The sequence below is a fragment of the Molossus molossus genome, unplaced genomic scaffold (genome assembly GCF_014108415.1).
Source record: "Molossus molossus isolate mMolMol1 unplaced genomic scaffold, mMolMol1.p scaffold_m16_p_9, whole genome shotgun sequence".
In the NCBI taxonomy this organism is placed as follows: Eukaryota; Metazoa; Chordata; class Mammalia; order Chiroptera; family Molossidae; genus Molossus; species Molossus molossus.
The window spans coordinates 74,486,733-74,558,821 of NW_023425403.1; positions in this window are offsets into that span (position 1 = coordinate 74,486,733).

Here is a 72,089-nt window from a genome sequence, read left to right on the forward strand (position 1 = left end):
GTAAAATTTCCCTGTGGAGCTGTCCAAACCAGGGCTTTTGTTTGCTGAAAGTTTATTGATTACATCTTCAATTTCCTTAGTTGCTATTGGTATGCTCAAATTTTCTCTTCCCGGTTCAGTTTAGGGAGATTTTATGATTTTAGAAATTTGTCCATTTCACCCAGACTGTCCAATTTGTTGGTGTATAACTGTTTATAGTATTTGCTAATGATCTTTTGCATTTCTGTGGTGTCAGTTGTTTTTCCTCCTCTATTGTTTCTGATTTTGTTTATTTGGGTCCTCTCTCTTTATTTCTTGGTGAGTCTGGCTAAGGGTTCATCAATCTTGTTTATCTTTTCAAAGAACCTCCTCTTTGTTTCATTGATATTTTAAATGTTTTTTTTTAGACACTTTGTTGCTTATTTCCACTCTTACCTTTACTATTTCTTTCCTTCTACTTGTGTTTTTTGTTTGTTTGTTTGTTTGTTTACTTTTTGTTCTTTAAGTTATAGGGTTAGATAGTCTATTAGAAAGGTTTTCTTGATTCTTGAAGTAGACCTGTAGTGCTATGAAATTCCCTCTCAGAACTGCTTTTGCTGCATCCCATAGATTTTGTGTTGTTGTGTGTTCATTTTCATTGAATTTCAGAAAGTTTTTTTATTTCTTCCTTGATTACCTTGGCAACCCATTAATTGTTTAATAATATGCTATTTAGCCACATGTGTTTGAATGTTTTTGAGTGTTTTCATTGTAATTAATTTCTAATTTCATGCCATTATGATCTGAGAAGATGCTTGATATGATTTCAGTCTTCTTGAACTTGTAGACACTTAATTTATGATTTAACACATGGTCTATCTTTGAGAATGTCCCATGTGCGCTTGAGAAGAATGTGTATTCTGCAGTTTGAGGTGTAATTCTCTGCAAATATCTATTAAATACATTTGATCTAGTGTGTCATTTAGGGTCTCTGTTTCCTTGTTTTTTTGTCTAAAGGATCTACCCAGTGATGTTAGTGGGGTGTCCAAGTACCCTGCTATAATTGTATTGCTGTCAGTTTTTCCTTTGAAGTCCTCCAGAACATTTTTAAATATATTTTGATGCTCCTATGTTGGGGGCATATATGTTTACCAAGCTTATATTCTCCTGTTAGATAGATCTTTTCAATATTATCCTTTCAATATTTGTATGGCCTTCATTATAAAGTCTGTTTTATCAGATATTAGTATTTCTACCCCACCTTTTTTATTTTTATTTTTTCATTTCTATTTGCTTAGAAAATTTTTTTTATACCTTCACTTTCAACCCATGTAACTTTTGTTGTGAGGATGGTCTCTTGTAAACAACATATATATGAGTAATGCTTTCTTATCCATTTAGCTACTCTGTGTCTTTTGATTAATTTAATCCGTTTTTATTTAAGGTTATCTTTGATATGTATTTATTTATTGTCATTTCTCTTCATTATGCCTATGTGTCTTTCTCTATTTCTTCTGCTTTTTACAGGAGTCCTTTTAACATTTTTTGCAGTATTTGTTTGGTGCTAACATATTTCCTTAGTCTTTGTTGTTATTCTGGGAAGCTCTTTATTTCACCTTCTATTTTGAATGATAGCCTTACTGGATAGAAAAGTCTTGGATTCAGATCCTTGTTTTTTATTACCGTAAATACTTCATGCCATTCCCTTTTGGTCTGTAGTGTTTATGTTGAGAAATCAACTGATAGCCTGATGGGGGCTCTATTGTAGGTAACCTGTTGCTTTTCTCTTGCTGTTTTTAAAATTCTCTCTTGGTCTTTAGTTTTTGGCATTTTAATTATGATGTGTCTTGGCATGAGCCTCTTTGGCTTCTTACTTGGGGCTCTCTGTGCTTCTTGGACTTGTAAGCCTTTTTTCTTCAATAAGTTAAGGAAGCTTTCTACCACTATTTCTTCAAATAGATTCTCTAACCCTTGCTCACTTTCTTCTTCTTTTGATACTCTTATGATTCTGATGTTGTTATGTTTCATATTATCCCACAGCTCTCTTAAACTGTCCTCCTGTTTTTTAATTGTTTTTTTCTTTTTGGTTCTCTGATTGAATGATATTTTTCCTACCCTGTCTTTTAATTCACTGATCCAGTCCTCAGCTTCCTCTAATCTGCTAGTTATTTCCTCCAATGTGTTCTTCATTTTTGCTATGTCATTCTTCATTTCTGCTTGGTTATTTTTTATTTCCAATTAGTTGATTTTCATTGTTTCTATATCTTTACTCATGCTTTTTAGCTCTTTACTCATGCTGTTGAGCTTCCTGATAATCATTATTCTGAACTCTACATCTGATAACTTGCTTTTCTCCATTTTATTTAGCCCTTATTCTGATTCTGTAGAATTCTCTTGCTCTTTCATTTGGGATTTGTTTCTTTGTTTCACCATTCTGGCTGTCTCAGCAGGGTTTGGAGCCTGCCAAAATTTCCCTGTGACTATTGATGTTCTGCAGATTATGGCTCCCTCTACTGGGTTTGGATGAGTACAGAGGGAATCGTGCTAAACATCAAGGTCTATCTTATTTTCTTGGGTAGAGTTGCATGCCAGGAAAAGATTAAATTTTTCCTGAGCCTTTGCTTTCAGGCTATTAGTCTCAGTTGCTTAATGAACCTTGGGTTGTGGCCCTCAGCTGAATGAAAAATCCCCCTGGTGAGCAGAGTAAGAGGATTTCCAGTAGGTGGGGCAATTTCTTTCCCCTGGGCTAAAGCTGCTTTGATAAGAAAATGGTTTCTGCAGTATGGGTTAATAACTCAGCACTGGGGCCCAAGCACACTGCCTTCTCAGTTCTGACCCCAGAGTCTTGAAACCCAATGATCTATGACCACAAATTGGGCCTAAGGGTCAGTTCACCTAGAAACTTCTCTTTGCCTGTCAGCTGGATGGTAATCTCTGGCAGTTAATGAGCCTCAGGTTGCACTTCTTCTGGCTGGGTAAGGTTAAATTCCCAGGGAAGGGGCAGTTGCTTCCCCCCCCCTGGGCTATAGCTGCATTAAAGGGAGCACTCTGCCTGAGGAGAATGTTTCCTGCAGTGTGGGGAAATGACTCAGCATAGGGACCCAGGCCTCAGTCTTCACAGCTCCATCCCCAGAGTCTGAACCGCAACAACTGAGAGCCAGGTCCAAGTCTCAAAGCCTTCAGAGTCTCTTCTCTGTCTACTGACTGGTGGGTAGTCTCTGGCTGTTAATGAACCTTAGGTTGCAGTTCTCCCAGCTGGTGGAGTTGAATTCCCAAGGGAGGGACAGTTGCTTCTCCCCTGAGCTAAAGCCTCTCTGATATGAAAGGACTGCATGCGAAATATGGCTACTGCATTGTGGGGGAATGACTCAGCATAGGGCTCCTGATGTCCTCCTTCCCAGTTGTCTCCCCAGTGCCACGAATCTCAACCTCTCCTCACATGGCTCCAGTTCGATCTGCTTTCCCTCTGCTGGAGCCCAAGGTGAGTGTCTATAGCTGTAATTTAGTGCACTGGCCCTTCAGGGAAGTGTCGATGTCCCCAGTGGCCCTCCCTATTGGACAGAACTTCTGCCCTGGTGATTTTCTCAGCCGGGTGTTATGTGGGTGCCTTTTCCTGTTCCACCACTCTGTGCTGGAGAGTTAGCTTGGGGTTTAAACCCTCAACTTCTCAAAGAGAGCTTCTCATAGCTAAGATAGCCCTCAGCTGCTGCCTGTGGGGACCCAGACAGCCCTCTTATGCTTCTGCAACTCCTATCAGTCTAGATTTGGGGTCCTCTTTATGTCCCTTGCTATAAGGGATCTCTCCAGCTACTTTTCAGTTGTTTTTTCCAGGTGACTTGTCTTTGTTTGAGTTGAAATTCTAATTTGGTCCTCGAGGATGGTCTGTTTAGCTTCCATTCATTTCGCTGCCATTTCCCTCTACCCTATCAGAATACTTAATTCTAACACTTAAAACATGATTTAGTGATTTTAGTCTTCAAACTTGCCCCACGACATCTTTCCACATTTTTTTTCAACATAAAATGGTTCAATTTTATTGAATAATAAAGATATTTCCTTTGTGCTATTTATTAAGAAGATTAAATGAAATAATGCAAACTTCAGAAAAGTAAATTTTATCCTAGATGTTTATGTGATATCCCAAATTATTAGCACTGAGTTACATTTTTTAAGAGAAAAACTTAATTACCTGGTGTCATATGCCCCACCTGCTTTTCTCACTCATTAAAAGCCTAAACATGGGGTGGGGGGGGAATGGTGGCAGAGTAAATGGAGCTACACAGACCATCTCCCAGGACCAAACTGGATTTACAACAAAAGTAAAGACAAATCCTCAGGAAGGGGCAACTGAAAGGCAGTCTGAAGGACCACATAACCAGAGACACTGACTCAATACTGGTAGGTTTGCGAGGACACAAGAGGGGACTGGGAGCCCACTGTCCGCAGCGGCCTGGGCTGTGACCAGCGAACTCAGCTGAGACCAGGGGACTCGGCTGGAAGCTGCTGCCGCCTCAGCTGCGTCCATGACCGTGGCTGAGTCCTGCGAACTCGGCTGACTGCTATGCCATTGGCTGGTGCTGCAGACTCAGCAGCCCATGACTGGGAGCAGCGCCCTCAGGTTAAAAGTCCCAGGTGGCTCCATGGCTCAGAGTCTGGGCAGAGGCTAAATTGGCAGCAGCCACTCACCTTGGGCTCCAGCAGAGGGAAGGCAGACTGGACTGGAACTGGGTGGGGACACTCAGGATTTGGAGGAAGCTCAGAGCTTTGGCTGAGTGCAGCCACACAGGACTGTGGTCATCTTACTCCATCCCAGGGCCCTGGGGAGAGGCGGTGGTCCTTCCATTGGAAATTCAACCCCACCTGGTGGCCATTTAAATGCTAATTGAGGCCCATTAACAACCAGCATCTGCCCCACCCTGGGGAAATCCTCTTACACTGAGCATCCTAGGGAGTTTTTCAGGCAACTCAGAAACCAAGGTTCTTCAGGTGACCTCTACTAATAGCCTCCAGGCAAAAAAAAAGCTAGAGGAAAGTTAAGCCTTGACAGTGGTGTTTAAAGTGGGTCCTCCCTGCCTCATCCAAACCCAGGAGAGGGAGCCACAAACAGCAGAACATCAACACCCACAGGGAAAATTTGGCAGGCTCCAAAGCCCACTGTGATAGCCGAAACGGTGAAAAACAGAAACAAAAGCCAAATGAAAGAACAAGAGAAGTCTACTGAAGATGAGATAAATGAGGTGCAGTTAAGTAAGTTAACAGAACTAGAATTCAGAGCCATGATCTTGAGGAAGCTCAACAGCATGTGTAAGGACATGAGCACCATGAGTAAAGACATAGAAACGTTGAAAATCAACCAGTTGAAATTTAAAAACAACATATCAGAAATGAAAAACACATTGGAAGGTCTAAAACGCAGAGTAGAGGAAGCTGAGGACCGGATTAGTGAATTAGAAGACAGGGTAGGAAAAATAAAAAAATCAGAAAACGAAAAGGAAAAAACAATTAAAAAACAGGAAGACAGCTTAAGAGAACTGTGGGACAACTGGAAACATAATAATATTCGCATCATAGGAGTCCCCGAAGAAGAAGAAAATGAGCAAGGGTTAGAGAATATATTCAAAGAAATAGTGACAGAAAACTTCACTAATTTGGTGAAGGAAGAAGGCATTCAAGTTCAAGAAGCACAGAGAGCCCCAAGTAAGAGGAACCCAATCAGGGCCACACTAAGACACATAGTAATCAAACTGCCAAAACTTAAAGAAAAAGAGAGAATCTTAAAAACTGCAAGAGATAAGCAACAGGTTACCTACAAAGGAAACCCCATAAGGCTCTCAGCTGACTTCTCACAAAAAACACTAGGACCAGAAGGGAATGGCATGAAGTAATCAAGGTCATGAAAAACAAGGATCTGAATCCAAGACTACTCTACCCAGCAAGGCTATCATTCAAAATGGAAGGTCAAATAAAGAGCTTCCCAGACAGAAAAAAAAAAAAAAGGAGCTAAGGGAATACTTTAGCACCAAATCAGCACTGCGAGAAATGTTAAAAGGACTGCTGTAATTAGCAGGAGAAATGGGAAGAAAAATAGAACCACACTAAACAAAAATGGCAATAAATAAGTACATATCAATAATCACCTTAAATATAAATGGATTGAATGCTCCCATAAAAAGACACAGAGTACAGAGTAGCTGATTGGATAAGAAAGCATGACTCATCCATATGTTGTTTACAAGAAACTCACCTCACAACAAAAGACTCACATAGATTAGATGGAGAGTGAAAGGATGGAAAAAATCTTCCAAGCAAACAGAAAAAAAAAAAAAAGCTGGGGTAGCAATACTCATATCAGATAAAATAGACTTCAAAATGAAGGCAATAACTGGAGACAAAGAAGGCCACTACATAATATTGAAAGTATCTATCCAACAGGAAGATATAACCTTGATAAACATATATGCACTCAATATAGGAGCTCCAAAATATATTAAAAATCTTCTGGAGGACTTCCAAGGAGAAATTGACAGCAATACAATCATAGCAGGGGACTTCAACACCCCGCTGACATCACTGGATAGATCCTCTAGACAAAATATTAGCAAGGAAACAGAGACTCTAAATGAAGCACTAGACCAAATGGATTTAATAGATATCTACAGAGAATTACACCCCAAAACTACAGAATTCACATTCTCCTCAAGTGAACATGGGATATTCTCAAAGATAGACCACATGTTAGGGCACAAACTAAGTCTCTACAAGTTCAAGAAGACTGAAATCATATCAAGCATCTTCTCAGATCACAATGGCATGAAACTAGAAATCAATTGCAAGATCATACAAAGACATTTGATCACATGGAAGCTAAATAGCATGTTTTAAACAATGAATGGGTCACCGAGATCAAGGAAGAAATCAATAACTTCCTGGAAACCAATGAAAATGAACACACAACAACACAAAATCTATGGGATGCAGTGAAAGCAGTTCTAAGAGGGAATTTCATAGCACTACAGGCCTACCTCAAGAAGCAAGAAAAATCTCTAATAGACAATCTAACCTCACAATTTAAAGAACTAGAGAGCAAACAAAAAGAAAACCCCAGAGCAAGTAGAAGGAAGGAAATAGTAAAGATCAGAGCAGAAATAAATGACATAGAGACCAAAAAAAAAAAAAAAAAAATTCAAAGGATCAATGAAACAAAGAGCTGGTTTTTTGAAAAGATAAACAAAATTGATGGACCCTTAAGCTACAATCACCAAGAAACAAAGAGAGAGAACCCAAATACACAAAATCAGAAATGAAACAGGAGAGATAACAACTGACACCACAGAAATACAAAAGATCGTTAACAACTACTATGAACAATTATATGGCAACAAATACGACAATCTAAGTGAAATGGACAAATTTCTAGAAACACATAGTCTCCCAAAACAAGACCAGGAAGAGATAGAAAACTTGAACAGACCAATATCAACATTAGATATTGAAGCTGTAATCAAGACTCTCCCAGCAAACTAAAACCCAGGCCCGGATGGCTTCACAGGGGAGTTTTACCGAATATTCAAAGAAGAACTATCACCCATTCTCCTCAAACTATTTCAAAAAATTCAAGAGGAAGGAAGACTTACACATTTGTTTGATGAAGCCAGCATAATTCTAATTCCAAAACCAGAAAAAGACAAAACAAAGAAAGAAAACTATAGGCCAATATCCCTGATAAACATAGATGCCAAAATCCTGAACAAAATACTAGTAAATCGGATCCAACAATACACACAAAAAAATTATCCACCATGACCAAGTGGGATTCATCCCAGGAATGCAAGGCTGATAAAATATTTGCAAATCAATAAACGTGATACACCACATAAATAAAATGAGAATAAAAACCACATGATCATATCAATAGATGCCGAAAAAGCCTTCAACAAAATCCAACATCCATTTCTGATAAAAACGCTTGGCAATGTAGGAATAGAGGGATCATATCTTGACATAATAAAGGCCATATATGAAAGACCTATAGCCAACATCATACACAATGGGCAAAAACTAAACGCATTTCCCTTAAGAACAGGAACAAGACAGGGATGCCCACTTTCGCCACTCTTCTTTAACATAGTACTGGACATCTTAGCCACAGCAATCAGACAGGAAGAAAAAGTAAAAGGGATCAAAATTGGAAAGGAGGAAGTGAAACTGTCATTACTCGCAGATGACATGATACTATACATAGACAACCCCAAAGACTCCATCAAAAATTTACTAGACTTCATAAATGAATTTGGCAAAGTAGCAGGATACAAAATTAACTTCAAGAAATCGATGGCATTCTTATACACCAATGATGAACTCACAGAATTAGAAACTAAGAAAACAATCCCATTTACCATTGCGGCAAAAAAATTAAGATACCTTGGAATAAGCTTAACCAAATAATTAAAGGACCTATTTGCAGAAAACTACAGGTCATTGAAAAAAGAAATAGAGGAAGATATAAAAAAGTGGAAGCACATACCCTGTTCATGGATTGGGAGAATTAACATCATTAAAATGTCCATATCACCCAAAGCAATCTATAGATTCAATGCAATCCTCATCAAAATACCAATGGCATACTTCACAGAATTAGAACAAGTACTTCAAAAGTTCATATGAAACCAAGAAAAGACCTTGAATAGCCACAGCAATCTTGAAAAGAAAGAACGAAGATGGAGGGATCACATTACCAGATTTCAGGTTATACTACAAAGCCACCATAATCAAAACAGCCTGGTACTGGCACAAGAACAGGCATATATACCAGTGGAACAGAACAGAGAACTCAGAAATGGACCCAAGGCAATATGCCAATAAATATTTGACAAAGGTGTCAAGAGCATACAGTGGAGTAAGGACAGCCTCTTTAATAAATGGTGCTGGGAAAATTGGACAGCTACATGCAGAAAAATGAAACTAGATCATCAACTCACACCCTACACAAGAATAAACTCAATCTGGATAAAAGACTTAAATGTGACTCATGAATCCATGAAAATCCTAGAAGAAACTGTAGGCAACAAAATTTCAGACATCATACGCAGCAGAATTTTCACTGTTACATCACCTAAGGCAATAGAAACGAAGGAGAAAATGAACACATGGGACTACATCAAACTCAAAAGCTTCTGCACAGTGAAAGATACAATCATCAAAATGGAAATGCTACCCACTGTATGGGAGAGCATGATTATCAGATAAGGGGTTAATTTCAATATATATAGAGTGCTTATATAACTCAACAAAAGCAAGTCAAAGAACCCAATTGAAAAATGGGCAGAGGAACTAAATAGACACCTCTCCAAACAGGACATACAAATGGCTTCGAGACATATGAAGAAATGCTCATCATCACTAATCATCAGAGAGATGCAAATTAAAACAACAATCAGGTATCACCTCACACCTGTCAGAATGGCCGCCATCAACAAATCATCAAACAACAAGTGTTGGCGAGGGTGTGGAGAAAAGGGGACTTTAGTACACTGCTGGTGGGAATGCTGACTGGTGCAGCCACTATGAAAAAAATATGGTGTTACCTCAAAAAATTAAAAATTAAACTTCCATTTGACCCAGTGTTCCCACTTCTAGGAATATACCCTATGAAGCCTGAAATACCAATCAGAAAGTATATATGAACATAACAGTCTGAGGAATGGGGTAGTCACAGAGACGTAGAAGTGGGGTACAGATTGACAATCCCTAGAAGAGGGGGTGGTGGGGGAGAGATAAACCACATAACTTATATGCATGTATGCATGAATAGTGGACATGGACAATAAACTGGGAACAGGGCAGGGAGGGAGGGGAGGGGAGAATCAGTGGGGGGGGGGAGGAGAAACATCTGTAACAAAAATTAATTGATAATAAATAAATAAATTTTTTAAAAAAGCCTAAACATGTAGGTCCTTCTTGCTACTAGACTACATAGTCTCTTGCAGCTGGCTGAAATGTCCAGGACTAGAGGTTCATTGTTTGAGTGGATTTTAAGCTTGCACAATAGCTCTAATGGATTTGTAGGCAATGCTTCAGCCACCTTAGTGAGAGATTATGAGGCTTTCTATAGGCTGAGTGGGAGAAAGAGAAGGCAATGTAGTTAATTATATTTACCACTGATTTGCCTCACTTACAATAAGCTGAGAATTCCTGAAGCCACAGTCTCATGGACCTAAAAACTTCAACCTACAGAATGTGACACATGGTACATTGACAGAATATTAAGAAATGACTCAACGAAAAACAAGCATGATAACTCACCTAATTACAGTATTTGGTATTTGGAGTCTACTCTGGTAGTATTCTATACAAACTGTATGTTATTCAAAGACAGCATCCTCTGTATTTCCTCCAAATCTCAGATCTTATCTAAGAATTTATCATGTTCTAGACCTAAAAAATAACTCTGAAAGAGAAAGTGGAGAACTCAATAGACAAAGATCTAAATTGAGATGTGTGAGTTCACCCTATTTCTTTTTAGAGATGGAAATTCCTTTCTCTATTTCAACTGGTGTGAAATAATTTTGTTTTAGCTAGATTTTTTCAATAGCATTCTAAAGGAATGACAAATTTTTTTTTGAATGACAATTATATTTTATTTATGTTATTTATTTTATTTAATTAATTTATTAATTTTTATTACAGATGTTTCTCCTTTTCCCCCCACTGATTCTCCCCTCACCCTCCCTCCCCGCTCTCTCCCCTGCTTTGTTGTCCAGGTCCATTGTTCATGCATACATGCATATAAGTTCTGTGGTTCATCTCTCCCCCACCACCCCCTCCTCTGTGGATTGTCAGTCTGTACCCCACTTCCACACCTCTGGGACTACCCCATTCCTCAGACTGTTATGTTCATTTTTTTCCACAAATAAGTGAGATCATATGATACTTGTCTTTCTCTGTTTGGCTTGTTTCGCTTAGGATGACACTTTCCAGGTCCCTCCATGTCATCGCAAAGGATAAGAAATTTCTCTTTTTTATAGCTCAATAGTACTCCATTGTGTATATGTACCTCAGCTTTTTTATCCATTCAAGGAATGACAAATCTTTTCCTTGAATAGACAGATATTTTAGATAGTTTTAAAATATTTTTATATTATATTTACTAACTTACTAACATATTCACTAGCAAACTCACTAAAATAAATGTATTTTGTAAAAACTAAAACATATTTTATAAATATTTTAGACTTTGAAGAAAAAAGGCAAAACCAAGACAGCATGTAGGTATTTATGTAGAACTGAGGAAACATTTTTATTGACAAAATTCAAAATACAATACAAAGGTTTGGACAAATGTATAATGACATGTACCCATTATTATAACATCATACATAGTATTTTCACTGACCAGTAATTACTCCAACTTTGTTTGTTTTCTTCAACATTGTGTTGGCTATTCTGGTTCTTTTGCCTCTCCAGAAAAACTTTAGAATCAATTTGTGAATATTCACTAAATAACTTGCTAGTATTTTTATTGTTATTTCCTTGAATCTTAGAGCAAAATGGCAATAACTGATATCTTGACAATAGTGAATCTTCCATCCATGAACATGAAATATCTCTTCATTTATTTAATTCTTTTATTTTATTTATCAGAGTTTTGTAATTTTACTCACAAATCTTGTATAAATTTTGTGAGATTTATACCCAAGTGTTTCACATTTTGGGTTGCTAGTCACTATTATGTTTTTGTTTTTGTTTTAATATGTTTTTATTGATATTTTAGAGAGAGATAAAGACATAGATAAGAGAGAAACATTGATTGGCTGCCTCCTGAATGCTCCCTACTGGGGATCAAGCCTGCAACCTGGGCATGTGCTTGGACTGGAAATTGAACTGGTGACCACTTGGAGCATGGATGATTCTCAACCAACTGAGCCATACCTGCTGAGTCACTATTATATTTTTAATTTCAAATTCCATTTGTTCATTGCTGGTATATAGAAAAGTGATTGACTTTTTGATATTAACCTTGCCCTACGTGAACTTGAAATAATCACTTATTAGTTCCAAAAATTTTCACTTTATTATATAGACAATGATGTCATCTGTGAAGAAACAGTTTCATTTCTTCCATCTCAATCTGCACACATGTATTGCCTTTTCTTGCAAGGACATCTAATATCTTGAAAAGGAATGATGAGGAGCCATCTTTGCCTTGTGACTGATCTTAGTGGGAAAGTTTCTAGTTTTTCACCACTAAGTATGTTGTGAGTTATAGTTTTTTTTTTTTTGGGGGGGGTAGATATTTTTTATCAAATTGAGAATATATCCCTCTGTTCATAGTTTGTGGAGATTTTTTAAAAATCATAAGTTGGTTTTGCATTTTTCAGATGCTTTTTCTGCATCTATTGATCTGATCATATAATTTATTTTTTTAGCCTGCTGAAATGATGGAATACATTAAATAATTTTTGAGTGTTGAACCATTCTTATATATGTAAGATAAATTATACTTGATGGTGGTATATAATTTTGCTTATACTATTTGGATTTGACTTTCTAATATTTTATGATACATTTTGGTCTATAGTTTTCCTTGCTTCTAACCTCTTTGTGTTGTGTTGGTATTAGCGTAATGCTGGTCTCATGGTATGAGTTAGGATTTATTCCCTCTGATTTTATACTCTGAAAGAAATTGTAGAGAATGAGTACAGTTTCTTGCTTTAATTTTTTTTATAATTTACCAGAGAACTCATCTGGGCATGGTAATTTTTGTTTGAACATTAATTATTGATTTATATTCTTAATTGATAAAGGCCTATAAAATGATATATTTTTATTGTGTTAGTTTTGGCAGATTGTGTCTTCTAAGGAACCGATCTATTTTCTAAGTTATTGAAATTTGGGTCAAAAAGTTATTCATAGTATTTCTTTTTTATTTTTTAAAAAATGTTGGTGGTATCTATAGTGTTGTCCCTTTTTCCTTTCTGATATTAGTAATTTGTGTCCTCTTTCTTTTTTTTCTTTTTCTGTTAGTTAGCCTTGTAGAGACTTGTCAATTTTCAAAGAACCAGCTTTTGGCCCCATTGATTTTCTCTATCAATTTTGTTGTCAATTTCGCAAATTTCTACTACAATTCTTATTATTTATTTTATTCTTTTTCTTTTATTTACCTTGATTTTAATTTGTTCTTTGATTTAAATTTTAGTTTCCTAAGAAGAAAACAAAGATTATTGATTTTAGATATTTTCTTATTCATACAATATGCATTTAACGCCATAAACTTCCTCTAAGCATTGCTTTTGCTGAATCTGGCAAATTTTGATAAGTTGTGTTTTCATTTCAATTTGTTTTAAATATTTTTTAAATGTATGGAGATTTCTTCTTTGACCATGGATTATTTAGAAATATGTTGTTTAATCCACATATTTTGGAATTTCCCAGTTATCTTGCTGTATCGAATTTTAGTTCAATTACATTGTGGTCTGAGAGCAAACACTGTATGATTTCTATTCTTTAAAATTTATTAAAATGCATGTTATTACCCACAAGGTGGTCTATATTGGTCGATAGTTCATGTGAACTTGAGAAGAATGCAGATTCTGTTGTTGGATGAATTAGTCAAGAGATGTCAAATACATCAGTTAATTGATGACACTGGTAAGTTCAACCATATACTTTCTGTCTGCTGAATTTGCCCATTCCCGAGGACTGGAATGTTGTCCATTCCCGAGGAAGGAATGTTGAAGTCTCCATCTATGACATTGGATTCATCTGTTCCTCCTGCAATTCTATCAAATTTTGCCTCATAGTTGAATGCTATGTTGTCAGACACATATATGTTAAGAATTATTAGGCCATATTGGAGAATTGCCCTTTTATCATGATGTAATGCCTTTATTTTCCCCTAAAAACTTTCCTTGCTTTGCAGTTGGCTTTTACTGATTTCTTTTTATTAGTGTTAGCATGATATATTTTAAGCATCCATTTACATTTAATCTATAAAGGTTTATATATATGATGTAGATAGATATTTAAATATGTTTTTATTGATTTTAGAAAGAGAGGAAGGGAAAGGGAGAGAGAGATAGAAACATTGATGAGAGAGAAACATTGATTGGCTGCCTCCTGCACACCCCACACTGGGGACTGAGTCTGCAACCCAGGCATGTGCCCTGACAGGGAATCAAAGCAGCAACTTCTTGGTGCAGGGGACAACACTCAATCCAGTGAGCCACACTGGCCAAGCTCTTTTTGTATTTTTGTACCTGGACCTTTATAGGCTTGGAGTCCATGTTCAGTTTGTGTTACAAATTCTATAGAGGAAGCATGGGATTTTGAGCATTTAGGATCTTCCTGCCACTGCCCTACAGATAATTAAAGACTGATGAATGAATTCCATTTAGAAGGGAGACAGATTTGAAGTGAAAAAGGTTTATATTTTTAAACTGGGTTTCTTATAAACAACATATAATATATTATTAGGTCTTAATTTTTGATACACTATGATCTTGACAATCTCTGTCTTTCAGTCGGTACTTTTATACCATTGATCTTCAAAGTGATTATTGATGTACTTGGATTACTATCTACCATGTTTTTCACTCTTTTCTATTTGTTTTCCTTCTTTTTTGTTCACATTTTTATCTTCCACAGTTTTTTTTCTCCCTTTGTGATATTAATTGAATATTTTACTTGTATTTTCTCTCTTTTCTTAACATATCAGTTTTACATTTAAAAAATTTTAGTGGTTGCTCTAGAGTTTACAATACACATTTACAACTGATTCAAGCCTGCTTTCAAACAACGTTATATCACCTCTAGGGTAGTATAAGACCTTATAATAACCAAATAATCCTAATTTCACCCTTGTGTTGCTTATAGCATTGTTGTCATTAATTGAACTTATTTATAAGCATGCACCATATATATAAGTATATGTAACCAAATACAACATTATTGTGAACAAGTTATTACCTGTTAGATAAATTAATAATAAAAATAAAATTCTTATTTTACCTTCACTTAATACTTTTTCTTATTTTCATTAGGTAGAGCCAAGCTTCTAACCTATGTTATTTTCCTTCTCTCTAAGAAAAACTTATTTTTAAAACATTTTCCACAATGCATGTTTATTGGTAACAAATTCCCTCAATTTTTATTTTCTGAAAAAATATTTCTCTCTCATCTTTGAAGAATAATTCTGTAGAGATAGAATTCTAGTCTATGTTATTTTCTCTCAACATTTGAAATATTTCACTCCACTCTCTTCTTGCTTTTGTGGCTTCTGAGAAGTCAGATTAATTCTTATTTTTGTACACTAAAAGTCATGTGTTTTTCTTTGTAGCTTCTTTCCTTCTTTTCTTTTTTTCCCTCTGATTTTCTTTAGTTTGAAAAAAATATATATATATATATATATATATATATATATATATATATATATATATCTTACATTATTTGGGGGAAATTCTAAATCGTTATTGTTTCAAATATTTATTCTGTTTATTTCTCTCTTCTCTTTCTTGTATTCCATTTACACATATGATATAGCTTTTTATTGTTGCCCCACAGTCCTTCAATATTCTGTTGTTGATTGTCAGTCTTTGTTCTCTTTGTTTGTTTTTTTTTAGTTTTTGAAGTTTCTATTCAGAGATCCTCAAGCTCAAAGATTCTTTTCTCAACCATGTCCATTCTACTGGTAAATACATCAAAGTTATTCTTTATTTCATATACAGAATTTTTTTATCTCTACATTTGTTGTTGTTGTTGTTGTTGTTGTTCTTCCTTAGAATTTTTATCTTTGGTTGTATGCCCATCTGTTTTTACGTGCTGTCTACTTTATTTATTAGAATTATTTCCTATTTATTCTTTGTCTTCATCTTTTTCAACTCTCGTTTACTTGTTCTATGCAGCCTTAATATTTCTAGATCACACCATATGTTCTCCCACCTTTGGGATTTTTCTCTAGTTCTCTTTTGTTGGAATGTTGTCCCCATTTAGACCTATAGGACTAACTTTGTTTTCTTCCTTCAATGAGTGTCCTCATTTGAGTCTCTGCTCAAGTGCCTTCTTCTCAGTGATTCCTATCTTTGCCAACTCTTTAAAATAGCAGTCTACCAACCTTGCCCCATCACTTCTGGTCCAGCTTAATCAGTTCCATTTAAAAAATTGTCTTCTGCCAGGCTGGTGTGGAACAGTGGTTGAGCATTGACCCATGTACTAGGAGGTTGCCGGTTAAACTCCTGGTCAGGGCACATGCCCAGGTTGTGGGCCTGATCCCTGGTGGGGGGCATGCAGGATGTGGCCAATCTATGTTTTCTCTCATCGATGTTTCTATCTCTCTCTCTCCCTCTCCTTTCCTCTCTCGCTGAAAAAAGAAAGAAAGAAAAAAAAATATTTTAAAATTATTTTCCATTGCACATATCACCTTCTAAGATACCAAAAGACTAATTTATCCAATATGTTTATTTTTTATGTATATTCATGAAGGGATAAAGGCTCTTTTTTTTATCTTCATCTGAAGACATTTTTTGCATTTATCTTCAGATAGAGTGGGAGGGAAAAAGGGAAGAAGACAGAGAGAGAAACATCGATGTGAGAGAGACACATCGAGTGGTTGTCATCCACATGACTGGGGACAAACTGCAACTGAGGTACATGCCCTTAGTGGGAACAGAACACCGACTCTCTGGTCCACAGACCGATGCTCTAACCACTGAGCCAAACTGGCCAGAGTGGAATAAAGGCTCTATATTGGTCTTGTTAGCTTGTGTTTTCCAAAGACTTGGAACAGCTACTTGCATGTAGCAGTTGCTCAATAAATATTTGTTGAATGAATATATGAATACTATTTGCTGTTATTTCATTGTCTTCTTCCCATAGCATCAAAACCTCTCTCAATAAAATCATAGATTGAAACAATTTATTCCTTACCTTATAAAACCATTCTTTTTGAAAATTTTTATGTCATTGGTTTCATAAACTCCTACACTCCTGGGTTTTTGTTTGTTCGTTTTTTCCCCAACGATCTCTATGCACATTAATATTTGTTTCAATATTATAGGTATGTTCATCTATATCTATCTGTGTGTTTGTTTATAAATTATATTTATATATATAAATTATAATTATATATAGTAATATATATATATATATATATATATATATATATATATTCTTTATCTTAGAGCCCTGAATCATCTGTTCCTTGACTAATTCACTAGTCTTCTACTATGTTTTGCTTCATCAGCTTCATGCTTTACTTATAATATCAGACATTGACCATTCATTTTGTAATTATTCTTCATCCTGAAAGCCAGCTCCCAGCTCCCAGCTCCACAAAGTGTCATCCTCCAGCTGGCTTTTAGCTGAGACTTCAGGAAGTTTATTGCACTATTATATCAGTGCAATATTATATCTGGCCATTTCAGAAAATTGATGTATTTAATAATATTAGAGCATCAAGTAGTAATTTTCTTTTTTTTTTAAAGGCTTTCAATTTAGTTAGCAAAAGTCAAACTATCCCTCAATACTTATACTTAGTCTCTTGTCTACACTGATGAAGAACCACAGGCATTGCTAACGGCAACACGTCACATTTCACCTGTACTCATCCCAATCAACCACAAGTGAAAATATGCATAATTATGCCATATTGACACATGCCAGGAATCATCACTTCTGCCAAGAATTATTATTGATTTTTGACTGGTGAGTAACTTTGCTCCACAACCCCATCCTTAGAGTCTGCTAATTGAAGGTATTTATGGTGCTTATTCTCTTAGCCTGGGTTTTTACACAGAACAGCCCCTACAATAAAGATGTGTGTATGAGTAGTCTATTTGCAAAAGTTATGCTAGAGAGCAGGAGTGGAACTGGACGGGAGATCAAGAAAGGGGATATATTTATTTTATCATTTTCCAAGTTCTATTGGCCAAGACTTACCCTAATGTTGTTCACTGTGCCGTAAGTCCCCTGCACTTTTGAGCTCTGGATATGTGAATGGCAGGTGTGTTTGTGTACCTGAGAAGATAGGAAGACAAGCAAGTTGTGGCTGCTAAACAATCACGTGACAGACACAAAGCTCCTGGGTGAAGCCCATGTAGAACTAGACACCGCAGCAGTGGCTGCAATAAAATAAAGCCTATAGGATCTGATGTTACATACAAAAGAGAACCAATACACTGTTTACTGCAATCTCTACTGGATAACTAAGTGTTTTATTATGTTTTGAGTTCCAAATTGACATATTTCTATAATGCTATGTCGGCCTTGTTCATTGCCATTATATACTAAAGTAAAATACTTTTGTTCAATGATATTTTTGAAAAGAAAAATAGGGCAACAAAATTACTCTTATTCTAAAGTCTCTACTATTTCTAAAGTTATTTTCTATACTATTATATAAAATATAATTTTACTTAAAATATTTTACAGTTTTATTTCTAATATTTTTAATCAAAATATTCTGAGACATCGTAAGTGCTAAATTCTAAAGAAAATGCTATATAATTTTATAGGGTAAAATGCAAAAAAGTTTTAAATTTGAAGAAACACAAATATCTTATAAATATGCATTTATAGCACTGAATTTGTTTAAAAACCTAGAGTCTCTGTGAGTTCTGAGAAGTTTAAAAGATTAAAAATATACAGAGAGGGGCATAAGGTTTAAAATTGTTTATGTAGAAAATAATACAAAAATTAATAAATAATAGTACAAGAAGAAACCCTGTTTTGCATACACACAATTGTAAACCTACTTTTGCCCCATCGTGTATGTAGTCTTTCTTGATTTTCCAAAATTTCTCTGAGAAAATAAAATTACATATTCTTAAAGTACATTGAATGTATTTTAAGTCTCAGAGGTATCTTATGAAATTTATTTCATGAGACAACTATATGTATTTATTATATTTATTATGGGTCAGAATGTCCGAATTGACCATATGACATTACATGTAGGATATTATCATTTACACTCTTTGTACAAGTTTCTATTACATGGGATTTTATGTCAACACAGTGTCTGACTTCTGCATTTCCACAGAATGTAAAAAGCTTATTCCTCCAATTCCCTGCTATTTACCCATAAAATAAACATTCTGCATTCTGCTGTGCAAAGTTATCAATATTTAACCAAAATTGACAAGGCACTTGAAAACCAAGTGAACCTTGACTTATTACGGTGCAGCTGAAGGTCTCCTTTACATGACATGCACACCATAATAACCAGTGATCTATGTAACTATAATGTGCTTGGGTCACTCAAACAGATGGGGATAAAGTTTTGGCTTTCATGGGTAGAAATATTGCTTTAACACACGGAATTTGAACCAGAAAAGAAGTTAATTGCATTTGAAAGAGTTTGAGAATTATATTCTCCTATGACCTTGTGGATTTGCACAATGAGGCATTATTTTTCAGAGAGATCAGTACCACAAAGGACCCTTCAATACTGCATTGCGTAGTAAGTTTAAAATTATATAAAAATGAAGCAGTCAACTTTATGGCAGCTTAACATTCTTTTAAAAGCTTCTGTTACACGTTATTTCCCTGGTAAGCAGAAACTTCCAGGAGAACAATGGCACCATCTGAGACAGTGGGGTAGGGTAATAGATGTGTTATGTGCACCAAAGGAAGCTGAAGTTGATATGCTGGGCACTAGTTTTTCAAGAGGAAAAAGAAGCCTACCAAAGTATTTAAAGTCTAATTAGGTAACCAAAAAGTAAGAACCAAATACAACTAAATGATTTGCAGCCTCAGATGAGCTCCAGAAACCCTCCTTCTATACTTTCATTTATTGTTTCTTTCAGTCTGTCCCTGACATTTTTTCACTCACGTGTCTCTTGATTTATAAAAGGGGAACAGGACTGAGGTAAGGCAGACAAGGCTCCTGACCTCCTGAAGGATTGTCATGCTGTGACCTCTTCCTTGGATTGCAGCTAGATATGTTTGCTTTGATATCTGTTTCCAGCCTACCATATCAGTACTATCTAAACTTCCGAGTTGATGTACTGAATTTGATTAACGCCTTTATTTCTAGCTCAGTTTGCCTTTGTAGTGCTAGCCACAGATATCTGACTGCCATGTGTCGCCCTCCCTAAACTGGGGGGCGGGGAACTTTCAGGTAGCAAATATTGAGTACTGACTATGTATGGAGCAGTAAGTTTATATTCATTCTACCTGTAAGTCCATTTCAGAAACAAAACTGTATTGGTCATACCATTACATTATTTTCTAGATTGAAAACCTGAATGGTTTAATAAAATATCATGGTCAAGGTAATAATAAAAAATAATTATTTTGCGTTTTTTCTTTTAATCCTCACTCTAGGGTATGTTTTTCATTCATTCTAGAGAGGGAGGAAGGGAGAGAGAGAAATAGAGAGTGAAATATCAGTGTGAGAGAGAAACATCGATAGGTTGCCTCTTGTATGTGCCCCAGCTGTGGATCAAATCCACAACCTGTGTTTGTGCCTTGACTGGGAATCAAACATACGACCCGTTGGTGCACAGGATGATGCTCTAACAAGTCACACTAGCCAGGGTTATATTGCTTTTGAAATTGTAGGGGGGACAAAAATCAATGTTTTTCTCAAATTATTTCTTTGGCATTTGGAAAAAAAAAAATTCATTGAGGAACAACTGGGAAGTAAAAATTTTGTTTATTTAAAGTATACAATGTGATGCTTTCATGTATGAATGCATTGTTATAATTTGTTATTGAGCAATGAGGCTAATTAACATATCCACTTCACAAAGTTACGTGTGTGGTAAGAACACTTGAGATCTAGTCTCTTAGCTAATAAATACATAGTACCCTACCATTATTATAATCACCATGCTATACATTAGGTCTCCAAGAATTACTCTTCTTATAATTGAAAGTTTGTACCCTTTGACCAGCTTCCCCCATTTTCCCCACCACCAGCCTCCAGCAATAGTCTGTTTGACTATTTTAGATCCATCATAGACGTGAGATCATGTAATATCTGCCCTTCCATGTCAGGCTTACCTTGTTAACATAGTTATTAAAAAATGAAGGGAGCAAATGGAATGAGACATTAATTCTGATAGATTAGGAAGGGGCAGCTCCGTAGGCTCTCCAGGGGACAGCTGCATTGCTACACCAAGGGGATTGGCACCCCCCCCCCCCCACCTCCCCACCCAGTAGTGAGGAAGGACCAGCTTTCCAATTTCCCCAGTGGACAACCAGCCCTTCCAATAGAGTGGGGAAGAGGGGAAATTCTTCCGCTGAGGCACACTCTGTAGAAGCCAGGCTGGCACAGGGGGAGGGCCCATCACCTGCCCGAGGAAGAGCCAGGAAAGAGATTGGTTAGTTTGACAGAAAGCTTACTCCTCCCCAAATCCAAGGAGGTATAATCAAAGCTTAACAAAGACCCAGGGTTCCTTCATTAGTGTGTTTTCATTTCTCTCTCCGTAGCAGCTGCAGGAGCCTGGGTGCGGCAGCTCAGCTCCCACCATGGGCTGGAGGGGAACAGAGACTGAGCTAGACTAGTGAAGTTTTGGATGCTGATGTTGGGGTAATCCCACAACATTTCTGGGCCTTGGACCTCCTCTGGGATTGGTGCGCACAGGCAATGCCTGCAGCTACCGAGACTGGGCTTCTTTTGCAAGAGACATCACTGTTCATGGATGAGACATCAGGCACCTAGGGACAGTCCTTCGTTTTCGCTTTAGTGTCTTGCCACTGTGCCTCATGTGGGATCCCATGTGTGGGTCCCCAAAATGCATTTCCTGTGACTCCACAAAAGAATCTTATATCCACTGGCAACAATTTCACTTAGGATAATGTCCTCCAGGTTTATCCATGTTGTAGTAAATGGAAAGATTCTCTTCTTTTTTTAAGGCTGAATAATACATATCATCCAAGTTGTCAAAAAAAAGGACATTTAGATGAAAAATGCAGCCAGACTTCATTAGGCCACATTCTTGTTTCCCTACTGTTTATCTTAACCTTGGGATCCCTAATCAGTTAACATGGTAATATGTGGTTCTCAGGGAGCCCTGCTTTCTGTTGAACACACTTATCTCCTTGACCCTATCATCCACTCCACCTGGAGGAAATAAGATCAGACTAGGCATTAAATCAAAATTTTATTAGGTGTTAGGTGATAACAAAAAGGTAAAAATGAGAGAGGATAATATCCATATGGGCCCCAGACTGATTCCTGCAGTAGATGAATGTGATGTCCTTAAACTTGTCTGCCACTAAGCAAATATATGTAAGCTTCATCTAGTTTCAGTACTCTGTTTTAAAACCCATCTTTTTCCAGGATGAATTATACCATCTCTGGGAAAAGCACACACTGCTCAAATTGAGTGTGCTGAATGTAACATGATACACTCACCATCTGTACTAGCTAGAGCGATATCATCGCTCTACTGAAGGTTAGTATAACAAAGATCATGTATTTAAATAACAAGGACTGAAACAATTATCTAAAGCTAAATGTGAGAATGATGGTCCCGGTACTGGATGTGGAACAACAAACTGTGATCGAGTAGTGAAAAAAGTCATTTAAAAAATATTGTCACGCGTTCACAATTGTAGCTTTCTATGTGATCAAACAAGATGTGTGTAATTCTTACCTCAATTTTCTTTCCATGGATTTAAAAAATTGGTACAAGGTGATAATCTTCCTAGGAATGTTAAATGTATGAGGAATAAAACTATTAGGTTAAATATCAAGCCAATGGTTTGTGAGTCCAAAAAAATGGTCAAAAATCAACCTATGTTTGATTCATGAACCAATAAAAGGAAAATGGATGACAAAATTAAAATTATAAAGAATAAACTGAAAACAGACTGTGTTGCAATTATAGTTGGCACTCAAATAATTCAACTCTTTAATTTTTGCAAAATTATTGATGGGAAATTAGAGTCCTCCCCAAGTATGCCATCATGTCTATACAGTTTCAATGTGTTGACTGTTTACTAGTACATGCTATCTTTTATTCATTTATGCAATAATTATTTAATGAGCACTTAATGTGTCATTATAATATAGTATAGTTAAAATATCATATTAGGTGAATAATATTGTGTTACAAATATAAAAATAGGGTTAATGAAAACTTGATCAAGTTCACACAGCAGTAAGTGGCAAAGTCAAGACTCAAACATGTGCTTTTAACCACTTTCAATGTATTTTTGAGCCATAGTTCTAATCTTCCTTTATATTTACCACACTTTGTCACTGGATGCAAAATTCATGTATACCTTTACACATATGTTTTAAAAGCATGCATTTTTTAAAGAAATAATTATATATATATATATGTATATATGTGTGTATATATATATATATATATATACACATAAACATTACCAAACTTTAAACATTTTCTAACTTATTATTTTTGAGAATGTATTATCAAACATGTACTTAAATGCCAAAATATTTTCATAGTATTAGGTGAGAATCTCACATTTTCTTTTGTTAAACACTAGTCTATCAATCAACATAATACAATTCACCTTCTTATCTCTTTGTCTGCATGTTAAATATATCTGGGTTAATAAAACTTACAAGTGTCCAAAGTTGCAGTTTTATTCTCTTACCATTACAGAACAATAGTATTTCAAGCCTGCAAACAACTTTTCTTTGTGACTGATGTCACTACTATTTAGCCTTTCCAGGTTAGCATTTATTGATTTTGCTTTTACTTTGATTGGATCTTACCTACCCTGGTGCTTCAGTAAATTGAAACCTTCTTCAGTTTATGGAAGAAAGCTAAGAGCAAGGCTATGAGAAAATGTACACTGACCTCAATTTGTTTCGGACTATATTGGTAAAATCATTGTCACTGTGTTGCAGAAGTGACTTTAACTAGATTTGTGTAAATTCCATCCGCGATATTGTAAATAGCCTGATGGGAGATTGGCCTCAAGTGTAAGAATTAAAATTGCTTTAAAGTTAAAAATACAAGTATCCATGCCTGTTTTATAGAAATATTGCAACATTTTTCATGTGCATTAAATTCCATACATCCATTAAATCATTTCTACAATTTTTGGGACTATTGTGTAATGGGCAATGTTCTTTTTGTGGGAGTTAAAATAACAGAATATAGTGTGGTGCTACAAAATAGTAAAGGGTATACTTAAATTAATTGAAAATTATGGTGTATTATAACAATTATAAATACTATGTAAACTGTGGGTGCACAGATTAAAGGGAGTGCATATAAATTGTGGGGTCCTTTTGTAAGTAAAATGGGAATCATTACTGATAATTTGCTGGAACAACAAAGGTGAATAAACTGGACATGGGTAACTGGGATAATGGGCACACTAGCCTGTTAAAGATAGAAGACTGCTAGGAACATCTGAAATTAAACTTAAATTGGGTGCTACTCAAAAAGAGATTGGGCAAAAAAAACTGAAGGGAATTTAAGCACCTAGAATGTAGCACCCAGAATGAGTAGAAACGCTGAAAAGGAAGAGGACTCAGGCAGTCTGATGAATACAGCAAAAGATATAATGGCAGATACAGTTTGGGAGAGGTTGAAGCCAGGTTGCGAAGTAGATTTTTTAATGTAATTTGTTTGATATTTAGGCCATTCAAGAATTCAAAGACAGCCCAGGCCGATTTGGCTCAGCGGTGAGAGCATTGGCCAAATATCTGTGGTCCAGAGAGACCTGGGTTCAGTTCCCGCTAAGGGCACGTACCTTGGTTGCAGTTTGTTCCTGGTCCTGGATGGGTCGCGTGGGTGACAGCCACTAGATGTGTCCCTTTCACATCAATGTTTCTCTCTCTTTCTCTCCCTCCCACTCTATCTGAACAAACAAATGGAAAAATGTCCTTGGGTGCGGATAAAAAAAAAAAAAAAGAATTCAAAGACAACTTAGAACGCATCTAAGTTGGCCAACTTTGCTGCCCATTAGAATCACTTGATGAACTTGAAAATATTCAGATGCCTGGGTTGCATACCATACTCATTAAGTCAAAATGTTTAGGATAAAATGTAGACATTGGTGTGTTTTAAAGATGCTAGGGGATGCCAATCAGCATTGACGTTAGGGAGCCATTGGCCATAGCAATATTGTAACCCATTTCAGGGCACCTGGCAACTTCTGAAGAAAATTCTCAAAACAGTGACACTGGCTGTTTTTATAGTGTTTCATTATTCCACACAGGAATTTGAAAACATTAGACTGACCTATTTATTCTGACTGCAATACTCTTAAAATGCATATATTTTGCATGACACTCTCTTCAACTTTATTCATATCTCTGCTCAACATCACTTCTCTAGACAGACATATCCTGGCGACCTCATAAACATATGGGCAACTGCAGAAATTTTTTGTTTGTACAGACGGACTGGTTCTATTTATTTCTTTTATTGTCTCCCCATCATAAAACTAAGGCAAGCAATCAAAACTATTTAACCAAATTCCTTTTTTCTCCCAAATTCTCACAACCCACTCTGACATTTGATTTCTCCATCTTTTGGCTCCTTCATAAATTGATGCAGAGTCAAAAAAAGCAATGAGCCTCTCTGGCAACATACTAAGAGCAACGTAAATGCTAACCACCCTGAAGCACAATTTCCATGTGGCCTTCTCTCCTGCACTTCCTGCTGAGGAAAAGTTAAGTTTCAGGTTGATGTTTCTCTCTCTCTCTCCCCTTCCCACTCTATTTGAACAGCCTTCGTTTGGTATACCAAATTCCACCGACCACTGGGCAACCCTTTACGTTTTATGGTAGAGCTTTGGAAAAAACATAAAACTAGAGAAGAAATGGATGTCTTTTCTATCATGGATAAGGAGCATTGTTGATAAAATGTTGAAGTTTAATTAATTGCTATAAAATAGAGGTTTGGTGGATCTACAAGCCCAAATGATTAAAAAATATTTGTTTTGAAAATGTATGTATTTATTGGTGTTCACAGTAGTTGCCAATCAAAATACAATTAATTTCCTCCAGTCCAGCTTGTATGGAACTTTAAAAACATCACTGTCAACCTTACAAGAAAACAAAACAAGTAAAAAGCAAAATACACTGAAAATCAGCCATTCTTCCTAATCACAGAATTGAGGTCACGGGGCAAACTTGTCTTGAAAACTGGAAAGATGGATACAGGCAATCACAGCTCACCCTGAGCAGAAGCCGCTCAGGAGCAGAAGCAGCTCAGGAGCAGAAGCCGGCAGGAGGGCCAACATCAGGAAGAACTCTTTCAACTGTAATTGACAAATAGTGGGAGGCTCAGTGAAGAGCATCTTGAGTTAAAACATCTGCTGGAATTCAGCCTTAAAGGAGCCACAGCAGTTTTGTGTGTTTTACCTTCAGGAGTACTACTATATTTTTTTAATCTGGAGGTGGGAGAAAAAATCCTGTTCCTTTCAGCAGGAGAGGGAAAGTGACTATTTTTATATAGAATCAGAGTTCTGTGTTCTCCTTCTCAAGTCTTGTCCTCAAGGGAAACTCTTTCATCAGAGCCAAACCGACCTGGGGCATTGGAAGTACCCACTTGAGTATCTTCTAGCTTTTGACTTTGGAGAAGACAAACACCCAACTCAGGCTCACTAAAAGACTGAGCTCTAATCACAAGAATAGAGAACACGTCCTACCGCCATACCTGTGACCACATCAATAGGGCTGCAGGGTATTATGCCAAAAGGCAAACTTCAGATGCTGTTTAAGGAATTTTTGGGGAAACCACAAAAGAAAGGAAAAACAAAAACAAGGACGCTATAGGAAATTTTAGCCTCTGACAGAACAGCTGCAACAGGCAGTAAACATCTTAATTCTTAGTTAGAAAAACATAAATGGCTCATGAAGGTCTGTCTACCATAGTCTGTTTACCAAATATATCATTTCTGGCTTTAAGCAAAAATTAGAAGGTACGTTAGAAGGCAAAAATCATTCTGAAGAGACAAAGAAAACATTGAAGCCAGACTAAGGTATGTATGACAAACAGTGTAGAATTATCAGCCTAGACATTTAAAATAACTATGATTAATATGCTAAGTTCTGATGGAAATAATAGACCACAAGCAAAAACAGATTGGTAATGCTGGCAGAGAGATGAAAACTCAATGAAGTAATTAAAAGAAAACGCTAAGAAAAAATTTTAAAAAGCTGTAACCAGAATGAAGAAGGCCTTTGATGGGTTCATCACCTTGGGCACAGACAGCTAAGGACAGAATCAATAATTTTGAATGTGTCATTAGAAACATCAGAAACTTAAAATACAGAGAAATAAAGAAATAAAAATGGTGGAACGGATTATTCAAGAAATGTTTGGCAACTACAAAAGGTGTGACATGCACAGAGTGGAAATACCAACAAGAGAAGGAATGGAAGAAATATTTTTAGTGATAACGACTGATAATTTCCCCAAATTAATAGCAAACACCAAATCAGAGATCCAGGAAGTTCAGAGAAATCCAAGTAAGATTTAAAAAAAAAAAATCTAGACATAGCCATAGCATATTCCAACTGCACAGAATCAAAGATAAAGAGAAAATCTTCAAAGGAGGCAGAGGGGACAGGAAAACCTACCTACAGAAAAACAAAGATAAAAATTATATCAGATTTCTTTTCAGAAACCATGTAAACAAGAAAACCATGACATAAAATATTTAAAGTACATAAAGAGAGAAAATAAAAACATTAACTTATAATTCTGTATCCAGAGAAGTTATCTTTTCAAAGTGAAAGGAAATTAAAGGCTATCTCAGAGAAACAAAAATTAAGGTAATTTGTTAGCAGTACATTTACTTGCAAAAAAAATGTCTTCTCACCAAGAAATTCTTCAGTGAGAAGAAAAATGATACAGTCAGAAAGTTGGATGTATATAAAGTAAGAAAGAGTGTTAGACAAGGAATGATTGAATGTACAATAAATATTTTATTTTTCTTAATTTATGTAATATATGGGAGTTTCATCAAAATACTAATAGCAGCTGTGTATTCAGTAAATTTATCTTATGTATATGTGAAATGAATGGCAGCGAAGTTAGACGGGATTGAAAGGAGGAATAAAAAATACTCAGTTATAATGTACTGGCACTACCTTAAAATTAGTATAGTGTTATTTGAAAGAGAATTTGAATTGATTTAAAATGCTGCAATTTCTAGGACAAGCACTGAAGATTTAAATATTTAAAAAGTATAACTGATATGCTAACATAGAAGAGAAAATAGAATATAAAATGTTCTGTTAAAACCAAAGAAAGCATGAAAAGAGAATATGTAAACAAATAAATAGAAATGAATAGAAAACAGTTACAAATGTAGATATTAATCCAAGTACATTATAATTACTTTAAATGTGAATGGTCTAAATACACTAAATAAAAGACAGAGACTTTGAAAGTAGGTAAAAAACAAAACTCAATTATATGTTGTCAACTCACATTAAATATAAAGACATTTATAGATTAAAAGTAAATAAATGGAGAAAGATATATTATTTTGTCTAATTAAAAGAGAGTTGAAGTATCTATATTAATTTCAAACAAACAAGGAAAAAAAAAGGCTTCAAGGCAAGGCAAATCATTGGTGTAAAAATCGGACATTGTATAATGATAAAGGAGTCAATTATCCAAGAAAACATAGTAATCCTTAATATGTATGTCCTAATGAGAGAATGGCAAAATACGTGAGACAAAAAATGATAGAACTACATTGAGAAATAGACAAATCCATGATTACAGTTGGAGACTTAAGTACCCCTCGATGAGTAATTGACAGATTCAGCAGGCAGAAATCAGCAAGGAATATATTGAACTGAAGAGCACCATCAATCAATGGGATATAATTGACATTTATAAAATACTTTACCCAACAATGGCAGAATACAGATTATCCTCAAGTTCACATGAGCATTCACCAGTATAGACCACATTCCTACTCATAAAAGCACATCTGATCAAATTTAAAAGAACATAATCATAAAATGAATGTGCTTAGAAACTAGAAAATAACAGAAAGATAGCTAGTATATACTCAAACACCTGACTAAAAAAATATAACTTCTAAATTACACAAGGATCAAGAGATGTCTATATTTTTTTCAATATTTTGGGTGAAATGAAAAGGAAATACAACTTATTAAAATTTGTGGGATACAGTAAAAACAATACTTAGCAATAAATCTATAGCATGAGATGGATATGTTAGAAAATAAAAAAGATCTAATGTTAATAAACACATTTCATACTTTGGGAACTAGGGATAAAAAAAATGAAGAAGAAAAATTAAATCCAAAGTAATCATCAGAAAAGAAAAAACCCAGAGCAGGAGTCAGTGAAATTCAAAAATGCGCCCTGGCCAGTTTGGCTCAGCGGTTGAGCGTCAGCCTGCGGACCAGAGAGTCCCAGGTTCAGTTCCCGCTAGGGGCACGTACCACCAAAAAAAAAAAAAAAAAATGCTACACGATAGAGAAAACAGTGAGACAGAAAGCTGGTTCTTTGATAAAAACAATAAAATTGATCATTGCCCAGCAAGCCTAACCAAGAAAAAGAAAGTGACACAGTTACTGACATCAGAAATAAAAGAGGGACGAATGAGGAAATAGAAGCAGGTTAGGCAGTGAGGGACAGGACCACGGGAAGGGAAAGCTGGGAACCTTGGGAAGTTTGAGATGACCTTGAGCTCAGCACAGGCAGGCAACCTAGTACACAGCCTTTCTGGAGGTTTATTCGGACTCTACAGATCTCAAATAAAAACTAAAATCAACCTGGCAAATTTTGCCTTCAAGGCCAGCCCCCATTTATAGAAATGCAAATTAGAAGCTCCTGGAAGAGGTCAGCTACATAACAAAAAAAGACAGAAAATCTGATTTCAGGAAGAGAGGAACAGTGATTGATTGTATAGTTCCTTTTTCTGGGTTTGTAAAGGAATTTTATTTACTATTAAAGAATATAGTGGTGGTGATTCTAACTTCTACCAATTAATGTAACTACTGGTTTTTGGGAGCAAGGCAACAGGATTACTGAATGATGGGATTTGGGGGAGATACCAAAAGCCAGCATAGGGTTGCTCCAAGGGTGTTTCCTCTCCTCTTATCTAATAGTCTGGGAGAGGTTGAAATTATCAAAAATGGAAAGCTACTAAAGCCCCTATGATGACCTAGGGCTGAACCCAATCAGGTAGGAAACACAAGCTTTAAAATGTCTGGATGGGACTGATGAGTGAAATAGACCCAGAGACATAGAAAGGAGTGTGGTTCAGACTTGACAAACCTAAGAGTGGGAGGGTGGGGGGAGGCCGGAGGGGATGAATGAGATGAACCAAAGAACTTAAATGCATGTATGCATAACCAATGGACATAGACAACAATGCCAGGGGGGTGGGAGGGCAGGACCAGGAGGAGGGTGTTTAGGGGGGAAAAGGAGAAACATCTGTAACAAAAATAAATTAACAAAAATTGGACAAAAAATAATGCCTGGATGTTGCTAAGGCAGAATTCCTTGAAAGGACAAATCAGAGCCTAGTAAAGTGTGTGTGTGTGTGTGTGTGTGTGTGTGTGTGTATAAAGTGTGTGTGTGTGTATACACACACCCCTAGACAACAGAGCTCCACGGCAAACCCACTTGGGTCTCCTCCCCGCTGTGGGAAGTCTGTCTCTCTTTTAAATAAACATTCCTTTTGCTTACCCTTAGTCCGGGAACTCATGCTTTGATTTCTCGAGACAACAACCCTAACACCACTGCTTGGTTTCACCACCACTAGCTCCATGGACATTAAAGGATAGAAAAAATACTACTAACAACTCTATACCCTCACATTTAATAACAAATAAAATATAACAATTCTTTAAAAGAAACAACTGACCAAAATTCATAAAAGATAAATAATATGAATGGGCCAATGTCTACTAAACAAATTGAATCAATGGATAATCTTCAAAAATAAAATAAGAGGCCTAGATGTTTTTACTGGTGAATTTTACCAGAAAGTTAAGGGACAAATAATATTTATTTTTTACAATCACATTTGGGAAATTGAAGTAGAGGGAACATTTTCCTAACTCATTCTATAAGGCCATCATTGCCCTAATACTAAAGCCATACAAATAAATTACAAAAAACAAACAAACTACAATGTCTCTCATGAACATAGTTGCAAATATCCTCAATACAATATCAGCAAATCAAATTCAACAATGTATTAAAAAATATATGCCATCATCAAGTGGCACTTTTTCTGGTTATGCAAAGTAGATTCATATTCAAATAATGGATTAATGTAATCTATCACATCTTTTGGCTAAAGAAACATCGTATTATCATATAGATGGAGAAAAAGCGTTTGACAAAATATAACACCCATTCATTATAAAAACTATCAGAAAACTAGGTATAGGTTAACTTCATCAACTTGGACATTTTAAAAATCCTACAGCTAACATCATACTTAATGGCAAGAAACTAGAAGTTGTCCCACTAAGATCAGAAAAAGAAAAAGAGGTCCCCTCTCACCATTCCTTTTCAAGAATGTACTGAAAGTCCTACCTAATGCAATGATACAAGAAAGAAAATAAAATATTGGGAAGAAAGAAATGAAACTATCTTCGTTTGCTGATAATATGATGATAAATGTAGAATTCCCAAAATAACTGGGAACATTATAATGTGTGTTTATAGCAAGGTGGCAGGTACAAGATTAATATAATTCAGTTGCTTTCTTATGTTCTATCAAAGAGCAATGGTATTTGAAACAAACAAACAACAACAACAACAAAAAAACACTATTTACATGACCCTGCCCCCAAAAGAAATACTTGAGTAAAAATCCAACAAAATATGTACAAGATAAAGCTGAAACTACAAATTTTGATACAGAATCTAAATAAGTGGAGAGTTATTCCCCATTTATGGATTTGAAGACTCAATGTTGTTTAAAGTGTTAGTTATACTCAAATTCATTTATAGATGTAATGTAATCCTAATAAGTTTATATAGACAAATAAAAGGCTAAGAATAAATAAGACAATACTGAAGAACAAAGTTAGAAGATTGACACCACTCAATGTCCAGACTAACTATATAGCTTCAGTCATCTAGAGAGTGTAATATTAGGACAGATAAAAAGATCAATGGAATAGAATACTGAGCCTAGAAACAGCCCTGAATGCATATATTTGACTTATTATGACATAGGAGCAAGGGAAATCCAATGGAAAAAGGATAGTCTTTTCCACAAATAGTGGAGAAACAACTAAATATCCACATATAAAAACATGAATATAGACACAAACCATGCACTTTTGAGAATAATTAACCCAAAATAGATCATAGAATTAAAATGTAAGTGAATAACCATAAAACTTCTAAACGATAACACATGGAGAAAATAATGAATAAAAACTATGTGACCTTATTTTGGCAATAAGTTTTTAAATACAACTCAAAAGCACAATCTATGGAAGGAAAAATTGCTCAATTCGAGTTCATTAAAATGTAAAACTTCTGTTCTGTGAAAGACACTGTTAACAGAATTAAAAGATAAGTCAAAACTGGGAGAAAATATTTGCAAATCACATATCTGATGCAGTATTTGTATCCAAAATAAACTAAGAGTTGTTAAAACTCCACAATAACAGCATAAAGAACCCAGCTCTTGAAGGGTGGCTGAGTTAGTTGAGCATCGTCTTGTGCACTGAAAAGATTCAGGTTCAATTCCTGGTCAGGGCACATAGCTAGGTTGTGGCTTCGGAGCACTTATGGGAGGCAACAGATTCTCTTTCTCGCTCTCTAAAAATCAACAAGAACATATTCTCAAGTGAGGATTACATAAAAAACCCAAATAAAAAGTGGGCAAGAATCTGAACAGTCACCTCTTCAAAGAAAATGTGTGGATAGAATATAAGCACAGCCTAGTCAGTGTGGCTTGGTGGATTGAGTGTCATCCCGGGACTGAGAGGTCCCGTTTAGATTCCTGGTCAGGGCACAGGTCCGGTTTGTTGGGCTCGATTCTTAGTAGGGGGCGTGCAGGAGGTGCTGATTGATGTTTCTCTCTCACATTGTTTCTATCTCTCCCTTCCTCTCTAAAAAAAATAATAAAAACATATTTAAAAAAGAAAAGAGAAGCATAGAAAAGATGCTCACCATCGTATGTCAATAGAGAATCGGAAAATAAAACTATGGCCCTTTTCTTTCCTCCTTGTCCCCCTCCACCGGCTCCTGCCCCAGGCCAGGCCTTCACCGCACTATTGTCTGTGTCCATGGGATATACGTAACATTCATATAAATTCTTTCGTTAATCTCTTCCTGCCTCCCACCCCCGTTCCCTCTGAGATGTCAGTCTGTTCCACACTTCCATGTCTCTGGATCTATTTTGTGTGTCATTTTATTTTGTTCATTATATTCCACAAAGAACTGAGATCATGTGATAGTGGTCTTTCTCTGACAGGCTTATTTCACTTACATAATAATCTCCAGGTCCCTCGATGCTGTCTCCAAGGGTAAGAGAGTCTTCTTTTAGAAATAGTAATTAAAATATAAACTTGTGATCATCATGTTTTCCAACACTGACATTCATTAAACACAAAATTGTTACAAAACTTTATAATTGAAAACTAGAGATCTGACTGACTAGTGCGGCTCAGTTGGTTAGCATTGTCCCATGCACTAATAGGCCACTGGCTCAGGGAACATGCCAGGGTTGCAGGCTCATCCCCAGTAGAGGGTGTGTGTGAGGCAGCAGATGGATAGATGGATGTTTCTCTCTCATCTCTCTCTCTCTCTCTCTCTCTCTCTCTCTCTCTCTCTCTCTCTCTCCCCTTCTCTCTCTAATATCAATAAAAAATTACTAAACAAAGAAAACTAGAGAACAATTATGAATTACCATCATCTTAAAATAATGAACTATTTGCTATAATTTTTACTAATTTCTCAATTTTCCCACCATTTTTTTTTTTACCAAATTAGTTGTATTGACCACAGTGAAGAAGAGATTAAGATATAGTTACCTTTAACTTTAGTCCAAAACTTAAAGGTAAACAATGTAAGTATTCAGAATTTATAAGCAGGATAGTACATAAAAGCAGTGGTGTTTCATCTTCCATGCAGGCTAATTGAAGAAAAATGAATTATTTATACAATATTTCATTTAAAAAAAATTTTTTTTATCCTCACCCAAGGACATTTTTCCATTTTTTGTTCAGATAGAGTGGGAGGGAGAGAGAGGAAGAGAGAGAGAAACATCGACATGAAAGGGACGCATCAAGTGGCTGCCACCTTCACAACCCATCCAGGGCTGGGGACAAACTGCAACCGAGGTACGTGCCTTTAGCGGGAACCGAACCCAGGTCTCTGGACTGCAGGCCGACTCTCTAACAGCTGAGCCAAACCGGCCAGGGCTATACAATATTTCAAACCAACAATATTTAATTGATTTTATTTTTGCTTCTGTTCATTATTCTAATTTAGTAATAAAATAAATTGCCCCAATAACTTATGGAAGAGTACTATAAAACTGCTTTGTGTCTTTTACAGGAATATTTTAATTGGTAACAATACAATTTAGGTGTCAAGAGTGAGGGGCAGAAGAGATAGTTGAAATGGCAAAAAATGGTAGGGTCTATTGGTAGGAAGCAAAGATTCTGGAAAAATCTATCTGAGACCATATGGTGAATAAAATTTAGAGTCTGCAGGAATATTAAAAGGATACAAAATGAAGTATAACCTATTGAAGCATGTATTGGCAGAGACATTGTTTAAATGTCTACTTCATCACCAATTAAACAAAATGCCTTTACTAAAATAAAATCATTTTTGTATTTGTCAAAGCTTTTATGCATATTACTACTGACATAATTGTACTTACTATACAATGGTTTCATTGTAAATTTGTCTTTTAAACTTATACATTTGCATACAAATAAAATGGTGCAGACAAAATAAGAACATAAAATAAAACATTTTCTATTGTACATTCTAATTCTCCATGACAAAGAGTTTTATTTTGTTTTTAATCTTAAAATTTTCACCTTTACTTTTATTTTCTTTGACCTTTTATATAAGATGGGACTCTAGTATCTCAAAACAAGTTATGTTCATCAACTAAAATCAGATTATGTCTCACTGAAGGGAATATGATTGATGTAATATGACAAGGGCAGCCAAATATGACACATCAGCTCAAAACATTAAATGCCTCTGTGGATAAAAACAAAAATGAAATACTGGTTTTAAGGGCTTAGAGAAAATAAATTTGGATTTCTCCACAATAAAAGCAAAGGTTTCATTAGATTTTATTGTCATTACCACACTTATTAGCAAATAGATTGTACTTTTAAAATATATATACCAAATGTAAAAAACCAAATTATTATCTTTAAAATGCATTTGATCTAAAACATTCATTTAAAAAAAAAAAAATTAGCCCTGGCCAGTTTTGCTCAGCGGTTAGAGCATCGGCCTGCGGTCCAGAGAGACCCAGGTTTGGTTTCCACTAGAGGCATGTACCTCGGTTGCAGTTTGTCCCTGGCCCTGGTTGGGTCGTGCGGGTGGCAACCATTCCATGTGTCCCTTTCACGTCGATGTTTCTCACTCTCCCTCCCACACTATCTGAACAAAATATGGAAAAGTGTCCTCAGGTGAGGAGAGAGAGAGAGAGAGAGAGAGAGAGAGAGAGAGAGAGAGAGAGAGAAGAAAGAAAGAGAGAGAGAAAGAGAGAGAGAGAGAGAAAGAAGAAAGAAAGAAAGAAGAAAGAAAGAAAGAAAGAAAGAAAGAAAGAAAGAAAGAAAGAAAGAAAGAAAGAAAGAAAGAAAGAAAGAAAGAAAAAATTAGAAAAAACTTAAATGGAAAGAAAATAATTGCAACTACAAAAAGAATTACCAGTTAGAAAGAGCATTTTTAATTAAACATGTGCTGAGTAAAATCCTCATACTTGACTTGCTTTTTTGAACATCAGACATTTTTATATGTTCTTTAGTTTAAGAATCACACACTCAAAATTAATATTTGTAGAAATTATATAAAATTTGAAGGACAAATATTATATATTTTTAAAGTAACAAAACATACAGTTCTAATTCTTTGGAAAACTGAGTTTTGAAAATGCTCTATTTATAAAAGTTTATAAAAAAAAGTGTGTGTGTGTGTGTGTGTGTGTGTATTTCCTCTTTATTCTAAATTTGATCCTGGAATTTAGTCTCTTTTTCTTCACTGTCCTCTTTGCCTTAAACACTCTGCATACTCCAATTATTTTAGAATGTAAAAGAGCTTTAAAATTAATTAATTTTCACAATCTCATAATATTTCACATAAAGAACCCCTGGGAAGGTGACTTGCCCATGGTTATACAGCTAGCCAAAAATGATTATTCCAACATTTACCTTTTAAAAAAATATGTTAGGTCTTTTCATTATGAGAAGAAGCAATAAGGATCTAAGTTATATAAACTAAAATACTGATAGTTTCTGAAATATGTGTGTGATCACATAGCTGTCCTAACACCAGATATAGGGTATTCTGAATTATTGATGCGCAAAGAATTACATTTTCACTATATACATGCATATGCATACACACAGCCACCCATAAGAGTCAAAATATAATCTAAAAAATCTGGCACCTCTGACTATGCTTCAGTGATTTTTAGAAATGTAAGGAAATGAGTAAATGCAATAGTATACATATTGTTAGGTTATGATTGAGAAGGCATAACGGTAACATGAAACAGAAAGCAATGTCCTTTTGCAATAATCCAAAGCTGGTACATCTATATTCTCATGCTGTGCTGAATAAAATAGAAGACAAAGCCATTAAATCTATATTGTAATGATGTCTTTATTTTCTCTTTTGTAGAAGATTACTATAATATATTCAGCCTGCTGACTTTTCAGAAATTCTCTCTATAATATAACAATAATAATAATAATGATACTACAGTTTTATAGGGTATTTGTCTTCCAATATGCCCTGTGTTTATGTGTACATTGCCTCATTCACTCTAACAATGTTCTTGTGAAGAAAGTGAGGTCGGGCATTATCTTCCTCGTTTTCAGTACATCTAAACGCAGCAAAGTGAAGCTAAATGACTTATAGGGTCATTTGCAGAACTTAGAATCTGGGCCTACTGATTCTCAGTATTTTCTACTTTTCAAAATACCAGTCACTTCATTCCATGTATCCTGCTAACAAGTTGTTATATCTTGCAAATAAAGGATAGCAGTTAAATTAGAATGTCAAAGGAAAAAATAAACATTTATTTAACTTAAGTATATGTTTGAAATATATGGGACATACCTATACAGAAAAAAAGTTTTTTATGTGAAATTACTGTATTTTTTTCCTGGAAATTCTACCTAACAACTAGAACCAAAATATAAAAACAACTACATGACTGAACTAATAACACAGAAAGAAGAGATGAATTGGACTATATCCAAATGGAAAATGTTTGTCCTGCAAAAATACTGCTAAAAAGTAAAAAATAAAAAAATCTATACAATGGGAGAAAATATTTGCAAATCACATATCCACTGAAGTAGTTTTTTCCACAATATATAAAGAATACTTACAATTTAATTATATGATAACATTGGGGTTTAAATTATTTTAAAAGTTATTTTATTTATTTATATATTTACTTATTTATTTTAATAACAGCTTTTTTGCAATAGCTCACATATTAAAAAATTTACTATTTGATAGTGTACAATTCAGTAGATTTTAGTATACCCATAGAGTTGTTCAACCATTATAACTATCTAATTCTAGAACATTTTCCTTTTTTGTATTTTAATAGTTATTTCTCCAAAGATATTTAATACCAATTAGCAACTGAAAAGATGGTCAATGTCACTGGTTCTTAGGTAAATTCAAATCAAAACCACATGAGATTCCACTTCACACCCACAAGGATAGATATAATTTTTAAAAAGAAGAAAACAAGTATTGGCAAGGTGTGCAAAAATGAGAACATAAGCATTGCTGATTGGACTGTGTGGTACAGCACTTTGTACATGTCTTGACAGTTCTCAAATGGTAAACACAAAGTTATCATATGTCCCATTAATTCCAGTCCTGTTTATATTCCCAAGAAAAATGAAAATATAGGCTCACAAAATACTTTTACTTGTATGTCTATAGACATATTATTCAAACTAGCCCCAAACTGAAAACAACCCGAATGTTCATCAGTTGATGGATAAATACAGACAATGGCATATCACTTGGTGATAAAAAAGAATAATGTATTGATGTAAACCTAGACAAAGTGGTAATATAAGCCAGAGACGACAGACTCCATGTTATGTAAATCCACTTTTGTGAAATGTGGAAAACAGGCAAATATATACTTGCATAAAGAAGATGAGCTGTTGTCCAGGACTAGAGCAGGGGAAGACAGGAGAAGGAAATGACTTACGGAGAGGAGTTTCTTCTTGGGGTGATCAAAAAGGTCTAAACTTCAACTGCAGTGATATACTCTGTGGATATACTCAGATCATTGAATTCAACATCATAAATGGGTCAATTTTATAAAATCTGAACTATAATTGAATAAAAATGGAAAAAAACATTTTTTTTTTTTTTTTTTACAGAGCCAAATGACATTTAAACAAAGAATGTCCAGAATATCTTCTCTAATTTGGGTGAGAACAATGTACTTGTAATAAATATTGGTCTCTGATAATCATGAAGATCCCTGGTATCATAAAGAGGTAATTATCAGGAAGCACACATATGTTGATGGCTGGATGGATAGAGAAACAGATCAACTGACATGAATGTGATTGAACAAGTATAGTAAAATGTTATTGGTAGCATCTAAATAGTAGACATATTAGTGTCCACTATAACATCCTTTAACTTTATTGTATTTTTGAAATCATTGTGATAAAAATAATCTTCACAAGGATATTAACAAATATTTAAAAATAGGTTTCGTCAGTGACCTTTTATACCTTTCTAATAATATTAACTAGTAACCAAAAATATTCTTTGGGGATATTTTGAGAGAGATTTGGTCTGTGTAGTTATTTTGTAAATTTGTATTATAAACTTAGGTAAATTAGTTTTGAGTTGAGTGATCATACTTTTCAGTTTGTTAATTTTTATCCTATAGGTCCAACATATTTAAAATTGTGCCATCTTTTATTATCATTGTAAGCATTTAATCTCTAAGCAAGAGGTTAGAATTAGATGAATGCTATGAATTTATTTATTCTTTTGTTTCATATCTGAATAACTTGATTTTATTTTTACTTTTAATTTTTTCTAAAGAGTATATATGTAAAATGTGATATACCACATAAAAAAAATGAAGAATAAAAACCACATGATCATATCGATAGATGCTGAAAAAGCATTTGACAAAATCCAGCATCCATTTCTGATAAAAACACTCAGCAATGTGGGAATAGAGGGATCATATCTTGACATAATAAAGGCCATATATGAAAGATCTACAGCCAACATCATACTCAATGGGCAAAAACTAAAAGCATTTCCCTTAAGTACAGGAACAAGGCAAGGATGCCCACTTCCGCCACTCTTATTTAACATAGTACTGGAAGTCTTAGCCATAGCAATCAGACAGGAAGAAAAAATAAAAGGGATCCAAATTCGAAAGGAGGAAGTGAAACTGTTATTACTCGCAGATGACATGATACTATACGTAGAAAACCCCAAAGACTCCATCAAAAATGTACTTGACTTAATAAATGAATTTGGCAAAGTAGCAGGATACAAAATTAATGTTAAGAAATCAACAGCTTTCTTATGCTCTAATGATGAACTCACAGAAAGAGAAACTGAAAAAATAATGCCATTTACCATCGCAGCAAAAAAATTAAGATACCTAGGAATAAACTTAACCAAAGAAGTAAAAGACCTATTTGCAGAAAACTACAGGACACTGAAAAAAGAAATAGAGGAAGATATAAACAAGTGGAAGCACATACCTTGTTAATGGATTGGAAGAATTAACATCATTAAAATGTCCATATTACTCAAAGAAATCTATAGATTCAATGCAATCCCCATCAAAATACCAATGACATATTTCACAGAACTAGATCAAATACTTCAAAAGTTCATATGGAACCAAAAAAGACCCCAAATAGCCACAGCAATTTTGAAAAAGAAGGACAAAGTAGGTGGGATCACAATACCAGATATCAGGTTATACTACAAAGTGACTATAATTAAAACAGCCTGGTACTGGCACAAGAGCTGGCATGCAGACTAGTGGAACAGAACAGAGAACCCAGAAATGGACCCAAGATATTATGCTCAGTTGATGTTTGACAAAGGAGGCAAGAGCATACAGAGGAGTAACGACAGCGTCTTTAATAAATGGTGTTGAAAAACTTGAACAGCTACATGCAAAAAAATGAAACTAGACCATCAACTTACACCTTACACAAAAATAAACTCAAAATGGATAAAACACTTAAATGTGACCCATGAATCCATAAAAATTCTGGAAGAAAAAATAGGCAACAAAATTTCAGACATCATACACAGCAGAATTTTCACTGATGCATCACCTAAGGTAACAGAAACAAAGGAAAAAATGAACACATGAGACTACATCAAACTAAAAAGCTTCTGCACAGCAAAAGAAACAACCATCAAAATGGAAAAGCAACCCACTGTATGGGAGAACATCATTGCCAATGATATATCAGATAAGGGGTTAATTTCTAATACATTAGGTGCTCATACAACTCAACAAAAGGAAGAAAAATAACTCAATTTAAAAAATGGGCAGAGGAACTAAATAGACACCTCTGCAAAAAGGACATACAAATGGCCAAGAGAGATATTAAGAAATGCTCAACATCACTAATGATCAGAGAGATGCAAATTAAAACAACAATGAAGTATCACCTCACACCTGTCAGAATGGCCACCATCGACAAATCAAATAACAAGTGCTGGCGAGGATGTGGAGAAAGTACACTGCTGGTGGGAATGCAGACTGGTGCAGCCACTGTGGAAAACAATATGGTGTTTCCTCAAAAAAATTAAAAATTGAACATCCATTTGACCCAGTGATCCCACTTCTAGGAATATACCCTACGAAGCCTGAAACACCAATCAGAAAGAATATATGTACCCCCATGTTCATAGCAGCACTATTTACAATAGCTAAGATCTGGAAACAGCCCAAGTGTCCATCAGTAGATGAATGGATGACAAAGCTGAGGTACATATACACAATGGAGTATTATGAAGCTGTAAGAAAAAAAGATCTCTTATCCTTTGAGACGACATGGAGGGACCTGCAAAGTATTATCCCAAGTAAAACAAGCCAAGCAGAAACAGATAAATACCACATGATCGCACTTATTTATGGAATGTAATAAACATAAGAGTCTGAGGAATAGGGTAGACCCAGAAATATGGAAGTAGGGTATGAACTGACAACCCTCAGAAGAGGAGGGAATGGGGGGAGGGAAGAGATAAACCACAGAACTTATATGCATGTATGCATAACCAATGGACATGGACAACAAAGCCGGGGCTGTAGCGGGGGAGATGGGGAGGAGGGTGTCAATGGGGTAAAAAAGGAGAAACATCTGTACAAAAATAACATTAAAAAAAAAAAGAGTATATATGCATACCCCATGGGCATGAAAAATAGTTTGGTGAAGGCCAAGGGAGGGGGAGGCAGAAGTAGGTGGAAGGAGAAAAAGAGTTGGCCACCTGCAATAATGTCAACATTACATTTTTTAAAAAGTAATAATCCTACTATTCTTAAAATTAATATTTACAATTAATTGGCATTCTTTATAATTTCAAATAGTGAAGACATAATCTATTGTCTACATCATCCAATTTGAATTAAAATTTTGTGTATTATTTGGTCTTTGAATATATTCAAATTTAATGGATATAATGATTTTAAACACTGATGTATTCAATATTGTTTTGAATTAGTATTTATTTTATTAAAGTTGTGTAAATAAACAGTATAAAATAATGACTGATTACAAGATACATGTTTCAGTAACTGATAAATAAAAAATATGTGAAATATGTGCAGTATGTTGAATCGACTTCCGAAAAGATATGTGGGAGTCCTGACCCTGACACCTGTGAATGTGACCTCATTTAGAAACAGGGCCACTGCAAATGCAAGGTTAATGATGAGGTTATACCAGATTAGTATGGGCCTTAAACTAAAAATGTCTTGTGTTCCTATAAGCAGAGGAGAGACACAGAGACACATAGGACCTAATACCATGTGATGAGTGAGGTAGAAATTATAGTGGTGTGTCTACAAGCCCAAGAACACCAAAGACTGCCAGCAACCGTCAGAAAGTAGGAGAGAGGCTCTGAACAGACACTGCTTCAGAACCCAGGGGAGTCAACCTTGGCAGCTTCATTTCAGAATTCTAGCTGTCAGGCCTGTTGTTCTAGCCACCAAGTTCCAGTAGTCCTAAGAAACTAAACACACACACACACACACACACACACATATAAATATACACATATATGGTTATATATAATATTAAAATATATATGCTTGTACATATATAATTATATGTGTAAATATACATACAAACACATATGATTATAAAGCACATAGATCATTTGAATTGCAATTAAGCCAGAAAGAAAACTTATCTATACATAACAGTTTATGTATATCATCAATTCAAAAGTATGATCCTTCAAATGCACAAAGCATGACATAATTTTCAACTTTAACATTGTCAACTGACATTTTCTTTTAAACATGTTTACATTAAGATATCCTGAATGCATCGAATGGGAAGAATATATGTAACCAGACAAAAAACAAGTTTCAAGAAGATGACTTTCAAAGCACCTCATTATGCCTGGAACATGGGAACGTATTAGCATAGTATATCATAGTTTCGCCAGTTTCATTCTGAAAGGTGCTGAAGAAAGATGCAACCACAAAGAAACAAAAGAGCAAACTAAGGCCAATGTATTTACAGTTTTGATATTATATATCTCAATTTTCAAAGTACAATGTTAAAGTATGTGGCATCAAGACTCAAGAAAAATTTATTCAATGAGTGATTACTTAAAAAAATAAATAAATTATTTAATCCAAATATATTTGTATTAATAATTTTAATCCTTATTATGGCCATGAAGAAAAAAATGTTAATAATCATAGTTTTGCTAATAATATTATTTTACATAAACCATATTCCTTAGATATATAGGAAAACACCATTATTTTACAGCCAACCAAAATTTATTTACTTTATTTTTTCCATATTTTTTCCATTTATCCCCTCTGTGTCCTCTTCCACCTCCACCCTCCCTCCTTTGCCCAAGCTATCACTACAATGTTTGTATGCACCCCTAACCATTTTTATGACTTTATGAAAAACTGCTTGTCATTTCAAACCAATATGGATAAAATATATTTGCAATAAGTGTTTTCCATTGTACTGAAAATTAATGACTTTTCGTGCTCAGAAATATTTTATAAATAGGTATGGGTTATAGAATGCTAAATAACTAATAAATTGGATTATTTTATTTGCAAGAAAGATCAAATTTCTTAATTTATTAATTTAATGCTATCATATCTTATAGATATTTATACATTAACACTCAAACACACACTGTAGCCCAGGCCAGTGTGGATCAGTTGGTTAAGTGTCATCCCATGCACCAAGAGGTCACCAGTTTGATCCCAGTCAGAGCACATGCCCAGGTTTCTGGTGATCCCCATTACGGGGCATGCAGAAGACTGCTGATCATTGTTTCTCTGTCATCGATGTTTCTCTCTCTCTCTCTCTGTGCCTCTTCCTTCTTCTCTCTCTAAAATCAATGAAAACATATTTTAAAAGATTAAAAACACACTGTAGATAGTAACTCTTTATCTGTCTGTGCACTCATGTGTAAGTATGGCTATATACGTATGTGATATACATACATGTGTGCATGTAAGGTCCATCTAAATGTTCTTCTTTCTCAGTGCATACATGTATTTCAGTATATTGACAATGGTAAATACTAAAATAACTTTAGACCATTTTTAACAAATGGTATATCAATGTTTAATAATTTATCCTCCAATTACATCTTTTCTGAGTATGCTTCTCAAAAGAAAGGATAGGAGGAACTAATCAGAAAAATGCAAATCCACAGGTATCCGATTAAAACCAATCACAAGCATACTGTGAACTGGTGCTAAGTTACACACCAGACCAGCTTCAAAAATGATTATCAAACTGTGTGAGGATAACTGAAACCAGTAAGAGAGTAAACACTGTGTTAGGATAATAGGGTGCTGACAGCATGAATGCCTTCCAGCTGAATCATTTTTCCATTCCTGGGAGATTTTGAAATGGAGAATTAAGCATTATCTACCCCAGGGTTACTCAGTCAGTATGTATTTCTGCAGATGAGCTTGCTGATACGACACGGAAACGCACAGTGATAATTCTTACGGAGCCCCAATGCTTGCAGGCATGAGCCCTGCACACTGAGCAGACTCCGTCAATGCTCCATCCTCAGTTTGGTCTAGAAAACGACAAATGGAAAACACTACGCAGCTGTAGAACAATACCTGATGGGAAAATAAGCCAAGCATTATACTGTGGTGTCTTCTGACACAATTGAGAAATGAATCCCTTAGGGGGACTGTAGAGAAATTCATAAATATGTAAAATAGTTAAGTCTTTGGAAAGTATATTACTTTGTAGGATTAGATTTAGAAATGGGCAGGCTATAGCTTTCTTATATATAAGAGCTTTGTGACTGAAAATAAGACTTTTGATAAATAGCACACACATAATGGCAAATAAAAAATCAGGAGATATATAATCTATGAATTGGCATTTAGCCAGTGTGCTTCTAACATTATTATCAGTTTATCCAAATCCGATGAGTTAGGAATTTGCATTTTCTTCACGTAAACTATAAATGCAAAGAAATTTCTACTTATTCATGGGGGGTTGTTCATTTGGAAGATATGTTGAATCCTTAATCCTAGGCTAACTTCCCACAGCTTTCAGAACACAAAGATCTTCCTTGCTCTAATCAGTAATACAAGTGTTGCCAGACAAAGCAGACAATTTCAGCTCTAATTAAAGCAAAACATATATCAGATGATTATTTATTCCACTCCTTCAAATCGTATTAAATATTCCAAAGTGAAATGTAAATGGTTTTAAATAATTTGACTTTAGAATTATGCATACCCTCAAATCCATGCACAGATAAGATTTAGCCATACCCACGAACATAATTCTTTTCTATTATGCAATTCTGAAAAGGAACTGTCTTGAGCTTTAAAAGGACAAAACAAATGCACAAGTAATGTTTGTCTATTCAACTATATTATATTCATCAAGTTGGGCCTAGTACTGGCAGCAGGTAGCATAGTGCTTTAAGGATAACAGGAACTGAAAAAGTGTTGGCCCAACTGTTCAAGTTAACCACACAGAAGTGTGTTAGATAAAACTGAGAAAATGGTCGATAATTTATAGAAATAAACATATTGTGATGTTTGTGCTGTATTATGCAGAAGTGTTGATACAACAGCTAATAACAATATAAATGCCCAATGATTCTTTACAGTGTCCTGTACACTAACCCAAGGAAATGAACCAGCACATGTGTCCTGTTATTTTTTTAAAGATAAAGTCTATGGATACACTTTATAAATGAGAAAAGATATAAATGATTATGAAAATGTTTGGCAACTTACTACTATTCTTTTTTTCTCACAAAGAAGAAAAAGACAATTGACAGTACTGACTTTTTCATATTAAAATGTCTAGAGAAAAGATGCACCATAAACTTCTGAGATATAAATTATAATTTAGCAGGTCATACAGGTCATAAACAAGAATTAAAGTCAATTATGAAACTGTTATAATTACAAATATCAATTAAAATAATGTAAATAGGCAAATAATAGATAATGAGAATGTGTTTAATAATTTGAATATTAAGAATCTCTGGGGAATATCAGCAATGTTTAAAATAAAATAGCATAATAAAATAATTTGTCAGACACTTTGAATTTTTACTTAAATTTGTGAGAGACTATGTTCACATTTCAATCCCATCACCTCTGGTGCTCCCCCTATTTGGTCTCCTATCCTAACACATAGCAGAACTTCACTTTTCTACTTGCTTGCTACTAGAAGGGTCCATGTGATTAGTTCTGGCCTATATACTGTAAGAGTTATGGTGATGGTAGTGATAGTAGGTAAGAACTTCTGTGCCAAAGCAGTTCATTGATAGTTAAAGACTTCAAAGCAGGTTCCTCCCCATCCTTGGTGATGAAAAGTCCAGGTCTGCCTGATGACTCAGCTACATGATGGTAGGTCTCACTCAGACAGCATCTCAAAGTGACCGTGTGGAGTGTAATTACCAAACCATGCTAGACTCACAGGGTAAGTGGCCACTACAATTTTACTGTATTTAACCACTAAGATTCGGGTGTCATTGGTTACCACACAATAATCTATCCTAACCTGACTAATCCACAAGTATTAGGGAACTGTGATGGGTCTAGTCCACCTTCAGGTAAATACTTAGTTTTTAAGATAAATAAGAGTCTATCACTATTTGATGGTATACTTTTATCCCATATAATAGTACTGTGAAATGTGACTATTTAAAGTAATTAAAGAGTCACTAACTAGATCAGATAATTAGGTATTTAAAACAACTAAAACATTCAGAAAAGAAATATACCCACAGAATGTTTAAAAATTAATACATAATACATTCTTCATTGTCTGCTCACCTAAAATAACTAAACTAATTTAAAAAAACAAGAAGATAGAAGAGATTTAATACATCTAGCATTTATAAATATTTATTCTTATGTAACATAAATATAAATACGTGTGTGTGTGTGTGTTTCCTGCTACCACCAATAACAATTTCATAGCAAAAACTTGGAACAACAAGCTGAAAAATTTATACTACCTTGAAGAATTTGTACAAGGAGAGAGAAATTATTTAGAACAAGAAACAGACATGAAGGTCATTTCTTCATGTACACGTTCAGTGATTGATGGCCTGCTTTGGGAAGAGTTTCCCTGCAAATGAAGAAAAAAATGTTATAAAGAAATCACAGGAGTACAATGAATTATGGTGGGAATGTAAGAAACAACTATGTATCCAGCTCATGGAAAGAATTCATTGGAAAGGGAACCTGAATGTAGAAAGTTAGAAATGCCCATATTACTAATCTAGTTTATTGGTGTCCTTGAAGACCTATAGGTGGGAAATGCAGAAGGGGAAGTGGTGTATTTACTTAAAGTCCTTGTTGCATATGATTAAAATCTCTCATACTATTTGGCAAGTTAGTAACACAAAGAAGTTACTTGCAAATGTATGTTATATGCAGAGGACCTATCCCTATACCATTCAGACTCTGAGGATCTAACATAAGGAGATTGCTCTTGTGAACTAATCCTAAAGCCCTAGCATTGCTAGTGTTTGTATGTGTTGCCATTTCAAACATCAAGTATGAAATGTGTATTCCTAAGACAACATACAATGTCTTATCTTGTGTGATTCTAAAATATTTAAAAAATTAAAATAATTTTGAAACATTCAAAATGCTTATAAAATAAAAAAAGATGCACTGGGGACTGCAGTCAAGCTTATTTAAGGACTATGATTGAGCCCAGATATTTCTGGGTCCCAGAGCTATTACTACAACAAATTCATATCCAAAATGGCAGTTTGTATGTTTCCCTATAAGGACATGTATGTATCTGTATGTGCATGTTTATAAGTACCTGTGTGAGTTTGAGGATGTACCATATATAACCATTTTATGATAAATAATTTTATCTTAATAATTGTCACTTTTAATCCATGTGTTTGAAATATGAAAGACTTCAATACAGCATTGTCTCTTCACAGCAGGAAAAGGTCACAAACTATTTTCCAAGCTGTAATTAACAAAAATAAAATTTACCTCTTGTAAGAACAATGTTTTTTAAGTATTTGCTTGTTTTTCAAATATATATATGTTAAAAGAATAAAGCTAAGATAACAATACAAAATTAAAAGATGATAGCAAACAAAGGGTAAAGATGTTTCCTCCACGCACCAAAAGGGTAACATTCCACTTACCTATAAATGAACAAGCACCAAGGCGAGTCAGAAAGGAATGCCTACCAGAGTAAACATTTCAAATTAGGTTCTCTTTGCCTACTTCACACAGGACCTAGTGGAGTTGAACAAAAACTTGGTCAGTGTAATACTGATCTTGTACATACTTTGACATTATCTAATAACAGGTATTTGAAGCAATGTGTGATGATAAAAATCAGCATATAAAAGAATCTATCATGGCGAAATTAAAACCTAAAGATAACTTGCGCCTTATATTATGTCACGTCCTACTAATCAGGAATCTCAAGGTCAAAACCAGGTTATCACAGTGTCTGGTCAGCAGAAAGAGCATCATCTTTAGAACCCTAAGGACTCGATTTGTGTTTGAATTCTGAACCCTGAGTCAGTAACCTGAATATGTCCATGTTATGTATTTGATGTTTAGAGCCTCAGTCACAATATTTGTAAAACAGTTATCTTAAAATAGATGATGCAAACTAAAGAATATAAGAATAAGGATCTGGGAGGTATATATATATATATATTTTAGCGCAGACTCTTTCCCCTGATAACTACTTAAAAGTGAAAGTTACATCATGACTTTATTGTTATTCTTCAAATAATGAACACACATCTTAATATGCCATAAAGATCTTTTGGGATGGAAAGTATATAATTGTATAAAGTAACTAACTCCCCATTCATCTGAAAAACAGTATCTGGGGCCTGAAGAATGAACTCCAATGACAGGACAGCGTTTCAAGTTCCCAGAAGCATAAGAAGTCAAAATTCACCTTTAATTACGCTGACTTTTCTAATCATTTTAAATGAATGTCTGGTGGCAATAAATGGGCCTGGCAAAAGAGCAATATTTTTATTTCCTCAGATAAAACAGAGGCTGGGATAAAACATGTAAAAAATGTAGATGCTTACATAAACGATAGTTTTAAAATTTTAATTATGTCTATCTTTTTTATCATTTTGTGTTTTTACATGATTCAACAGGTCATTCCTTTTATTTTGAGTGTTTTTACCAAGGTTGAATATTTCAGTTGGGTTAAATAATTGCTAGTGCCATTAAAGTGCCTGCTGATAAAATATTTTTTAATAAAAATTTATATGCATTACTATAATCATAGCTACGTCACATATTTTAAGGTACTAGACCTATCAAATCAATTTGAACACTCTGTGTTGATTTTCGCCATGATTTCCTTTTCTAACATTGTTCTAAATCCATCTCCCAAATTAATGGTTCCAATAATCTGGATCTTCATAAAAGAAGAGGAAATTTTATATGTCTCTAATGAAGGAAAAAAACTGTATTTTTATTTTAAATTTTAGCAATTACTAACAGGTAATGCATTTATTTTATTTTTTTAAAATCATAAATAAATATAAAATAGCAAGCAGCAGTAGTATTCTGGAAACCTTAATTAAGATTCTGTGACCCCAGGCTTTTAATGTACAGATATTCTATAAGTAGTCACACAAAACCATGACATTAAGGGTCAAACTATAAAATAAAACAACATAACAAGAACAAAATTGAAGAGTTCACAGATAACGTGTCAGTCATTTTCACTTATGTCTTTGTGCGGTAAGCAAATTAATAAAAGAAATTGAGGGCAGTGACCTTCTCTTTCTCTTCCACTCTCTTATTTTGCATTTTAGCTTCCCAGAGCTATGTTTACGTAAAAAACTTAAAAAGTAGTTGAGGTTAGAAGTCATTCACTGACTATGATCTCATCTTGGCTACTATTGATGATCTCTCCTGTTGGTAGGAATTGTATGAGTTGATTACAAAGAGCAATTCAAATTTGTTCTCACATTTTAACTCTGGGTAGGTGGAGACAAGCTGGCCTTGGTCCTCGCGTTTTCAGTTCAAAGTTCAAGAGGTTCAGAAGGAACTGAATTAGCTTTCCCACGTTCCCAGCAGGTTTTCTTTCCCCAATTTGTTCTAGCCATTCGGGAAAATCACTATATTACTCACACTTCTAGAGATACACATACTTTTAAGTACATTCACAAGGAATAGAGAGAACTACCGAAAATAACTAAAAATTACCTTTGAGCAATTAGCCAAAATTGATCCAGGTCCTGTATTCCCATTTCCTGGGCAAACACACAGTTCTTCTTTAATCCATTTAGATATGGGATGCTTTAATTTATTTTTACTTTAAAAATTTATTGATTGATTGATTTTTAGAGAGAGAGGAAGAGAAAGAGAAAAAACATCAATTTGTCGTCCCACTTACCATATGCATTCAATGGTTGATTCTTTATGTGCCCTAACTGGGGATCAAACTCGCAACTTTGGTGTATAGAGTAGATGCTCCAACCAACTGAGCTCCTTGGCCAGGTTGGTATGCTTTAATTTAGACCAAATATTATGCTGCCCTTTTAATCTTGAAATCAAGATATTGCCATTGTAGAAAGGTTGTTAGAAAACAATTATCAATAGGTCTTTTGTGTTTTCCTATATCATGACAGCACAGGCACTGACTGTCTTCTTTTATTTTTAAATTAATTATAGAGAGAGAGGAAGGGAGAAGGAGGGAGAGGGAGAGAGAGAGAGAGAAGCATTGATATTTTTCCACTTATTTATGCAATCATTGGTTGATTATTGTATGTGCCTTGACTGAACCCAAAACCTTGGTGTACGGGGAGGATGCTCTGACCAACTGAGCTACCTGGCCAGGGCTAGACTATCTTTTCAAGAGGGGTCATATAGAAAAATACCTTAGGATATAAAATACCTTAGGATTCCAGAGCTAAGAGCAGACTTCTCCAGGCTTGGACTATATAGTCTATGTCTCCTTTCTGAGAAATAGCAGACATGCAAACTATCTATTATAAAAGATTTGGTTTCCCTGAATTCAGGGTCCCTCTCCTGTAAAGTGTCCCAATGAATGTGCATATGTGACCTGGACCTCTTAATGTCACCCTGTGGGAGTTGGGGCTCAGGGAACCTGGTTATTGTTAGTTTTCATCTGACTCAGAGTTTTATGTTTTCTGCCCAGATCCATGTAACTATAGCAGACTAATTTGTTAGTTTTCAAGTAGACTAAGAATTCTCAGAATCATCATAGTGCTTGATAAGGGTGGCTTTAACACTTCAAATCTCAATATCCATATAAAGAAACATGATGTATCTTTCTTTATACAGCCTGAGAAAGGCATGCAGAGATTCAGTGTGCTTTAAAGCATTTGATTCAAGTAGAAAGAATCACAGAAATATAACCCAGTGATATTTTTCTCAAGGAATAAAGAAAACAAATTTGAGGACTTTTCTTTAAATAACATTTTTTTCAATTATTTCATCTGAGTTTTTTTACTTGTTATATTAGGAATACAAATAAGAAGGACCTAAATAGAAAGCTGAATGGGTATTTGGGAACACTAGACGCAGACACATACAAAACTACTAGACATATAAAGATGCAATAAAAATATGAACATAAAAATTATCAGTAAAGTTATAATCACCATTATTTCTTCAGGATTGTCTTTACTGTCATGATCATAATTATCAAAATTGTTTAATCCTCACTGCATTTCAATGGCAAAGATAATAGAAATAATAAAATAGAGTTTTATTCATTAATATAATGTGAAAACATTGTATTAAGGGTTTTACATCAGTGATATTTAGTTTTTCTAACATCACAATTAAGCTGATAATATTAGCCATATCATCAATATTTTACAGTGGAAAACAATGTAAAATATGACAAGTATTTTTCTCTTTATTTGACAACTAATTCAAAACCTATATGCAAAAAGCTAACTACAAGGCAAAAACTGTGGGCTAAATTTTGAATTCTAAAATCGGAGTCAGAGATCCCACCAATATGCAATTTTTTTTATTTTAGGCAATGCAAAGATTCATGATTGCATGATATATGCTATAAGCAAGGACTTCATATACTATCCTTTCTCTAGCATTTTTCTGTTTTTAAGAGGACTTTTGGGAGGAAGGAAGGAAGGAAGGAAGGAAGGAAGGAAGGAAGGAAGGAAGGAAGGAAGGAAGGAAGGAAGGAAGGAATAGAGAGGATAAAAAGACCATTTTTAGGAAGTGACATTATCATTGGTTAACATGTGTTTAGTGTGAGGATTTTGATAATCAGTTACTTACATTTATCAGATAAATTCATGTACTTTTACATGAGTTATTTTCACTTTTTAAAAAATCAGTGTATTGAGCATCATCCCATGGACTGAAAGACCCCAGTTCGATTCCTGATCAGGGCACATGGCATGGTTGTGAGCTCGATCCCCAGTAGGGGGCGTGCAGGAGGCAGCCAATCCATGTATCTCTCTCACATCGATAATGTTTCTATCTCTCTCTCTCCCTTCCTCTCTCTGTAAAAAATCAATCAAAACATATTTTATAAATAAAAATAAATTTAAAAAAATGTTGACAGGCTCAGAATAAAGGGGGTGAATAACAATTAATATACAGGCTTGGGCAAAAGTAGGTTTACAGTTGTGAGTACATGTAACAATTTATTCTTGTATTATTATTTATTAATTACTATAATATGTTACATATAAACAACTGTAAACCTACTTTGCACCACCCTGTATAATGCAGAGACTCTTGAAATAAACACTAAAACAATTTTAACATTAAATATTGGAGTGCATTGTTCAAGAAATTATAGAATTTAAACACAAAAAAATCATGTTTATTTCAATATATCATAATTTATATTCACTTACCACCTTTCAGAAAAAGAGAGTCTTAAATGGATGAAGCTATTTGAATAGTAATAACAACATCAATAACGATAATTATAATTAATATGAAGTGAACTGATATACATGGCTACAATGATTCATCCACAGATGTAATGAGAATTATTTAATGATGCCTATAATTGTGATTATTTTATCAATGTCTCTCATTCTGCAATTTTAATCTAAACTAAAATATAAATCTATACTTTTAAAAGCATGTTTCTAATACTTTTTAAAACATTTTTATTACTCACATTGAGAGGTTAAATTACTCATATGAAAAGTATGCAAATAAGAGAGAAAATGTAGTTCCACAGTAGAGACTACAAAGCACCATAGATTTAAAAACTACAAGAGGGAAAATAAATTTTTTATAAAAAGTAGTAAAATTTGAAAATAACAAATCTAGAGAAACAAGGCTAAAAAAGTAAAGATAATTTTACCATATTAATTATGTAAAGTAATATATAAATTATAAGTGACTATGCTTTGTTTTATATGTGAATAAAACAAACAAGCAAAGGACTTAATACATCAAATAGGGAAACATCAAGACCTTTAGATTTTTGTTTACTTAATTCCAACTGCTTAAATAATACATTAATAAAATAATACAGTTGTCACTTAATTTTTATATTTAATATTTCAACACACAAATTAACTCTCATTTGTAAAAATACATAGTTCATATTAAGAAATATGTAGTATTCTAAAATTAAAGTTTACATAATCACAATTTAGAAAGTTGGAAACCAATCTATTTCTAAATTTTAGTCAATGGATTAATAAGAAAAAAAGCATTGTGGTTCTTTAAGATATAAGAAGATCTAGGTGAAATGAATCTATTTTAATCTTTAGTCCATTTTATTCATTCCTCTATTCCATTAACATGTTTACTGAACTCATAAAATGTGCAACTCACTGTTGTATGTTTTAGGTAATGGTATTAATCATTATTTGTCTCTCTCTATATATATTTATTAGTGATATTATCCTAATATTCTCAGTAAATTCACATCCAGCTGCAGAGTCCAAAGGAGATTTATGTCATTATACTTCTTTACTTCAGTGGAAGCCAAATAAGCATAGGTACCTGACACTGACATAAAGAAAAGAACTATGGATGAAGTTAGACTAAATAATTCTTCTGAAATAGAATATTATTTGTCTCATTATTCCTTTTCACATTTTTTTTTCTTTTATATTTCAATTACAGTTTACTTTCAATATTATTTTGTATTGGTTTCAGGTATACCACGTAGTGGTTAGACAACCATAAACTTTACACAGTATCTATATTTCCAGTATACACCTGGCAGCATACATAGTTATCATATTATGGACTATATTCTCTACGCTGTACTTTAAATTCCTGTGACTATTTTGTAACTACCAATCTGCATTTCTTTCTTATTCCTTTTTTTTTTTATCCTCATGGGAGGACATTTTTTCATTTTTTGTTCAGGTAGAGTGGGAGGGAGAGAGGAACAGAGAGAGAGAGAAACATCAATGTGAAAGGGACACATCGAGTGGCTGCCACCTGCACGACCAACCAGGGCCAGGGACAAACTGCAACCGAGGTATGCGCCCTTAGTGGGAACCGAATCCAGGTCTCTCTGGACCGCAGATCAACACTCTAACCGTGAGCCAAACCAGCCAGGGCCAATTTGCACTTCTTAGTCCCTTCACCTCTTTCACATAGTCCTTCAACTCCCCTCCCATCTGGCAACCAACAGTCTACTCTCTGTATCTATATGCGAGCTTCAATTATGTTTATTTTCTTCATTCAATTCCACATATCAGTGAAATCATATGGTATTTACCTTTTTTTGACTGACTGACTTATACCATTTCTGGGTATTTATCCAAAGAAACCCAAAACACGAATACAAAAGAATGTATACAACCCTATATTTATTGCAGCATTATTTACAACAGCCAAGAATGGAAGCAACCCAAGTGCCCATCAACAGACGAGTGGGTTAAAAAGCTGTGGTACATATATACAACAGAATATTACTTGGCCATATAAAATAATGACATTTTATTTTCTGTGACAGCATGGATGACCTACTGGGTATCATACTCAGTGAAATAAGTCTGTCTCCTTTATACTCAACTTGTCCAAAAATTATTCACATTTCTACTTATATTTTTCAGAGATATACAGTCATATCTGATAAACTGAGTACTGTAAGGCAAAATATCTGGAAAAATAGAAAAAAAAGATTAAAAATACATTAAACTAATTTAACAGTAGTAACTATTCTTTAGCCACTGTAATGAGTAGGAATTCTTACAATTTAATCATTTGCATGAGCAAACAACATGTAGGAGCTAATAAATAAACAAATAAACAAATAAATAAATAAAGTCGGTTCCAAACTTTATGTAAAGGAAATAAATAAAGATTGATATGACAGAAAAAGAAAATAGATGTGATGTTTGGGAGTCAGGTAAGATCTCTATGAGTAGAACACATATAAAGTCAAAATTCTAAGTCAAGAAGATGGCAAACATAGGAAACACGTGGGTAAGAAATTTACATGAAGAATAAAATCTTAGGAGTTAAAAACCTAGGAAAGAATGTTCAAATAACAGAAATAAAGTCAGTGTGGCTGGATGGTAATAGGTAAGAGGTAAGAGGTAAGAGGTAGTTTTTAGAACAGTTTACAGTGACAGAGTATTTACTATATAGTAGCCACTGTTCTAAGTATTTTACACATACTAATTCACTTCATCCTCTGAACTATGAGACAGGGGCAATTATTATGCATATTTTACATATAAATGTGCAACGGGGTAGTATACCAACACAGCTAAGATTATACAGTAAATAAAAACACAAGGTTTTAACCCAGGGAGTCAGCATGTGAAACTCAAGTTTGACCCTTTCCCATTGCACAGTACTGCTTGGTAGAGTGTCCAAATCACCCGGGACACGGGATAAAACATGAAATTGGACATTAAATGATATGTGAACCATTAGATTATTTCAAACCAGAGCATAACATAATCTGGTTTAGTTTTCATATGGATTCTGACATTGTTTACATAAATGTAAAAAGGTTACTGAAAGTGCCCTGGCCTGTGTGGCTCAGCTGGCTGAGCCTTGGCCCACGCACCAAGATACCCAATCAAGGCACATGTCCCAGGAGCAGGCTCAATCCCCAATAGGGGCATGCAGGAGGCAGCCAATGGATGCTTTTCTCTTCCTCTCCCATCCTCCCTCTCTAAAACAAATAAACAAAAAAAAAGTCACTGAAACTAAAAAGAAAGAAAATTAAGTAAAAATCAAATACAAACACAAAAGAGAAAAATGGAGAAAGAAGAGCCAGGATATTTCAGTCCTGAAATTGTGAAGGTGGTGGTGGTGGGGAGAAGGGGAAAATAGAATAGGAGTTAAAGGAGTTGTAAGAGGGAACCAACCTGCACTTCTGCGCCCTTAACCTTTCTAGGTGTGCCTCTGCTACTTGATATTTGTGTGCTTTTGTGCAATTAGCTCAGCTGTTCTGTACCTTTGTTTCTTTATGTGAAGTAAAAAGGTGAACCACTACAGTGTTTTGTAATTCAAAATATACTGCAAACAAGTAAACTAGTTACATTCTCCACTGTTGACCAATGAATAGGAAAAGTGTAAAAAAGTAGGCATTGATCACTATATTCATAAAGGAAAACAAGAACTGAGTGAATATATATATATATATATATATATATATATATGTGTGTATGTATCCTTATATAACTTGAGAAACACTGGAATAAATTATCACTATGGTCTCTGGTTTTAAAATCTTATGAGTGTATAATAAAAGTTCATATGAAAACTAAACTTTTAAAAATATTTTATGTAAGAAATAGTTTCTCCTATACCTCAAAAATATCTAAGAAGAAAAGCTATTCTTACATGAAAAGCAAAGCAAATTGAATCCGTTAAAATAACTCTAGGGCACCTCTAGGGCATCTGGCATTGAACCCAACATTGTTCCCTGTCAAAATGGGTGCAAAGAAGAGAAACTATAAAAATTGCAAAAAAAAAATTCACTTACATTAATCTAAGTTGGCATCTGCTGTTATTGCTGAAACTCTGTTGCTATCTGATACAGGGCTGTATGACCTTGAGGAAAAAAAAAGGAAAGAAGTTTCTCCAAAGAAGAAGAAAATGACTGATATACTTTAAATAAAGTGAATTTTGAAACTGTCTTAAATTAGAATCATTTATAAAAAATTCTTTGACATGACCTTGAATATAATTTATTTATAATAGGAATTAAAATATTAGTGTTTTTTTTTTATGCCACTAATGGCTATTTCCCAGCTTATAAAAGAAAATTTACCATAGAAGAAAAATACAATCATACTTGAATTCATCTAATGGTCCACAATTATGAAATGTATTTGTGAAGCTATATGTCTATACATTTGTATGAATACAGCTTCACATAAACATGTATACAAAAGTGCATTACAACTAAAGGCTACTCAAGTAATGCATTGCTTATGGCAATGGTTTTTAAACTAGTTAGATTCCTCTAGTAAAACATTTTGTTGGGATTAGAGTGTTCCATGAAATTACGGATAAGAACTTTTCAAAGCGAATGATAGACTCAACTTCTAGTAATAAACATGTAAGATAGAATTACAAAAGGAGGAAACACCAAACAGTCAGAATAAGAAACAAAATAAATTAGGATACGTACTTTCTTTTCTTCTAGGGAGTTTCATCTTCAACCACACGTGTGATGGAATGAGAGCCTGAATTCTGTCCCGTTGGGTACTTCCCCTGGCCCTGATTTCTACTTCGTCACTGGATCCACTGTTCTGTGTTCTTACTTTTGAATTGCTTTTTGGACCTGGTCTTCTACGTTCAGGATACTTGCAGTTTTTTTCCTCTGTATTCCTGCCCCAGATCCTGCTGCTGATGCTGCCTGGAATCTGGAAACTGAATCCACGTCTGACTCTCCCCTTTGCTTGTACTTTACAGATGGCCTCTCCCTCCTTCAATATACTGTGATCCAGTAAATTCTGCTGACAATGGTTCAACCAGAGAGGCGCCTATATATTGTCTGAGACACTGAAATGACTATGCTCTCAAGTATATAAGATAAGGAAATTAAAGTCTCTGAATTTATAACTAAAACTATATTTATGAGGTGTCTCAAAATATATATACACAACTTTGAGTAATTATAAAGCCAGTGTTTACTAAAATACATTTCATTGTCAAAATATACAAACACTCTGTACACATTTGGGGGGGATATCTATATATATGTAATTATAATCAAGATAAACATGGGTTTGATTGTGAAGCTTTATGTACTTCAGTTAGTGAGTACAAGATCCTGACTCAATAAAAATAAGTAATACTTTACTCAGTAGTGGGTACAGCTATGGAGCTTATTATCCATATGCTTGCCCAAATTTTACTCAAATATTTACCCAGATCATAGTTTCAAAAATGATTTACTTTTATGAGTGAATGACTGAAACATGTTTATGTAATTGTTTTCTTTATTTTAAATTTTTTTTTCCTTTACTGATTTTAGAGAGAGGAAGGGAGAGGGAGAGAGAGACAGAAACATCGATGAAAGAGAACGTCAATTGGTCACCTCCTTCATGCCCCCACTGGGGATCGGGCCCACAACATGGGCATATGCCCTGACCGGGAATCCAGCCGGCGACCTCCTGATGCATGGGTCGACACTCAGCCACTGAGCCACACCGGCTGGACTGTTAATGTAATTTCTAATATTTCTTGCTATGAAAGTTGGCATCATTTAGGACAAACAAGAATTGGGTCCTAGAAGAACTTATCATGACATATTTAAGCAATTTTACACATATCATGAAAAATGCTCAAATACTCAAATTCTTGGGTGTTTTTCTTTTCTTTTTTCTTTTTGTGCTGCAAAGTGATATGACTACTTTCAGATACTAATTTGATCCATTGTCAGAAAAAGTACCCTAAAGCAAGGATAAAAGCAGTTCAGTGCTTGATAACTGCATGTTTAGCATGACTGCTCATTTAATGGTTTATACAATTACTAAAGAAAATACGAGAGCTATGAGAAACCCAGAGATACAACAGTGAGGAGGACAGGGCAGAGACATCAACAGCATTAAACTTGCATTTGGACCTTGACTTTTTTTAGTTTCAATATCTGTGTCTGGTTCGATCTACCTTCTTTCCTTCTTTTTATACAATGAAGAAATTGGGGTTTGCTTTTTAACCTAAGCTTTACATTAATAACCTGTGTCTATATGGTGCATCCCTACTGATCCAATAATTATGTTTACAAATAAGTATATGTAGCTTCTTTATTCACTAAAGTTCATTAAAAAGTAAAACGATGCAGCTGTGGCTGGTTTGGCTCAGCGGTTAGAATGTTGGCCCGTGGACCAGAGAGTCCTGGGTTTGGTTCCCGCTAAGGGCACGTACCTCAGTTGCAGTTTGTCCGTGGCCCCAGTTGGGGTCATGGGGGTGGTGACCACTCGATGTTTCTCTCTCCCATCGATGTTTCTCTCTCTCTCTCTTCCTCCCCTTCTCCCACCCGCTCTATCTGAAGATAAATGCAAAAATGTCCTCCAGTGAGGATTAAAATAAAAGATGCAGAAGCTAGATTATTTACCAATTCACTCAAGTATCAGGAACATTAAGTTTTTTCAAAGCAACTCTTGAAAAATATCTGTTCTCAAACCTTTGAAAAAAATAATTAAGGGGTAGATATATTACTGTGAAATTTCTGCATTGCTTTGGGCACTTAATAACAAAAGGTTATATCTTGAAATGTGTCAAGTGCCTCTACAAGGTGTACTGTGTGCAAGTATATGTGTGTATGTGTATTGCCCAGAATGAAATCAACTGATATTACTACGTTGGCTCAGGTATTTGCAGCTGACAGTGCACCCTTCAGGCATTTTGAAAATCTTCAACTAACATTGCAGACAGCTGACAGAAAAAGAGTGATGAATTAACACACTCAGGGGCATGGATAATAGCAAAGAGAGACAGCTAAGAAAGTTTGGAAAAATGGCTTGTTAATACAATAGCTCTATTAATTTTATAGAGCTCTTAACCTGGAAGATTTAGAAAAAAAATTAACTCTATTTTAAATATTATCATGTTATAATCAGAATCTTAACTATTGTGATATTGTTTCTAACAACAGTAGAGCATTAATTGATTAAACAATGCCCATGGAATACACCAAATGTAGTACTAAACTAATATTGGATTTTAGGTGGTATTGAATAAATAACTGTTCTAATCAGGAAATATGTTGTTATTTTGAATGTGAAAAAATCCATTGTCATGTGTGTAACATAAATCTCATTCAAAAGCTCCTTGTTTATATATATAACATATCAAAAATATATTCATTTAGTTAAACTATAAAGATAATATAACAGTAAAATGTTGAAAGATGGAATTTTTAAACTGAGTAGTATTTATACCTATTGAGTGAAATTTAATAATAATTCTCTTGAAGGATATGCGCATTGGTTCATCTCTGAGTTTCTTTATTTTTAATTTGGTATTTCACTTCAAGGAAAAAATAAATTGGCTTGAGTCCAGAAGAAATAGTTGATTTTTTTTTTGGAAGATTGGTATAAAATTCATACTTTCTTGGTGCAAGGCTGTATCTAAATTATCACATGAAATATATTAAAATAAAAGTTAAATTGATGTAGATTTAAAAGCATCTTGAAATATGCTTATGCCTATACTACTTCAAACTCTATCTCTTTAAGAAAACTTAGCTACTATTCTCTAGAAATGGACGTAATATTTATTTTTGCACATGTTCTTGTGCTTAATATGGCCCTTATTTTTAATAATGAATTTCATATTTATTTGCATTTTTCTATATTTTAACCTTCACAGAGGGCATACATAGTTCTTCATTGTTCACATCTTGCATAAATTCTTCCAGGTTGCTGAATTTATCTCATAAGAACAAAGGATTGCCTTTGTAAAAATTGAATTGAAGTTAGTTACTTACAGAGAAATTTGATATCTTAGAACAAGCATTTGTGTAGGTTAAGGACTTGAAAATATAGGTAACTATTTTGGGGAAGTCTTTTGAAGAGTTACTTCGAATAACTTTAGCAGAAATTATTTTAAAGTGACAACAAATTATCCTGCTATTTATTGCTTTCTAGTTGACCCACAACATCTAGGTTGATTGCTAAAATATAACCACATTGACAAGAAGTAAAAGTAGAAGAACAGTAACTATAAAACACATACATTTTATAGCGTTCCACTAAGTGTTAATTGCTTATAAAAACTCATCACTTTCCCAGAGTGCATAGGTGAATTAACATTAGCAACAGTTAGCGTTGCTATCTGGCCTCACAGAACTGCTTTCCACTTAAGAAACCGGTATCACTTGCAGAAATATTGTGTAGTTGATACTGCTGGAGGCAGAGCCGAGTTATCTACCTCACCTTGATGACTTGTAGACCACTCCTTCCAACAGTGGATTGCATCAGTGTCATAATACCTCAAAAAATACACTATTTTCCTTATTGTGAGGTAGTCACAATTCTAGAAAATGGCAACATTTCAGCAAGACGGGAAATATTAAAAAAAAACTCAAAATGCTAATAGTCTTCATAGCTTTCATTAAAAAGGTATTTAGTAAAATACTGTAAAAAGTCTTATAAAAGCATTTGTCATGCTAGACTTAAAAGAGAAAATGACAAAAATAGGCAGTTCTTGTGAGTGCTTTACACGAACTAACATTTTAATCCTTAAATGTTCTCTCTCCAGTATTATTATCATTCCCACATTATAAATAAACAACTGGGCACAGAGAGTTTAAGTAAATTTCCTAAGGTCACACAGCTAACAAATTATAGAAAATAGCTCTTAATTCAGTCTCAGCTTTTAATAAAATTTGAGATTATAGCTCACTAAATCCTCATGAATTAGGTTAAATTATAGTTAATAGAATGTATTCAGTATTACAGGAATTTCACCTTGCAAATAGAAAAAAATGTCTTAATCTTCCATGAACTTCTGCTTATTAAATAACTATTACTTATTTAATACACATGTGACATATGAAAACATCCATCTCCATATCAGTAAAAGTAATATTGGCTCTGCAAATATAAGAAAAGTTATTATGCACTAATTAATTCTTGATACCGGAGTTGGCGTTTATTTATTCAGGTGAAACTGATAACATGGTTGTCATGTCTATTTGACAAAATTTGGATTTTTGCATAAACTATTATTCATGTGATATATATTACTAAGTTACAATAAGACTTTATGGGAGATATACTAGGCATAAAAAAAAGAAAACTACATTTTAAACTCAGTAGAAGTGAGTTTTCACCTAGAATTTGACCAATTTTGTCATGTGACCTTGAATAATATTTATTAAATACTATGTTTTAATTTAATTTTTGTGTCAGAAAAAGTCTGAGCTAAATTATAGCCAAAATTTATTTCAAAGATCAAAATAGATGCTTTTTAAATGTCTTAGTATATTCTCAACAATTGTTTTAATCTATTACTAATATTATTTTTGGTTCTTTCTCTCTCACACACATACACACTTTATATGGTTCCATGGTTTTAGTCAGAGAATCAAATCGATTCCATTGCATTCTTTTGTGAAAATATCAAATAATTTAGAACCCAATTTATAACATTTTGGTCAAATTAGATTGAATTTTGCAACTTGACTCTCCTCTGCAGTTTACAGTTTCTTCAGATGCGAATTTATTCTGCATCTCCTGAAGCAAAACTTTGCTATGCAAAGAAATTAAGCCATGGAAAGACAGTGGTCTGAGAAGCAAGCAGACTGGTTTTATTCCAGAGCCGCACCATCATTAATATTTCTCCAGGCTTGGCAAGTACCCTGACACTTACCTTTAAGTTTTGTTTTGTTTTTTTATTTTTAAATCTGTACTTTATATCAACTTTGAAAGTTTTCCTGGGAAGTATATAGCAAACACCCAGTAAAAGTAACTTTGATGATGGCAATTTTATGATCTTTTTTTTTCTGTAAAATGGGGATATCACTGGTACTTTTTAAGGGCTTTGTGAGTAAAGACTAAACTAACTTACGAACAAGAGGCATATTGTGTACAAAGTAGGAGCTCAATAAGTGATAGTGATTGTGTTGTTGATCATAGTAACTATGACAACAATGATGCCCCATGTCTACTTTTATAATTATATTGTGATTATACATATCACACATTCCATCTCCTTGTTCTGAGAGTAGCACAGCCGCTCTTGCCAACCACCAAATGGCACACTGTACTAACATTTCCACAGCTCATTTGGGAAACATCTAGTGTCACCCCTCATTTATCGCGGTTAATCTGTTTCAGACCCTAGCGGTTGCACCTGGCATTGAAGGAGTCCTGGAGTGCTCGAATACATAGGCCTACTGTCCATATGTACAGTAATTTTCATTGTAATTGTAATACAGGGGTGTATAATTGACTCAGACAGCCGAGCGCACGCTGTATCATTTTCACTGTCTCGATCAACTTTTTAATGACTATATTTGAAAAAACTGCGATAGAGGGAAGCCGCGAAAGTCGAGGCGCGAAGTGGCAGGGATGACTATATAGCAAATTGGAAACAAAGATGGAATTAAGATGAGCACTTTTTTTTTTTGAAGTGATTAAAAACTATGCAGAAAAAGTATAACTGATCAATATTTTTTAACTTATTCAAATTTTATAAAAAGCAATATTCTACATTGTGCATTTAAATAAAAAAATTACGGTCACAGAGGTTAAAGAAGCCATATTTCAATGACTAAGAAATCGATTTAGATATAAAGTAGGTATCAAAGGATAGTTATAAATTACCATTACATCTAAATTATTATTACAGCATTATTTTTTCTGTGTCCCAATCACTGGTAGGTCTATTATTAACACTTTCTCAGTAGTATAGAAATTACACTATAGTAAAATTACTAAGTTTGTATAAATCAATTGAATTTTTCCTAGCAATGAAATAGCAAAATAACTAAAATGCAATAATGATATGTTACTTACATTACCTAATTTATTTGAAAATATTGTACTTCAATCACTTTATAAAAATGAAAACATATAAATATTAAAATATATGTATAAACATACTTCATAATTATATTTACATTTATTTATAAACAGTAAATTAGAGACAAAATTATAAAAATATAATAATATATAAGCATATATTATTTATAAAGATATCTAAAATATTCATAAACATATAATACATAAAGATATATTTACATTAAATCTTTACCTATGCTTAATTTATTATAGCATATACTACTAACACTTTACCTCCATTAACTAATTTATTCTTCAAAACAACTATGTCTCCCATTTGATGGGTTCACAGAATGAAAAAAACACCGAAAAGTTGTGACTTCTTTAACATCACATAATTTGTAGGTAATGAAGCCACGATTTTATTCCAGAAATCAGACTATAGTAGGGTACAATCTAATTTCCACCACATTCTGTCCTTTGAAAAATGAATATTTAGTAAAGTCATATATGTCATTAACAAAGTGCTAGATGTGCTTTAAATGGGGGGGGCATTTTTTTAATCTAAAATATAAATGTAACAATATTAATTTTTCTATGGATCTTGTGAATAAAGATTTGGAATCAAATCTTTAAAAATTAAATAATTAAAGCTGGTTAAAAATTCTCTGTGGTTCCGATTCCCCATGGGAAAAAAAGGTAAGTATAATGTGATTATTATGCCTATGTTTGATAATGAAATAAATATATAGGTGTGTGTCTTTTGTAAAGTATAGTTCCTGGTAATTGATAGAATGAAATACATTATAATGGAAAATGGGACTCTACTAGAGCTTCCCTCTTATAAAAAACAAACAAAAACAAAACAAACAAAAAACCCTGATGTTAAATGCAAACAATTTTATCCCTTGTACAAATGACTGCTTATCTATTAGAACATTAATCTGAAAAAATGAAAGACTATTAAATTAAATTATCAAATAGATATATGCATCACGACTATCTGACTTGATGTGCTTGGAAATGCATATTTTCATTTGTTCTGGAGTTATTTGTAATTGTATCACCTTTTCTTCTCAATATTGTCTTAGTGTGGATGGTAAGTTGCCTGGTCACCTTAGGTCCACAGTAGCAGAGAGATGCTGTAACTGTTGTTTTGATAGGCTGAAAGTATTAGAACTGTTGTGTCTAATAAAACTAAGCCTCTTGAAATTATGACTGCCAAGTCTTTAATAAACTAATACAAGAGGTGGATAGGATAAGCATGGTCTATTCATCCAACCAGAAGTACATTAGAATTAGGAGCACCCACTGAAGTGTAAAAGAACTCAATTTGGGGGCAAATAGGAAGCATGGAACAAATAATTTCTCTGAGCTGCCAAATTAGATATCATGAGGATTAAACACCAAAGTCCATGAGCGTTATTCAAGGAGAGCTCCTTTGGCTGTCATTCAGATATTTCTGATTTTCCTATAAAAGCAATGCAGAAAATTTGTTTATATAGTTTATTCTATTTTCACACGGGATTTGACCATTTAAAGTACCAAGTTAAGTACACTATCAATAATATATAGAAGTAAAACATACATATCTAAGTAATTCTCAGCAGCATTTAAAAAGTTATAATATTTGAATAATGATTGGAATTAGTTATGTTCTTAAAAATTCATTAATTTGTAAAAGTTTAGATCTCAGTCAGGACATAAATGAGGAAATAAGAAAGTTTTTTTTTTTTTCTCTGTAGAAAACATTTAATGGTACTCTAAGAAGTAGTATAGGCTAAAAATTTAAGTAGCTTAATTTCACAATTTTTTTAATGTATTATAAACTATCTATATTATGACACTTGTAAAAGAAAAATGGTATGTTTGGGAATTTTTTCTGTAATTTTAGACTTCCAAGATTAAAACCAAAATCCCTTTGAAACATTTCTCAAATTAGATATTACAGGAGTCTACCCTACAAAATTAACCCTTGTATTCTTAATATTAAATGAAATTTGTTAACTTTAAAGTAGATATACATCCCAAGATTGTGTTGTACATGTAATACTTTTTCCTGGATGTCCGTCTTTTTCCCCAAGTCAAGACATATTTTAGGATGTCAAATTCTAAGCTACCACCGTGAACAGTTCTGAGGTAATAAGTAAAATTATCTAGGGTCCTAATACAGACCAGTACTACAAACACATCCAAGATTTTTCATGGTTGCCCTTTAGACCTATAGTGAAAGTAAACTGGCCAGGATTTAAATTTTTCAAGAAAAACAGTTGTCTGGAAAAAAAATTGTATTAAATTTAAATTGTATTTTATTTTACACTTCTACATTAAGATTTTTTATGTGTAATTTATTCTTGCTTCAAAACATACTTGTCAATAATACTCTGCAATACTGATTATTTTGTTGAATGCCCATTTTATGGCATTGTACTCATTTTGTACCATGATAATAGTAAGCAGATTGAAAACTGGTTTCTGATTTCAGTTTCAAAGTGATGGAAATATAAAAATAAATAACAAAAGACTGAACAAATTTCACTTGATTCTATTAATAAAATATAGTGTAATTTTTTTCTTTAACCTAAAACTCATTTTGGGATTAATGTTAGGAAAAATCACTGAAAAATATTAGCCTTTTATAGTGCAAAATTCAGCTGTTACACTCTAGTAGCAATAAGTAAATCCACTGCCCAGATCTTCATTATTTGACAGGAAAAGTCACAGTTCTTAACAAAATTCACTGATGCCAAAATTCCCCATGACCAACATAGAAATACTCTGAGTAACAAAATAAATAATGATAGAACTGGGTTATAACCAAAAGATAAAACAAATATCTATGAGTTCACACTATTAAAGAAATAAAACAAAGAAAGAGGAAGAAATGAAAGAAAGATGGAAGGTTGGAAAGGCAATAACTTTTCCTTAAAGAAGAGTTACAATGAAAAGTATAGGAAGAGCCTGGCTTGTGTGGCTCAGTGGGTGAGCGTTGACCCATGCACCAAGTGGTCACCGGTTCGATTCCTGGTCAGGGTACAAGCCCAGGCTGTGGGTCAATACGGGGGGGGGGGGCATATAGGAGGCAGCCAATCAATGTTCTTTCTCATCAATGTTTCTATGTCTCTCGTCCTCTCTCTCTAAAATCAATAAATAAAAACTACTTAAAAAATATCCTATGTTTAAAAAAAAAAGTATAGGAAGATTGGTAACTAAAAAAGCACCAACAGAATATCACAGAAGTAATTACCACAGGCTAGATTCACTAATGAATGCAGAAATTAGTGGACAAGTGATTCAGCTAATAATGGAATATACAATATATGTCAACTTTCAATCATAGAATTATAAACTATATTATAAACAAAAAAAGAGTAAATTTAGATTATAGAATCCTAGCAGACACAAACTTAACAAACTCAAGATTATCATCACTTATTGATAATACAACCATACAATTCCTGATTTATTCACAGAGGGACATATAAATTCTGTGGTAGTTTCCCGATCATATGAGAAAAAAAAAAAAATCAGACAAATAAAAATTGAGACATATTCTAGAAATAACTGAACTTCCCTCTTTAAAAAGTGTCAATGTCATGCAGACTTCCAGTCAAGAAGGCTGCATAGGTCAACGCAGTATCACCTTCTCCCACAACCAAATCAAAATTACAACTAAACTATAGAACAACCATCATTCAAAACCTTCTGAAATCCAGCTGAACGGAAGTCCTGTAACTACAAAATTACAGAAGAGGTCGCATCAGAATTGGTAGGAGGGGTAAAAGCACTGAAGGATTGATCCCACACCTACCTGTGGCAGATAAAAATCAGGATGGATACCTTCCCTAAGTAGGGGTCCCCGCCCCACACCAGGCTCCCCAGCTCAGGGTCCAAGTGCCAGGAAGAGAAGTCCCCATAACTTCTAGCTGTAAAAAACAGAAGGATTTGAGACTGAGGGAGGCTGAGACTGAGGGAGGCCTAGGTTTCTAGAGTCCCAGGAAGTTCCTCTTAAAGGGCCCACACACAGAATTACTCAGACATGCTCCCTCTGAGCTCCAGCACAGGGGAGGCAGCTTGAAAGGAACCAGAGACAGGGTAAAGATCTGAGTTGTTTAGCTTCAGTGAGAGCTAGAGGGGCAATATTTTCCCAGATAGATGTGCTGGTGGAGGCTGTTGTTCCTTTGGTGAGCCCTTCCCCCACGGGGACTCTAACACCTGGTTCACACTGTTTGTCCCATGCTGGTGATTCCAAGGCCCTGCCCCACCCAACTTTTGGGCCCACTCGAGCTGTTTTCTGGGGATTTACCATAGGAATGGCCTATATTGGCTTATGCTTTGGGTTTTCTTAAAACCTATCAAACAAGCAGCATGTGGTCACAGCAAGCCCCATAGCTCTTGCTAAGTGGCCCCAAGCCAGGCACTAGCAGCAGCCAGCATTGGTTCACAGCTTAGTCTTGCCTGGGCACCTCCCAGCCCAGCACAAGAAGCAACCATCTGCAAACCTCTTTGTATCTTATGCCTGGTGGCCCCAGGTAGAACAAGGCAGTGGCTAACTTTGGCCTGCACCTCCTGGGAGGCACCAGAATCAGCATACCCAGTGAACCGCTTCAGACCACACCATAGCACCACAACCAAACCACCTCTACAAGTTACACATTCAAGGAGTGGACTCAGTAGGTATCAGAGCCCTGCTGAAGTAAGTCTTGCTCTGTGCGGTAGGCCCCTGCACAACTGATTCTCCAAGGTGGTCAGAGGTCGGTGGTCAGTGGGCACAGTAAGTCCTTACAGGTGATAATCCTGAGCAAATCCCTCCAATTGATGTACCAACAGCAATCAAACCTTAATTACAACAGAAGGGTGTACAGTCCACATGGGGGGGGGGACTATAAGAAACCAGCTGGGGTGATCAGGGAGGCTGTCCCACTAGACCTACTGTAATTGGCCACCCTACCAAGCCTAGGACACATAGTAACTCTACTTAAGACATAAAAACAAACCCAGGGAGGCAGCTAAAATGAGGAGACAAAGAAGCATATCTCCAATAAAGGAACAGAACAAAATTCCAGGAAAAGCACTAAACAAAATAGAGATAAGCAATCTAACAGATGCAGAGTTCAAAATACTGGTTATAAGAATGCTCAAGGAACTTAGTGAGGACCTCAAGAGCATAAAAAAAGGACCAGTCAGAAATGAAGGATGCACTAACTGAAACAAAGAATAATTTACAGGGTATCAATAGTAGAGTAGGTGAAGTGGAGAATCAAACCATCAATTTGGAATATAAGGAAGCAAAACACATGCAATCAGAACAGCAAAAAGAAAAATTAATTAAAAAATGAGGATAGTGTAAGGAGCTTCCAGGATAACTTCAAGCGTACCATCATTAACATCATAGTGGAGCTGAAAGGAGAAGAGAGAGCAAGAAATTGAAAATTTATTTGAAACTATGACAGAAAACTTTCCTAACTTGATGAAGTAAACAGACATACAAGTCCAGCAAGCATATAGAGTCCCAAACAAGATGAACCCAAAGGGCCCAAAGACACATCATAATTAAAATGCATAATGTTAAAGACAAAGAGAGAATATTAAAAGCAGCAAGAGAAAAGCAATTAGTTACCTACAAGGGCTCCCATAAGACTATCAAATGATTTCTCAAAAGAAACTTTGCAGGCCAGAAGGGAGTGGAAAGAAATATTCAAAGTGATGACCTATAAACAAGATTATTCTATCCTGCAAAGCTATCATTTAGAATCAATGGACACATAAAGAGCTTCCTAGTCAAGAAAAAGCTAAAGGAGTTCATCATCACCAAACCAGTATTATATGAAATGCTGGAGGGTCTTCTTAAAGAACAAGACAAAAAATATGAACAATAAAATGGCAATAAATACATATCTATCAACAACTGAATCTACAAACCAAATGAACAAGCAGAACAGAAAAGACTCATAGATAGAGAACTTTTTGATGGTTGCCAGAAGAGAAGGAGGAAAAGGGAGAATGGCAAAAAATGTGAAGAAATTAAGAAGTACAAATTGGTTGTTAGACTGACGAACATCAGAAGGAAGGGGGTATTCTGGAAGAGATAAGCCAAAGAACTTACATGTGTATATGCATAACCAATGGACACAGACAATAGTGTGGGATGGCAGGAGGGGATGAGAGTGGGGAGGAAGGGGTTAATGTGGGGAAAAGGGGGGACATCTATAATACTTTCAACAATAAAGATAATTTTTTTTAAATGTCAAGGTCATGAAATAAAACACTGAAGGGCTGTTAAAGATTGGAGAAACTGTAATTAGATTTTATTGCTGCTGTAACAAATTACCACAAATTCAGTACTTCAAACAACACAAATTTATTATCTTACTGTTCTGCAGATCCAAATTTTGACATGGTTCTCACTGAGCTACAATGCGGTATTGGTAGGTATGAGCTCTTTTCTAGAGGTCTTTGACTTTTTGAGCATCTAGTGGTAGCCTGCGTTCTGTGGCTCTTGCCAGTTTTCTGCACAAAGCCAGCAACATCACATCTCTCTGACCTTCCTTCTATCTTTACATTTCTCTCTGACCACAGCCATGATCAGTTCTGTTTTTAAGCAATCCACATCATAAGAATGTGCCCACGTAGCCCAACTGGTGTGGCTCAGTGGTTGAGCATGGTCCCATGAACCAAGAGGGTGCAGTTCGATTTCCAGTCAGGGCACATGCCGGGGTTGTGTGCCCCATCCCCAATAGGGGGCATGCAAGAGGCAGCCAAATGAGGTTTCTCTCTCATTGATATTTCTATCTCTCTCTCCCTCTCCTTTTCTCTCTTTCTAAAAATCAATAAAAACATTTTTTTTTAAAGATTAAGAATGTGCCTACCTATAAAATCAATACTAATCTCATCTCAAGGACCATATCTTTAATCATATCTTCTTCACTGCAAAGTCTTTTTTATCATGTAAAGTAACAAATTCACATGTAGTAGGTATTAGGATATGTACCTCTTGGCAGAGTATACATGGGGGGGTGAGAGTAGGAATAAGCATTATATTGCTTATTACAGAAACATGAAAAATATATCAATTCTAGATTGGATCCTGGACCAAAAATTGAGTGTTAATGATAAAATCTAAATAAATGCTACAGTTCAATCATGCTATATTAACATTAATCTCTTAATTTGATAACTTTTCAGTAAGCCTAAAATTATCTCAAAATAAAAGGTTTGCAAAGAAGTACAGATAGTGGTTTTCTAGGGTGGGGGCAGGGGAGAGGTAAGAAGAGATAAATTACAGTTAATTGACATGATTATTAGGGTAATGGGATGTTGTAATTTTTTATGGTAAATACTGAGTTGCACACATGGAATGAATAAATTACATTGATATATAAAATAAAATTGGCCTCAAAAATATATATTTTATGTGTAGACTGTGTCTAGTTTTTATGGGCATTGAGCCAATATTTAGAAGACTGTAATAATATAGAGAACAATGCAAGTAGCATTTTTGTTTGAGAAATTAAATATTTAGAATATAAAGTGATATCTTTTTTTACACACATAGGTATACATACTTATTGTGTTATTCCTAAAGAAATGTAGGGTATTATTGAAACTCTTCAAGAAAATTAGTCTATTCCTTTCAAATAGCACACATCTGTGAAACCTACTGAATTCCACAAAAGAGTGAAGCAGTAACTATAGCATAATTTATGTCCAAATTACTACAGCTTCATTAACAAATAAATTTTCCAGAATTATGCAGAAAATCTAGTAAAATCATATTTTTTTTTAAAAAAAATGGAAGGACCAAATTGCTTTTAAAAACTCCAATAACTTAGACTTTTAGTTAATAACTTTGGAAACTATGTTGTTGGATGTAGTTACTCTGAATGCAAAATGCCAATTATATTTGAAAATAAATTATTTTTATTCTCACAATGATCAAAGTGACTTTTCCTCTTTTAATAGTGTATGTGTGATATCAGTCTTTTTATATAGGCTGTTCATGCTGATAATAATTTACTTATATTTAAATTATTGCTTTCTATCTAACGATTTTGAGATGTTGATCATGAGCATATATACAGACTGACAACCCTCAGAAGATGGGGGCGGGGGAGAAAGAGTTAAACCACAGAACTTATATGCATGTATACATAACCGATGAACATGGACGACAAAGCTGGGGATGGGGTCGGAGGTTGGGGAGGAGGGGGTCAATAGGGAAAAAAAGGAGAAACATCTGTAACAAAAATAAATTAATAAAAATAAATAAAGAAATAAATTTAAAAAAATAAAAAAGTAAATAAAATAAAATGCATTAGTAATTTGGTGAAAAATTTCCTAAATTATATCAACTGCAAA